General features: G+C 41.5%; 1 protein-coding gene across 2 annotated transcripts; it reads left to right on the top strand.

Annotated features, from left to right (window-relative positions):
• Positions 1–12,465: 12,465 nt before the first annotated feature.
• LNPK (lunapark, ER junction formation factor) lies at positions 12,466–52,743 on the top strand. 2 transcript variants are annotated; one of them, XM_075284143.1, is made up of 13 exons: positions 12,466–12,562; positions 22,644–22,717; positions 25,193–25,234; positions 26,935–27,122; positions 27,708–27,766; positions 28,920–28,960; positions 37,070–37,153; positions 38,298–38,346; positions 40,712–40,936; positions 46,727–46,832; positions 49,003–49,073; positions 50,828–50,998; positions 51,807–52,743. In XM_075284143.1, the coding sequence occupies exons 2-13, from the start codon at positions 22,691–22,693 to the stop codon at positions 51,980–51,982; spliced, it is 1,239 nt and encodes a 412-aa protein (XP_075140244.1). In that variant the 5' UTR covers positions 12,466–12,562; positions 22,644–22,690; the 3' UTR covers positions 51,983–52,743. The 2 variants fall into 2 exon arrangements, with proteins under 2 accessions (XP_075140244.1, XP_075140246.1); XM_075284145.1 differs by having other exon boundaries at positions 50,828–50,995.
• The last annotated feature ends 19,346 nt before the right edge of the window (positions 52,744–72,089 follow it).

Consider the following 72,089-nt stretch of genomic DNA (forward strand, 5'->3'; position numbering starts at 1 on the left):
TACTGTTGCTGAGCTTACGCCAATTGCCCTATCCCCCTTTCTCCTCGCTCCTGTCTGTTTTTTCCTACCCCCTCCCACTCTTTGTTAGCCCATCTTTTCCTTTCTGTACTTAATTCCCTTATTCCCTCCCCTAGGTGTCTTGTAAACCTACTGCGGTGGAATGCCTTCCTCATCGGCTTCCACCTTTGCTACCCTCCAATGTGTGACACTGAATGCTAATGGCCTCAATTCCCCGAATAAGAGGCATCATATTATGTTCCTGCTCAGACGTTGGAAGGCGAATGTAGTCTTCCTCCAGGAGACACATTTCAAGGGTCTCAAGATTCCCAAATTTCCGGTTAAAGCCTTCAACCAGTGTTTCCACAGTGCCCATCCCAACTCAGCGTCAAAAGGAGTGTCCATCCTGATAGATCCTTCCACGCCTTTCGCCCTCAAGGCAAAATATGCTGACTCTGATGGTCGTGCATTATTCATTAAAGGCAGCATAGCCTCAGTTCCATACACCTTTGCATCCCTATATGCCCCGAACAAAAACCAGACGTCATGGCTTGTCCGAACTTTGCATTCCCTAAGCCTCTTCACGGAAGGACAGCTGGTGGTAGGCGGAGACCTCAATGTGGCATTGAACCATGTATTAGACTCTTCCTCCCCTAAGTCGCTTCTATCGCAGAGGTCCATTAGCGCGATCCATAGGGCTTTACAAGAGCTGAACCTAGTGGACTCATGGCGCATGCTACATCCCACTGGGCGAGATTACACCTTTTACTCTACCACCGCGGGGACTTACCACAGGATCGATTATTTGCTCATCACCAAAGATTTGCTCCCTCTCTCCTCAGACGCTAAAATTGGTCCAATAGCAGTGTCTGATCATTCAGCGGTCTTCGTCTCTCTTCAGCTCAAGCAGATCTCTAAGGGACAGTGGACTTGGCGCCTGAATGAATCCTTGCTTGACTCGCAGAAGAATGTCGACTTCTTGGAGGAACACTTGAGAGAATACTTCCGCAGCAATGAGACGCCAGAGGTTTCTCCGCCAATAGTCTGGGAAGCACACAAAGCATACATTAGAGGTGTACTTATCTCCCTAGCGGCAAGAGTGAAGAGAGAGAAGCAAGCGGAGGTTGATTCTCTTCTCGCCAATATAGCGAGATTGGAGCGCATTCATAAAAGAACCAAGGCGGAAGCTGCGCTTTCAGACTTGCTCAGTCTTCGGGAGACTCTCTTGAACATACTCAACATGAGAGCGGCCAAACATCATCTCCATTTTCGGAAGCTGCTTTACGCCCATGGCAATAAGGGCAGCCGCCTCATGTCGTCACTCCTCCACAAGGCAAAACAGAAATCGTATATTACCAGCATTATGACTGACCAGGGTACGCCCACTGCTGATACGCCTGAAATAGCGAAGGAATTCGTACAGTTTTACTCCAAACTTTACAACTTGGCAGATGGTGAAGCCCCATATGTGGAAGTGGAGCGGCGGAACTTGATCAGAGATTTCCTATCCTCCCTAGTGTTGCCTGAGTTGTCTTCAGACGAAGTGTCTTCACTCTTGGACCCGGTTTCGCATGAAGAGCTATCTGGCGTTCTCAATAGCTTCCCAGTAGGAAAGAGTCCAGGACCTGATGGTCTCCCGCTATTGTATTACAAAAAGTTCAAATCCATCCTTGTACCTCGTTTAGCGAAAATGTGCAATGCCCTGCTCTCTGGCGACTCTCTCCCATCCCAGACGCTGGAAGCTCATATAACTCTCATCCCCAAGGAAGGTAGAGATTCCACCCTCTGTGGCAACTATAGGCCAATCTCCCTGCTAAACTTGGACCTGAAAATTTGGGCCAAGCTCCTGGCCCTCCGGATGAAGACGCTGGTACCAGCGCTGGTTGACCCGGAGCAATCTGGTTTTGTAGCCGGAAGAGAAGGCAGGGACAACACGAAACGCCTGCTACCGCTGATCTTCAAGGCGAAAAAAGACAACATCCCCCTCATATTACTGGGCGTAGATGCGGAAAAGGCCTTCGACAGGGTATCCTGGACATTCATGAAAGAGACGCTGCTACGTTTCCAATTTCCACCGCCTTTTGTAGATGCGATTCTGACTCTTTATGAGTCTCCCTACGCCAGACTCAAGGTCAATGGAACGCTTTCGGAAACGTTCCAGATTCGTAACGGGACTAGACAAGGTTGCCCCCTTTCACCGACCTTATTCATCTTAGTCCTCGAAACGCTCCTTCAAAGGGTTCGCCAAGATCCATCCGTCCTAGGCATCCGGACCAGAGAAGTCACCACCTCTGCAACGGCGTTTGCAGATGACGTCTTGTTCGTTATCTCGAACCCAGAAGAGGCCTTACCACGCATTGTGGAGATACTACAGGCTTATGGGGAAATCTCGGGATACAAAGCGAATTTAGAAAAATCCGAGATCTTAAATGTCTCGCTCCCGAAGCACCGCGCCTCCCTCCTTCAGGCTAGCACTCCGTTCCAATGGACCACTACTTCACTTAAATATTTAGGCATTCGACTTACGCCAGCCATTGAAGACCTGTATGCGGCGAACTTCCAGCCCCTCCTTAAGTCTCTCAAAGCTGACCTCGATTCTTATCAGCAACTACCACTTTCATGGTTTGGCAGAAAAGCGCTTATACAGACTTACCTACTGCCGAAAATCGTCTACAAGCTGTCTATGCTTCCTATCTATGTCCCGAGAGACTTTTTCACTGCTATACGCTCCATGTTCACGAAGTTCATATGGCGTTGCAAAGCACCTAGAATAGCATGGTCACTGATGGTGAAACCGAAAGCGCAAGGTGGGATTGGTCTCCCGGACGTCCAACTATATTACCGGGCAATCCAACTGGGTTGGTGGTCGCATCTGCTGTTCCCGATCTCCACTAGCACAGTTTGCCTACCCCCCTCCTTGTTGAGAGATCTTTGGCTACCTCACAAGAAAAAACCACACACGAACTCCCTCAATCCACTCTTCAGAGGTGCGATCGAAACTTGGCGTTCTATTGGACCAGAACTAGCCCCAGGTCCTTCGCCACTACTCCCTGTCGCCCTCCTTCCAGCCCTATACGGTGATCCGGTCAGGCAGTATGCCTCAGCGTGGACGGCCCTTGGGGATCTCCGACTGAGAGACCTATGGGATGAAGATGCAAAGGAATTGATCACTGACCCGTCTCGCTTCCCACAACTGTCACAATTGTCTTTCCTTCACAAGGAGCACATTAGATTCTTCCTTACGCAACTGAAAGACACTCCTGACTTGAGACTTCGTCTGTCCGCTTTTGAGAAAGTCTTAACCTCCCGCACTAGGATGTTGCGAAAAGTTTCGTCCTTGCTCCACAGATTTGTTGCACCCCCTGCAGATTACAAACCGGCCTACATTACCTCCTGGGAGATGGACCTAGAACTCAAGTTCTCCTCTGAAGAAATAGCTAACATCCTGAAGTTTTCACACGGCGCGTCCTCATGTGTGCGCATGCAAGAAAACCACTTCAAAATTCTCTCGAGGTGGTATAAGACACCTGAATGGATGGCTAGACGTGGTTTGAGTGATAACCCGCATTGCTGGAGATGCTCGCAGCAAGTAGGCACGTACTTACACTTGTGGTGGACATGCCCTTCTATTGCAGATTTCTGGGCTGAGGTGACGGAGCGTATTAGAACCATCACAGCAGCACCCTTTGACCTCACACCTGCAACGCTGTTCTTGGCTCATCCAAACCCCACTTATAAGCCTGAAAAAGACAAGCTGGTTATGCTACTGCTTGCTGCAGCTAAACTTCTGATTCCAAGGTACTGGTTGCAAACCGCCACGCCCCCCTTATCACTGTGGGAGAACACTGTTAACGAGATCTCGAGGTTGGAGGAACTACTCAGCTGGTCTCGAAGGAATCATGACAAATATGTCAAGATCTGGAAGCCATGGCTTGAATACTGGAATACAACACGCGCTACCAGTAGTTGTACGCAATGACAGAATGGACCTCTCTGACAGGTCCGCCCAGCTATTTTGGCCTTTCTTTGAACAGACACCTACCCCCCCCCCCCACCTCCCCTCACCACTTCTTTCTTTTGTGTCTGCCGATTTGCTTGTACACTGGTACAGTAAAACTAACTAGGTATGAACCTTATTTAGTTTCTGGTCCCTAGGTACATTTTGACATCCGACATTCTTGGCCCATTTAGTTGTAGCCATGTACCGTCTATATTAGAGATGGCTCTATGTGTGCTGATTTGAATTTCTGTTGTAATGTTCTCTTCCCCTTCCCTTTTTCTTTTCTGTACCCCCATAAAATTTTTTTTTGAAAAACCAATAAAAACCTCTGAATTAAAAAAAAAGCTGAACTGAACTGCAGTGCTGGACAGAGCCACATATCAATCAATCTAAGGCCCTTTAAGGGTAAACAAAATTAAAGTGAAGGGCCACTGACTGGCCCCTCTGTTGATCACAGAGGTTTTGGAGATTATCTGACCCCCATCAGTCATATACTGATGGTCACAGAAAACCCCTTCAATAGTCTTTGTTTCGGATATTGAATCACCTTTCCTTTGCTTATTATACTTTGGGGCCTAAGGAGAGTATAACAGCTCATGAGTGGCGGATCAAAAATATTTTAGGTTTGGCCAAACCAGAAATTTTTAGGAAAGCTTGTAGGGACACTATGGGAAGTTATACTGTACGAAGGGGCCACTGTGGGGTATTATATTGAGAGGATACTGTGAGATCTACTGTGTGGAGGGACTACTAAGCAACATTTTACTAGAGAGCTGCAAGGTGAGTATGTTATTTTGTTATTTGTTAATGTTACACCTGTTCTGGACCCCTCCAGAGTTTGTCCAATTCCTTTAAGCTGAGCACTGAAGCAGGGTCCAGCACCGCACCTCTACTGAGGCAACTGCCTCAGGTGGCGAAATACCGGGGGGCGGCATTTTTACTGACCTAAGCCAGTCCAGGACAAGCTGCGTGCGAACTGTCCTGGACTGGCTTAGTGTAACGGCAGCCCGGTAAGGGAAGCGAGCGGTGGCTTGGGGTGGCCCTGTGGACGCAGCGCTGCTTTAACTCTCACCTATTAGCAACAGCGCTGCTCCAGCGGCTGCCCCTCAGCAGGTCTCCCTGTCTGCTCTCTGCATGCTAATGCCGCCCTCCCCCTCCTCGCCGGGTGACGTGGCCACGTAATCAGGCCCGGAACCTGACGTGTGCCTGCACTCCTACGTGGTCTCCAGTCACAAGACTGCTGCGCAGGCTGAAGAGCAGAAGTAAGTATACTTCTGCTGAAAAAATACAGTGTTTTTTCAAGTATTTATCCCTTATCTGTAAGATAGGCACCTTTCTGTCGTAGCAGAAAGGTGAAGGTTCACCACTGTGTATGTCCCTGGTTTCTTTCAATCAATGAGCATGTGCCAGGGGGCTTAGTGACATACCTCAGTCAAGCAGCTTAAAGAGAGTCTATCATTAGAAAACTACCTTTTGAACTAATGGCACATTGGAATAGCCCTTAAAAAGGCTATTCTACTCCTACCTACCATTTTCTTCTTCTCCCCACCGTTTCTATACATTCTAAACATCTGTTTACTGCAATATGCAACTTATGCTCAGGGAGCACAGGGGGCGTTCCCACTGTGGCCCAAGCACACCCGTGTCATAACCTCTCGCAGCCCCTTAGTTAATTCTGTTTACACCCCTCTTCATCTTTTGCCTTGCGTAGGCATCCGATGCGCGCTATATGGGGATGAAATCTTTGGGTTCAGGCAAAGCCAACTGCGCATGTTTGGTCTGCCATTTACACCAGTGTACTATGCAGAAAATTACTGATACTCTTATCTATGACCTTTAACAAGACCAACAAACTCCATAATGTCTTCATATGGAAAGACAAAAAAAGATGCACTGTGTTGAAGATTCAAAGTAGAAAGAAAATGGTAGGACCTAGCCCAAACATTTTTGACTATTACCTGGCATCCAAAATGAAACAATTGAGGGCCTGTCGGCTTGAGGACCCATGGCTCCATTGGGCTCATATAGAAATGTCTATTATTCCCCAGGCTCAGTCTTAGAGCCCTGCTCATATCATTATTTTCTAACTTGGACAAATGTGTACTCCTATACTTCATAGCTTCAGCCCTACCTAATAGATCCACATATCATGACAACAGCATGAAATCCCTAGTAAACATCAACATATCTATCATTTCACACAAAAACTTCTACGAGTATCTCCGAATCCGCTACTTCATGCATTCAACAAACCAACTTCACATTCCAACCAATGCAGACATTTTTTTTTTTTACTGTGGTCTAAAATTCCTCCTCCCCTAAAGGCCTTAGTCCCATCCATAACCTTTTTGGCTCAAAAGATACCCTAATCAAATCCTTTGCAATTTTAACATATAAAAACCAGATAAACTTCATGTTACCTACACTCAACTGGCATCCCTAAAATATGCTAACCACCTTGAATCTTGGACCACTATATAAGCAATGCTACATCCTATGCTGCCCCACTACCTCTTATGTGACCCCCTTTACCTCATAGATTGTATGCTTTTGCGAGTAGGGCTCTCAATTCCATTGTTTAAATTGACTTATTACTCTGTAATGTCTCTTTTTGTCTGTATTAGAACCCTACAATTTGTAAAGTGCGCGGGAAAATGTTGGCGCCATATAAATAAAATGGAATATTATTATAATGAATCAATAATAATGACAATACTTTAATGGTGTCTTACTCCATACTGACTGCGCCACATGTTCCCGGGAACCCCAAACCTCTGTTGGAGAAACTGCAGAGACATTACCTACCCTACACATTCTCTGGTCTTTCCCATTAGGGCGGGTTCACACCATCGCCCAATCTCTGATTTATAGGTTTTCGTTTCCTTCCTGAGAAACTGGACAGGAGACGGAAACCGGCAGGCAGTTTTCAAACTCATTCATTTGAGTGTCGGGTTTCCGTCTCCTGTTGGCAGAAAATGGAAACCTCAAGACGGAGATCGGGCGCTGATGTGAACCCGCCCTTACTAACAAATTTTTTGTCCTTGGTATATCACTAATTAGACAAATTATTGGCTTTCTGGTCTCCCCTACACTCTCTTACTCTTTTTATAAAACTGAGGAATAGTAATAGAGAACTAGCAGCCCGTATCCTTCTGGCAACACTATTATTCATCACTAGAAATTAGAAAGCTCATACTTTTCCACTCCTAAAATACATAACCTACATAGAATCTACTTGCTGATATTACCGTCAAAGACCACAAATATCCCAGATTTATGTGGGACTCTTGGTTTAGCTTTCACAGATTTAATGTCTGAAACTAACTTTGATTGTGTTACAACCACTTATCCTTTACACCTGAAACTATACATTGAACTTTCTTTGTGATGTTTTACGTATTTTTTTTTAAATTTTCACAGGTAATAAACGTGGCGAAATGACTCCTCTTCCAAATATCGTTGAATAGCTAAAGATCTGAGTGTACAAGGACTATATTCACATCCACCTTATTTATCATAAACTGGTTAACTTTTCTTAATACTGTATATAATTGAGTATAAGCCGAATTTTTCAGCACAGTTTTTGTGCTGGTCTATGACCAGCCGCAATAGTAATGTATAGAATCTCCCATAAAATAGTGAAAAAAAAGACACTTTAAAAAATAAGTAAATTAAATAAATAAAAGTTCTAAATCATTCCTTTCCCTAGAATACATATAAAAGTAGAAAATTACTGTGAAACACATGAAACACGTACACATTAGGTATCCCTGTGTCTGAAAGTGCTCGGTCTACTGAATATAGGGGATCTGCAGTGCTCCTGTTCCGTCGGGAAGGGGTTAATAGGAGCACTGCAGATACCCTATATTCAGCCAGGCTGAATTCCATGTGGGGAAAAAAAAAACCTCAGTCCACAAGCTCAGGGAAGGGCAGACAGACAATCAAAACACCCCCTCCCCTTCCCCAGCACCTACTGCACCCAAAAACTCTGACCATTTTAATTTTTGAAATTTTCCAGTAGCTGCTGCATTCTCCCCCACCCCCTCGGCTTAGACTCAAGTCAATAAGTTTTCCCAGTTTTTTGTGGTAAAATTAGGGGCCTCAACTTATATTCAGGTCGGCTTATACTTGAGTATATACGGTAGTTTAAAAAACTCCTTATATTGATAGAAAAATAATAATCTCCCGTGAGCAGTGCCCTTATTCCTATTGTTTGAGTTGGTCAAATTTTATATCTAATTTTGTGTGTACCATTCATAAAGTGCTGTAAAATATGTGGGCACTACAAAAAAAAGAGATGTTTCATTAAAATTATTACAGAAAAATAAATAATTAATATTTTATGTTATACAGGACTAGATTAAATGAAAGATTGGATACAGGGTTCGGCAATACTTTCCTGATGCAGAATATTATGGAAAAGTTAATAATATAGTACTGTATGGATGTTTTATCACTAAGTACAAAATAAAAGACATGATTTTGCATTATTGGTGTTCCTTTGTTTGGTATGTGTCTAAATTGCATTATGTATACTTTTTTTTTTTACGGGACAACCACTAAGAACATTTCAGTGCAAATTTGGGTAGTGAGGATTAAAGAAATTTCATAGTAAATGCATATTAAGGCTTTCACTGCGTCAGTTTTGGAAATCACGGGGTATCCTCAGTTTTGACCACAAAGTGAGCATGAGATTCAGTAGAAGCCCATCCATTTGCTCTGACTGTAAAACGCTGCAATTTTCCCTGGCCTTAGGCTAAGGCTCTACGTTGCAGAAATGCAGTTTTTTTTTTGTTGTTGTTGCAGTTTTTATTGCGTTTTTTTTTTAGCTAAAGCCATGAATGGCTATTAAAGGAATGGAAAATATGTAGCAAGTTCTTATACTTCTACCTTCTGCTCAATCCACTTCTGGCTTTGGGTTCAAAAAAACGCAACAAAATCTGCAACAAAAAAGCTGCATTTCCGCAACGCAGTGCCTTAGCTTTAAAGAAGAGAAATATAAAAATGGTGACCTGGCACCTGGCTGGTGGAAATAGTAGACTCCAGTCAGGCCAATTGCAGTTCTTACCCGGACACTGTCCCACACAGTGGGTGGTGAGGCAAATTGAAAAGGATATACAGAAAAATGTTTTTCTATATTAGCTTTAAAGAAGCTGTCTTTCTGAGACAACCACTAAGTTACATGACCAATCAAAATACCAAGTGTTGGATTGAGCAGTGTAAAGCATGACACCAGTAGAAACAAGCTCTGTGGGGTGACAAATCACTTCTCTGTCTGCCAGTCTGATGGATAGATCTGGGTTTGGCAAATGCCAGAAGAATGTTATCTGGTTGACTTGCCTGTGGCAACTGTAAACTTTGGTAATGGAGGGATACTGCTCTGGGATTGGCCTAGGCTCTTTAAGGCTGATGAATCATCATCATCAGTAGCAGCCTGTGCTCTACACACCGAGCAGAGAGTGCTCACAGACACTTTTGGGGTGCGCGCTGGAGGCTAATTAGCATATGAATAAAAGCAGGCTCATTCAAAAACGACTGAGGCGATTAACATACAAAAGGTATAACTTGACTTTTCAGCCACATAAAACTTAGTGAAGGGTCACATAGGAAAAGGTCATTATTTGACCATGCACACAATAGGACCAGTTTAGGGTGGAAAAAAACACCAGAAAGGTTCACTTTAAGATCTAGTATTGCAAATATCCTCTTGAGGCCCTCAGAGATCCCTGTGCTCACTGAAAAACAGCCCAATTCAGATAAATGGAATTTATTTTCATTTACAAAAACTTCTGTAGCAAAATCCATTGCATGTGAAGGCACACTTTTACATGCTCAATGTGCCTCATCATAGCCATGATGAAGTGCATATAGCGTGAAACAACTGTTGCCAAAGGACTTAAAACATAGTATTGCACATATTGTCTACAAAAAATATGCAATAAAGAATTGAGCTTTATCCACTGGTGAATACTACGATCACCTTTCCTTACTACTGATGGTTCTGCAATCTGCTCTTCACCACCTGTGCTCCAATGGACTGAGACCTGCATTGTGGATTGCCAGTGTTTTTCTGTCCTGTGCCCTGTTGTCATGGTTTCATGCAGAATACATTAGAAAAATAATTAAAAGGAACGTATCAACATTTTTTAAGTATATTTTTATATTAAAATCAGGTAGTGAATAATACTTTTTTGTATTATGTTTTTATTTTCTTATTGGTCATTTTTTTATTCTATTTTTTATACATGATTATGGGGCGGCCATCTTTCCATCTTCTCCTCTGCTCTTTTAACAGCATTTAGTGATGTGCTTTACAGCACAGTCATGGCCATAGAGGCAATAGTCTGGAGCCGGCTCATTGAGGTCTACAGGGGCCAACTCCAGACTATAGGCAGCCTTGGTGTAAGGAGGAGGAGTACATAAGCTGTTACATCATTTACTGCCAGTAGTAAATAGAATGATAGGTACAAGTCACAAGACACTCACGGGCGGACACTTTGCAAACCCACTCAAATGAATGGGTTTGAAAACTGACTTGCCAGTTTCCGTCTCCTGTCCAGTTTCTCATGCAGAAGACGGAAACCTGAAATCAGAGACTTGGCAGAGTTGTGAACCCGTCTCTATCTGTTTTGTCTGTGATGCAAATGAGGTGACTGCTGCAAAAAAAAAAAAAAATCACCACAGAATTAGTAAGTGTCGATATATTAATAGGCTTGAAAAGGAAATGTTTATAAAAACATAACATAAGAATGTGGTTAAGAGGAAGGTAATTTTGGTGACACCTTCCCTTTAAGACGTGTTATATTATATAGATAGGTAAAAGTGACTCCTGAGAGAAGGCACAGTTATTCCAGACATTAGATCCATGAGGAGGAAGAGACTCCCAGTGTCATAGATCATTATAAAGCCAAGGTCCCATGTTGCTGGAAACAGATTTTTTTGTGCAGATTTTGTTGTTTTTTTATTTAGCCAAAGCCAAGAGTGAATTGAGCAGAAGGTGGAAGTATATGATCTTCCTATATATTTCCCATTCCATTTGTACTATTCGTGCCTTTGGCTTACAAAACTGAAGCAAAATCATCAACAAAAAAAGCTGCGTATCTGCAACATGGGGCCTCAGCAGGTCTATTTATTAGGGTGCATTCACATGGAGGAAAATGGTGCTGAATTTGGTGTGGAATTTCAGCACTGAAATTCCACACCAAATTCAGCGCCATTTTCCTCCGTGTGAATGCACCCTTAGGTTCAAACACGGAAATCTGTTGCACCAACTGCATTTTTCAGTCAGTCACACGGGGAGTGGATTGGCGAATTTTGGTCTTGAGAGTGACGTCTGCCGCAACCCCCTCCGGAGTAAGCTCAGATGAATGGGCCTAGTGCGGAGGGTGCTGACACGAGGTGGACGCCGGGGCTGAATCAGCTGCGGAGTCGGCCTAAAGAAAGGACAGCTTGCTTCGAGGTCTACATAGGCCTCCATTGTGAGGGGGCGGATTATGACGTGGATTCAGCGCCAAAATCTGCCCCCTCTTACCCCATGTGAACGAGCCCTTAGGGTATGATCACATGGCAGCATTTGGAGAGGATTCTGAGGTTGTCTTCTACCTAAAAATCCAAGTCTAGGGATGCCCTCATGGAATCCGAGCCGAGACTGAGCTGCAGTATTCTGAGGGGGTACATTTGCCTCATACAATGGGGTTAAACAGTGAGGCCACAGCTCATGATTTCGTGGTTATTCTGCCGTGGAAACTGTGACAGGATTGTCCAGGACACTTCTTACTTCAGAGACTTATCCAACACCCACCGTGTGACCATAGCCTAATACTGACAGACTATACAGATATACTTTGTCATATCACTGGGGTCCAGGGTTCAAATCTGACCACGGACATCATCTGCATGGACTTGCCATGTTTGTATGAGATTCCTCGGAATACTCTGGTTTCCTCCCACATGCCAAAAATATGCTGATAGGTAAATTGTCTCCCTGTACAAACAACTGACCCTAGTGGGTGTTGGGGATGGGCACCTGTATGGCAGCCACTATCTTCCCTACACTTTGAGAGAAATTCCCATTTTAAATGCTTCTCATTGTCACTGATAATTACAGGGTTAATGGGCTGTGGTTTGCAGTTTACCACACAAATGTCGGCTTTACACTGGTTGTGCCCATTTCTCTAATGTATTTACACCCTGTTATAGAGAATCTGAGGCGCCGCATCCAGTCACGCATCCAGTCACACATCCAGTCACACATCCAGTCACACATCCAGTCACGCACCGCCATCCTCCTCCTCCTCCCACAGTGTGGTCCAGCAATCCTGCTCACGTGATCCCCACATTCCACTATCAGCCCGTCAGCACATTCCCGCCAGTTTTGAAACCGCCACGTCACTGCACGCCGCTGTGACACGCCCCCGCCGTCTGATTGGCTGCAGTGTGCGCCGTGTGCGTGTGACGGCGGCGTCTGAGGAGTGGAGGGCGGGGCTGGATTGTTGGCGAGTGTCGCTGGATGAATCCTCGCAAGTGAAGGAGGAGGCGGCTTTGTTGTAGTCCTGTCACTCGCAGGTAATGCTGGCTGTGCTGTGGTGACTGCTAACCCGGGCTGGATGTGGAGAGGCGGCTGTGAGGCTGGCACAGGCCTGGCGCTGGAGCTCGCCGCTGCTTCCCTTCACCTGTCACAGTGATTATCGTGATGTGGCCGCATGACAGCCTGCACTTGTGTCATCCCTGCACCCGTGTGCCCTCAGGATTAGCCTCGTGGCAGTGCCAGGCAGAGGCAAGAACACTAGTCCTATAGGCTGCTGTATAGATACAGGGACTATGTACAGTGCAGCTCAATGGGAATAGTGTCAGGAAGTAGTTCTGAGACCCCTCAGTGGTTCTCTTACTTTCAGGGGGTCTTCCCATTGTATCATATATGTCCAGGGGATGCCATAGATGCCTGGCAGTGGGGGCCACATCCCTGGTGCCCGCTTGCCCCTTATACTTCTGTTATCTATGAACTTCATTGGGGGGAAAGTTGCATATAAGTATTGGGCACAGAATGGGTGAGGGGCACAGCTATCATGTCACCACAAGTATCACACCTGTACGCCATAAACTTAGTTCATTCACACAGTGCAGTTAAAACTGTATTGGGAAAAAAAAAAGCTGCATGCAGTTGACTGTTACAGGTGAGTTGTACTAAAGGGGCTATGCCAACTGGATAGATTGTCAATTGGTGGGGGTCTGACTGCTGGACATCATCCAGAATACAGGGGCCGGTTTACCCTCAGTGTGTATGTAGAGGTGGACGGAGGTGCGACATCATTTCAGGGAGAGCACCAAAGATCCCATTGAAATAAAAGATACGGGGCTGCGCCTACACCGCTACATGTACAGTGGGTATAACACCCAGGATTAGTCGGTGGTCTCTCACTGGGCAAATCTCCACCAATCAGCAGTTTATCCTCTATCAGATCATTTTTGTGGAATAACTCCTCTAACATAATTCACCTGTAAAACCAAAAACTGTGTGAAGTGTTTTTTCAGTTGCAGTTTTCAGGGCTTTACATCATATAGGCCTGATGGTTGTGGTTTATGTGGTCGTGGGCCCCATTGGGTGTTCTGTGAGGCCCAGTTCACATCTGCGTTCGGGGAGTCCGCTTTGGGACCCCCCCTTGAACGGAAACCTATACGCATAAAAAAGCGGTTACTTAAGGAAACCTGTGGAGCCCATAGACTATAATGGGGTCCATGTGGTTTCTGCACGAAACATGCAAAAAGAAAAGTGCTGCTTGTAGGACTCTTCTTTCTGCATGTTTTGTGTGGAACTACATGGACCACATTATAGTCTGGTCAGCGGGTTTCCCAGGTAAGCACTTTTTTTTTTTTTTTTTTTTTTTTGTGTGTGTGTATATAGGTTTCCATTTGGGGGGTTCCCAAGCGGAGACCCGAACGCAGATGTGAGCCAGGCCTGACCAGTGCTTGCATGTAGCTCTCCCCATTGAAGTCCATGACTCCTATTGATAGGGGATAAATATTTTTTGTGGCAAAATAAATGTATTTAATCTTTGAAACTCTCAGCAATAAGACCAAAAACCATTTGCACTTTTTTCTGATCCAATTGTAACTGCACCATATGAATGCACCCTTAGTGAATTGTGTATGTTACTATCCTGTAGTGCTCTTTGTTTTTTGTGTTGTTCAGGTTCTTTCTGCAGAAGTGACTAGCATTGACGTGTAATGGTATTAAAGAATGCTGCATCGCCCCAGGTCTTGTGCTAGCCTGCACTCAGAACACACCTCCCCAGTGTGCACAGGTACCAATGTATACAAGCTGTGGCATTCATAGCTACCCAAGATGGTGTCTGTGGCCTGTCCTGCATAAGGACTGCAAATGTCCATTGAAGGTTGGAAGCTCCATCTCTACCTGTTCTCATCCCCTGAACAGTACATCTTGTAAAGCTAATGATGCCCTGGTTTGTTTACATTGATACCCATGGGTACCAGGAGGCTGCTCCCTGCTCAAAGTAAGGCCTGCAATGATGAAGCGGTGTCTTATGCCAATGAAAGTGTGTGGCATTTCTGAAATGTATGCATAAAGTGGACAACCCCTTCAACTCCAAGAATAAGGCCCCGTTCCCACGGAGTAACGCGCCACTCATTCTGACACGTAAACACGTGTCAGAGTGAGGCGCTTCAAAACAGATCCCATTGACTTCAGTGGGTACCGTCTTACACGCGCTACACATTGAAATCAATGGGTTAAAAAGCCTCCCATTAATTTCATTGTGTAGCGCGTAAGCCGGCACACATTGAAGTCAATGGAATTTGTTTTTAAGTGCCTCACTCTGACACGTGTTTACGTGTCAGAATGAGCGGCGCGTTACTCCGTGGGAACGGGGCCTTAGGGGTCCCTTGTGTCAGCGGTTTGCATTGGCATTCCCTGAGTATTGTGTCTATTTTACAGACCACGTAACATCCATGTTTTTCGGTGGCCTGGTCATCAATTAATAGCCTCCTTTAAATCATTGTGCCGCTCTGTGTTTTACAAAGCGATGATGTGAATAAATAAGTCACTGGTGAATATAACCTTAGAGCTCCTTATGGTCGTACTTTTACTTTCTTTGATGCCCAAAGTGCAGATGGGCCTGGACAATGTAGTTTACTATCCTTGCTGTGTACTGTTCTTATATTGCGTCATATCTCTGAAGATTTTCCATTTTCAGATCCTGTAGAAGTTAAGGAATCATAATGGTAGAGATGGTGCTTGTCACCCAGTTTGGCATATGTGATGGTGATATCTTTATTTTATTTCTCTTGTATAGTGCCAACATATTCCGCAACACCTTATAGACATGGTTAGTCACTGTCCCATATAGTACGCAAAAAGGAACAGACACCAAATGGCCTCTCACCTGTTGTGGTTGTGAAATGTTCACAACCACATATGTTTAACAGGCAGAGGAGGCAGCACACCCCACAAACACCGATTACCAGGGGAAACGTGAACAAACAGCTACAGCAAAGAATAGTGGAAGCAGTGCTCTCAGGTCAAGGAGGATTTACATGTATTACATGCATTGGATGTGTAGATCCTCCTTGACCTGAGAGCGCCAATCCCACTATTCTTTGATGTAGCTGACTGTCCCATATAGGGCTCACAATCTACGTTCCCTATCAGTATTCTTTGGAGTGTGGGAGGAAATCAAAGTATCCAAGAAGTAACCCACTCGGTCATGGAGAGAACATACAAACTCTTGGCAGATGTTGTCCTTGGTAGGATTTGATCCTAGGACTTCAGCACTGCAGGACTTCGCTTTTATTAACCAATATATTGGTCACTAGTCTGTAAGAGTATTTTTGATGAAACTAGGAAGAGCTGGAAATCTTTCCATTATAGTTTTCTTTGTATTAGTTCCAGCAAAACTTCCACGTGAAAGCAGCCTAAGGATTCTGCCACAAAACCTGTTCCAAATTCTGGCCTGGATTGAGTTTTTAATGAGTTTTACCCCTGGATGTGGACTCCCCATCCCCCCACCCCCCAATTCATTTTTTTGGGAGTGCTGAAGATAAGACTGCTGTACTTTAGATATCACCAATTTTCCAGTTTGAGTGAATGGAGTGGAAATCTCTCTGCTGTTGCTCTCAAAGCAGGATTAAAACGCCCCTCTTCTTAGGACCAATGGAGTCTCAGAGAGGAGACCTCTGCCCATGTTCAGCAAGTTATAAGTATAAACAGTGAGGAGTCAGTGTTTCGAGGACGCCCAACTCTTCCTAATAGCAGTATTTTTTTTTTTTGGGGGGGGGGATTGGGCTGTTAGAGAGGACATCAGGCTTGGAAGGACCAGTTATTGATGATGTCTAAAGTGTATGGCCAGCTTAAAGGGATTGTCCAGAACTTCATTACTGTGATAACCTATTGTGACCTTATTGTTTGTATAAGTCTTCAGTATCAGATAGACCAGGGGTAGGGAACGTACTCTCCAGCTGCTGTGAAACTACAACTCCCATCATTCTCCATTCACTTCCATGGGAGTTCCAAGAGCAGCAGAGCAAGTGTGCATGCTGGGAGTTGTAGTTTTGGAGAGCCGTATGTTCCCTACCCCTGAGATAGACAGAGTCCCCCTATTAACTCTTTTTCACATGTTGGTATTTGGTCTCCAAAGACTTACTGATAGAGAATTTAGATCACGAGCCCTGTATGGGACAGTGACTGTAAATGTCTGTAAAGCGCTGCGGAATATGATGGCGCTATATGATTATTATAAATAAGCAGGATACTTTCCATCTCTTACCGGTATTTGTGGACTAAAATTAGGGCTTGAACCTAAGTAGGAAAAAAGTAATTGGAAAAATTTGTAACAATCTTAGGTGTTGGATCTACAACTAGTTTTGCCTTGCAAATTACTGACCTAAATACTTAAATGTGAATGTGGCCTAAGGTGGATTTCATACATTGCAACATTCAGTACCATTTCTCCGTCCTTTAAGATATTTGTTTTTTTTTTATTGTGGGCTTTTTTTTTTTTTTAAACTTCAGAAATCAAAATCTCACTGGCTGGCTACAGTCTGAAGTCTGAGAGTCTGTGGCCGTTTTCTTACTACAGTCAAAACTTCTGTGCATGATCATAGATTAGATAATGGCGCCAATCTCAAGCAGTATCTAGGTAGTTTATAGGGAAAGGGGGTTTCTTAATGCAATCTCCCCTGCTTCCTTGTAACCCCCCCAATATATCAATAGATAGGCCTGTAGATTCTGCCAGTAAAACAGGAAACCCCTTTTAACTGCGTCCTAATGTACTTGTGTCCTTCCATACTTCCCGGCACCATCTAGATGACATCACTGTTGTATGCTGAGTGTGCATATTGTTTGCCAGCAATAAATACTTTATGCTTGTTAGTCATAGCGTGTGTAGTAATACTGTAATACTGCATCTCGCTGCATTTCTAAACATCCTGCACAACCTGGCGTTCATTGTCTTGCAGCAAATCTCAATGGGACTGAACCACGGCTTTGAAAGGGTATTACAGCATCGACAAATAAAGCCTAAAGACTGGACCTTGAAGTTATGCAGTCTCCTGTTAGACTCTCTGGATACATTTTGTACATATATTTTACCAGCACCTCCAAGACTGAGGCCACATGTTTCAGATAAACAGTTGCTTTTTTTGTTTGTTTGTTTTTTAGTAGATTTTGCGGCATTTATTTTTTTTTAAACCCGAAGAAAATAGTGGCGTCAAAAGGAAAATATAAAGGAATCGCTTACACTTCTGCTAAATCCACTTCTTGCTTTGGCTCCAAAAAATGCACCAAATTTTACAATCTTTACGAAACATGGCCTTAGCCTAAGAGTTATACTGAATGTGTCTATAGACTCTGGTTACTCCTGAAAATACAGTTGGGGGGCATTGTCTTACAGAGGTAGACAGAATACTGTCAGACTTCTAAACTATTTTTAATTTTCTAGTGGCTTTTTATATTTTTATTCAGACATTGATAGAAAGTAAGTCAAAGAGTAGAGATGAGCAAGTACTATTCGAATCTGACCACCACCATATCTGCCTGATGAGTTTTGCAGCAATCTGCCACCATGTCAATAAGTGTATAATTGATGTAGGGTGGGAGGGGCGAGACACCTCTTTGATAGAGATGAGCGAGTACTATTCGAAACTCCCGTTTCGAATAGCAAGCACCCATAGGAATGAATGGAAGCGGCCGGAATGCAGACTTTGCTGGCTGCTTAACCCCCTGCGTGCCGGCTGCGTCCATTCATTCCTATGGCTGCGTGCTATTCGAAACGGGAGTTTCGAATAGTACTCGCTCATCTCTATCAAAGAGGTGTCTCGCCCCTCCTACCCTACTTCAATTATACACTTATTGACATGGTGGCAGATTGCTGCAAAACTCATCAGGCAGATATGGTGGTGGTCAGATTAGACACTGGATCTTGCCACAAGAGGCTGTAAACATACTCCACCGGTGCCCTTTCAAAAGTTTTGGAAGAAGATACTTTTGGGTAGTGTATGTCTTTGTGAGATATCTTGTCCTCTTGAAAGTGCAGTTTTAGGCGCAAACTGGTTAATTCGATCCTGGCGCAAACTGGTTAATTCGATCTTTAACCAAATTATATATAAAGGTTGGGGCTGCCCCCAGAAATGTACTAAGGTCTGGGGAGCGTGGTGCGCCTCCCCCGTCACCCAATATTCTGCCCCCTCCATGCGCTCGGCGTTAGGCGCTTACATACCCTGAGGTGTGACATCTGCCGGGTGGATCCGTTGCCCCTTACTTGTTGGTAAAATTGTATACTTGCTGACACTGTAATGCCTTTTGCAATTTTCTCTGCTCGTGGTGGATGGGCGGGGGTGGGATGGTGGCGTGGCAGTTCCTTGATTGTTGTTCTGTTTCTATGTTTTACCCTTTTTGCTGTTCTGTACATGTTTTTCTTGATTATCCTGTTTATTTGGTTGCATCTCCTTTAATAAAACGAGTTTAAAAAAAGTGCGGTTTTATATATCGCTAGAAAGCCAGAAGTGTGCTGAACTCAGTGCGCTATCTGCTTTCTAGTGATGTATAAAATCGCACCTTCATGAGGACATAAGTGTTGCCTTCATTACACATCCCTGTCTCTGCCGGACCCATTTACAGTTGCTTAGCAGAAGGAAACTTGGTGCTATAGTATTTATGTGTCCTGCCATTAATAGCCAATACCCATTGGCTTTGCTTGCGGTGATGTTAAGAATGAGAAATCTGGATATCTAAGGATTGGAACCGTATCATCTTTAGTGATTTTCTGTATAGGATTTTACAATGGTTGGTTTTTAGGCCTTGTGAGTGTTTTAATCCCGCCTTTGCTGTGGAGTAACACAATGCCCCAACTGCTGGTCTTATGATCTGGGGACCCATTGCATAGGAAAGTTGGTCAACCATATTAGAGATGCTAAGGCCCACTGCTTGGGGGGGGGGGGGGGGCTTTTTTATTTTTTATTTTGGTGCAAAATGTACTTGGATGACACTTGCAGTGCACTTTGTGATGAATTCATGCACTTGCCTCTATGGGGGCTGGAACGGACCTGCTGTATGTTTATCAGAATGAACCATTAGATGCCCCCCTCAGGAGAGCCTTGGCCTGCACACTATAGCTGTGTATCGGGTCAGTGATACATAACAGATGGGTCATGTGCTGTGTATCCATTACTTTTGTTTGGGGAAATAAAATAAGAAACATAAAGTGCTCTAAAACTTTAAAACTACATGTGTTTTTTTTTTTTTTTTGTTTTGTTTTTTAAATGCAGTTTTAGGTATACTTTGTGACTGCACCCTTAGAGTTTGCCGGTGTACTCTGCTTGGCACCCAGGTGTCAGTTGTGGTGTTCCAGCCTGCATTGCCTGGAGTGTTCTCAGATTGTACCACCCAGTTATTATCTGCGTCTGCTTCATTACATACACCTGGCCATTAATGTGAATATCTGTTCAGCTAGGTATCCACTAGGGCTGGGTGATTTTTGCCTAAATGTAATATCTTCCACCCCTTCCAAGGTTACACTAGATTTATACTAGTGCTGTCTCTCCATGGTTCGGGTCTGTTGTGGAGCCTGAATGGAGGGGTGGACTGCTAAAACAGTGGTCACATGCTGGACCCCATTGACTAAAATAGGGTCTGTCTGGTGTCTGTCATTTTTCAACTGAAGCTGGTGGACCCTCTGATGGAGACTTCAGCACAGAAACTTAAACTAAAAAAAAGCCATCTAATCTTACAGGCCATTGCAGATGAGATCCCGGCTTTACAACACAAGACAATAGAGGGACTACAGGGGGGGTGAGCAGATCCGTGTAATGATAGGAAACCAAGTCCCAGCACAATTCTCCTTGTCCATGACTTCTATAACCTGCTCCATTGTACCAAGCAGTCTGGTCATATCATACCATCCCATACCAGGTGAGATGGAGGATACTGGGTGACACAATTGTCAAAATGGTGTGATCATGACTGCATGGATTGGATTGTCATACTGTATGTCAGGAGAGTTGAGTGATCCCCCTTTTAGGTTGAAATTTGAAGCCATCTCCCACTTCATATTCCTCTCCATTTTCCAGTCCTGGGTGTTCATCTTTTACTTTTGGCCTCGGATAAACGGGTCTCATTGGCAGAATGTCTTGTCCCAGAATCGGCAGGGTGCTTATTTATTCTCAATGGGAGACAAATTTGAGATGAAATCTGCCTCACAATGGGCTCCATGTGAACTTGCCCCAAGAGAAAATTGAAGAAGTTTGTTGGCAATGCTAATATATCAGAATTTTGTTTCGCTACGTTGGTTAGATTTCAGTAAACTGTGAAGCTGATTGAAAAAAAAAAAAAAAAAAAAGCTTTTTTTTTTCTGCTTGATGTCATGAGCGTAGAGCGTGTTGAAAGCGTTTCTCATTATTACTATCCATGGACAGTTCTTTTACATCTAGACATGTTTTCTTAATGCTATGATGGGAACTGGACAATTCTTAATAAGCATTTTAACAAATCCAAATGTAAGAGGATTTTCCTTCACTGGTCACTGACATTATTAAAAGACATTTCTAACCACAAATCTTTGCTTTACTAAAATAGACTGTCTACGTCTGGACATTGCCTTGGTATGCCTCCCCAAAACAGCAAATAAGTGGGGTCCCTTCTCCTAGAAACAGACTGTAAAAGTGTAGTAACTTGTCAAGAATTCACCCTGGCGCTTGTACCCTGTGCGCATTGTCAGTTTGCTTGTTGTATTTTTCTCAGCTAACAGACTGGCCTGTTATATTCTAAAGGACTCAGATACATGACTGTGTATTATCCCAGGCATGTGTATGTGTAAGAGGGGTTCCAACACCTAAGACCCCAGCAGATTAGCTGTTCCCAGCAGTCGCTGTATATCCAGATCATAGCTGCAAGGCGATGGCTCTGTTCTTAGTGCCGTGGCTGTGCTGAGTTACTGTAAGGGTAAGTTCACACGGGGTAGCTGAGACTGGATGCTGGTGCACTCCACTCTGGATTAGGCCCCAATGAATAGGCCTAGTAGGGAGGAGGGAGTGTCTTAAGGCGTATGTCACAAGGCGAGTCCACCTGAGAGAATAAGCATGTCGCTTCTTTTTCCTGGGAACCGGAACACTGCTCCCGGAAAAAAGAACGGACCGCCTCAAAATCCTGACCAAAAAACCCTGTGTGAACTTACCCTTATTCAGCTTCTATATAAGTGAATAGGAGTTGAGCTGCAGTAACTCCACTCAGTTCTTCATATGGTTGGTGGCTGTGCTATCTACTTCTAGCTCTGTTCTCTGCATAGCAGCTGATGGGTGGAGGTCACAGTCTCGGGTATTGGACCCCTGCACATCTGATATTAGTGACCTACTGTAAGGGCAGGGTATCAATATCATTTGCCTGTAAAACCCTTTTAGGATAAGGGCACATGTAGCGAGCTGCACCAAAAAAAGCGCTGCAGGAAAATCCACGGTGACCGCACATTGCGTTGTTTCCCACAGCGCTTTTCACAGAAGTTCTGTAGAGTTTTCCTCTCCAGTCTTTCTTCTTCCATTATACCTACAGGGAAACCACTTGCATTTCCATAGGTATAACAGACATGCTGCAATTTCCAAAACTGCAACGGTTTTGGAAATTGCAGCATTTCCCCTGTGCATATTTTTCTGATATATGTGGAAGGGATTCGCCAGAAACTGTAAAGCGCTTACGTCACGTGGGGCCCTGACTTTAATGTTCGTATACTGGTCTATAGATGACAACCTTCCCGTGGCTCAGTTTGAACCAAACCTTGCCCTGTGATCTAAGGTCACATCTCTGCAGTGGGTCCTGGGTTTGTTATAGCGCAGCTGTCCAGAACTTACACCCTCTTAGCCATACCCCTTTCTCTAAACACGTAATAAAACTGTTGAGGTAGGCGTAAGAGGAGTCGAATACCTAATACATTTAATATTATTAGCTGGTAAATTGTTTCTCGAGGAGTTTTGCCATGTGTTACATATCTGACTACAACTACTCTGTCGCTTTTCCTCGCTGCCTTCATATAGGGTGGTATGGAGCAGCTGACATCTGCATTATATTAGGAAAGTCACTTCAATCGACATGATGATTCCTGGCAGATATACTATATGTGTTAATTTTGGACCTAATTCTCCTTTTTAGGCTGTGGCTTTCCCTTCACTAGATAAGAATTTACTTTGAGCAGCCTGATGGGGGCGCTTCTTTCCAGATGGAAGGTATGTATGGCAGAAAAATGAATAACATAATTGCTGTGAAAAAAAGGTTTTAGACTACAAAAGTGGCACTTCATACAAAGGAGCACTATTCAGATGGGGAAAAAATGGGAAAAAATTCTATTTTAATTAGCTTAATTTTGGGCAGGATAAACATGGGATTGACTAAACCTAAAGTGAAATACTGCCAGGAAGGGATTTTTTTTTCTTTTCTGGATTATAGTGACGAAAATACTGGCAAATTGATAATATGGTAATATGTAGTGCCACTGCAACCCTGAGTCATATATATTTTAATAATAATAATAATAATAATAATAATAATTAATAATATCTGAAAGTGTAAGTACCATGTCATTTTCTTTAATTTTCATTTTAATTTTTTTTTTTTTTTAATTTTTATTTTTTTGCTGTTGTGTCTGGGGATGTGTGGTGAACATTTTTGTAATATTCTTTATCTATTAATAGAAAACCGATTGTAAAGTTCCCATTAGCGATGCCAGGAGACTCTGTCCATACTCGGTGTACTACCTAGAGCCAATGCATTTACCAAAGAGGGGTGGTCACTTCAAATGGCCGGATCTCCAGTTTTATACCACCTAGAAAAATGGTTCTGGTAAAAGAAAGCTGAGATTCTACGTTTGCCAAGATTGAAGTACTAGCTGTAAAATATTTAATAGTTAAAAACACAGTTGGGATCTGATTTTATACGAAACATGAGCTGCTGCATAGTAAAGAGGTTTTCCAGGATAAAAATTATTATTTTTTAATTAGACCTGAGAGGTCAAAATAAAAAAAACCTGTCACCGGTGCTCTGGTGTCTTCCCAGTGTGGTGTGTCCTGCTGCTTGGCTGTCATCTTTTGCTGAAGTGCTTGCAGGCTGTGACGTCCCTTCCGCTGAGGCTAATAGGCCACTGACTGATCTCAGTGGCCAAGGAGAGAGACCTGGTGATGCCCCTTTGTGGAAGCTGCTGACTGTAGTCGGTGGTCACGTGGCAGGGACTTGGCCAGAAGAAAACGTAGCTGCAGGACCAGACCGACTAAGAGACAAAGGAGCATCAGAGACAGATGAGGTTTTTGTTTTTTTAACCCCTCACGGCCTAATTTAAAATAAATAAATTAATTAATTAGTCCGGTCAACCCCTTTTTAAGTTCAAAATTTGACACTTTTTAATTAGTGATATCACAGGTTATTCTATAGCTAGTACTTCATCTCTCGGCTTTCTTATGATGCCTTAACTTTCAGCCTCTCACCTTCTTATGATACCAGAACCCTTTTTCTAAGTGGTACAAAACCGGAGATAGAGCCATTTGAAGTGACCATCTCCGTTTTGGTAAATGCTCCAGCTCTCTGCATATTCACGATACAACGGTGTATAGATTTTCCTTAGTAAGGGTGAATTCACACTGAGTAAACGCTAGCTTATTCTGAACGTAAAACACGTTCAGAATAAGCGGCGTCTAAAGCAGCTCCATTCATTTCTACGGGAGCGGGGATACGAGCGCTCCCCATAGAAATGAATGGGCTGCTTATTTCACTCCGTGCAGTCCCATTGAAGTGAATGGGGAGTGTCGGCGTATACGGCAAGCTCTGCTCATGCCGGAGCGTACACGCCGGCACTCCCCATTCACTTCAATGGGACTGCACGGAGTGAAAGAAGCAGCCCATTCATTTCTATGGGGAGCGCTCGTATCCCCGCTCCCATAGAAATGAATGGAGCTGCTTTAGATGCCGCTTATTCTGAACGTGTTTTACGTTCAGAATAAGCTAGCGTTTACTCAGTGTGAATGCACCCTAACAGTTTAGTTAGAGAGTTGCTAATGAGAATGACACAGCCTGTTTTATAAGAAAAAGGAAGTAGAATGGGGTAATAAAGTATATTACAGAAATGGTCACTAAACACTCAGAAAAAAAGGGAATCACACTTACATGGTTACTAATGTTTCAAAGAGATTTACAGATATCACTAGTACACACAACAAACTTTGTAATAGATCTTATACAAACAATAATGTTGCTTTCTCCGCTTAGTGTTACATTCGTAAACTGACATTCACTCTGAACATTCTGCTAATTTAGTGTAGCTAAAGTAAGATGGACTGGACACAGAGTCTAATGGATTTAAATGGGAAGTTTCTATCTCGCCCCAAGTGCTTTGTCTCCAGCACTAGTTAGTACTTCTCTTTAGTGTCCTATATGGTCCTGCTGATGGTTGAGTGTTATGGAGCAGATTTTCTCTTACTGTCTAATCTGCAGTCTGTGAGGTTAACTGCAGTATTGCCCACCAGTTGTAAGACAGCTGACAAAGGACCCGGAAAGGAAAAAAAAACGGCTAAAAGTGTAAAATACGTCAAATAATGGCGTGAAATGACGGTGTATAAACTGGTGTACACACAAGGTTATGTGCAAAGTCTATTGACCGGTTAAGAACTCTGTCACTTGGAGCATTTATAATGAAAACTTCTTGTCTTTATCAGGCAAAGCCTTCCACTGTTGAAGTTTTGGAGAAAATGGAAAAGGTATATCGACATATATATATTTTCTTTAATGTTACTTTTTATTTTATTGGCTGCGTTCTTGTAGTACATCTGAAGTGTATCTAAGTATCTTACCAAATTTACTGCTGATCAATATTTGAGTTGTTCTGTCCTTATTCATCCCCCTGATTGGTTTGAGAATATCACCTCACTTGCTGTGCTTGGTCTGATTGGTTAATGCCCTTTATCAAACTCAGACTCGTTGGAACCAGTTGCAGTCCCCCCCAATCCCAAGAATGGGTGTCCAGTTCCCACTTCCTGATGGAATGGCAGGCAGAACAAGCGCTCACTCAATTAGTTCTCTATGGGAGCAAATAAGAAAGCAGAGTACAGTGTTCGGCTATCATCAAGGCTCCCATAGAGAGAATATAGAGTGATATAGCCCATGCTTGGCCTGCTGCTCCTTCAGAGCAGTTGACCCCTGTTTTTGGATTTGATGGGGGTCTCAGCACCTGGTGTCCCATCAATGATGATGTTCTCCCTTAGCCTATAGAGATTTGTGACAAACCATGAGCGGGTTTATGTTTATTAATGTTGGATTATATCTCCATTGCTTTTAGTAAATATTTTATTCTAGAATTGCTTGCATTTCTAATGGTGGGAATTGTTACGGCTCCAAACTAATTTTTCATGCTCATGATCTATGCACAAGTGCTCAGTTATGGTCTATAGGGTCTGACACCCAGCAGATTCCGGGTTCTAGGAGCTGCTAGTGAAGAGGGAGCAAGTTCAGTGCTCTCCTACTTAAGTAATAAGACCGGCCCTTGCATTCCCTGGAACTACTATTATACAGTGGGTGGGCTGCAAACATTCCCTGTCCACTGGCAGCTTCCAGCACCTGAAGGCTGCTGGGACAGCTAATCTTTGTGGGTTTCATGTGCCCCACAGATCTCATACTGGTTTATCTCTCATCTCTTATATATAAAAATATGAGTGAGTCTGTCTGTTCTTTATGCACAATCAAATGACCGGACTGATCCTCACCAAATTTTGCACTCAGGTACATCAGGTTTCCGGGAAGGTTTTAGACCAGGTCTCGGCATTCTAGGACGTACCGTTCCTGAGATAAAGTATTCACAAAAAAATGACCTACATTAGCCAATACAAGCCTGCAAGTCTTTCACTCCTATTCCAACTTCCATACACACAGTCATATGTCCCTTATCAGTCAATAGAAGCTCGCAGGCACTTAGTCTCCACATGCACACAGCTTTACTCCAGGTTTCCATAACAACCCAGCCATTTTTCTTCACTGCTGTAGATCAGCTTTAAAGGGACACGGTGCTGTGGATGACACTGTTACACACGATCATATACACACAGCTTTATTCCAGGTATCCATAACAACCATTGACAGGTGTTTTTTTTTTATGGATATCTATACTGCGATACACATGATCACATGACTCTTATGGTCCATTGGAAACTCGCAGGTTTTTCAGTCTTCACATACACTCAGCCTTACACCAGGTTTCCATAGCAATCAACCTATTCTTGTGGGGGCACTACACAAACAAAAAATGAAATCTACCTGTGTGAAGCTGGGTACTTCTGCTAGTAGGTCGTAAATGTGGAAAAATAAATTTGGGGCCAGACAATGTATAACAAAACAAAATTATTGTAACCAAGATTTGAAACTTAAATCTGCTAATTTGTTTAATTTGTCTATGTAAATCTTTTAGGAAATTCAATCTTTAGAGGAGTTTCAGGAAAAGAACCAGAAACTGCGGAAGATCTGGGTCGGAAGATTACTTCTCTATTCTGCGTTGTTGTATCTTCTCACGTGTCTAATTGTTTACCTGTGGTACCTTCCTGAGGGGTTAACAGCAAAACTACTAATATTTGTTCCTTTTTTGCTTTTCCCAGTAATGTAAGTAATCATTCTTTACTGAATATTGTCTCATTTATAAAGCAATGCTTCTGATATGTATTAGATGGCACGGACAGGTTGTTTGTGTATCTTAAATATCTAAGGCAAATCAAAGTTTTACTAATGTGGGTTTGATGGTTACAATGGTTTCCTGCTTTTGTGTTTGTTTAGATTAGACTTGGACAAAAGCCAAGTACCTAGAAAAGTGCTACTGTTTCCTGAATTTGGCTTGCCTGCTTTTGATGACTACAGGGCAATGAATGTCCTACAGGGCGGCCTTCCTCTTGGGACTCCTCTACTAGATAGAGGAGTCCCAAATCTGACTCCATAGCCCTGAGTAAGGGGACAAGATTTACACCTGTTCTGTTTTTTTCAACCTACTCCTTGCTTTGACTTGCAAACACTGACCAACACACTGATGTGTGAATAAGACATAACTGGGTTTACTTCTATTTAGCCATGAGACTATAAGAATGTTCTCAGCTGCATTTAGCTCAAACATTTCACTTTATTGTTGTTCTTTTTTGTAATCGTACCCAGTTGTCTTTGAAATGTTTTTACGTTTTATTAATTTTTTTTCAACAGAATTTGGTTTGCTAGAACATTGCTGATTATATGGTTCTCCAAGCGTACAGAAAGAAATAGTAAGTTCCGGCCCCCCCTATCCCTGCTTTTATTTTATTTTTTTCCCCTTTTGTCTGCTCCATATTCAATTCGAAAAATAAGAATCTGTTAACCATATATCTGAAATGCCAGGACAGTTAGTGTGTGTGTGTGTGTATATATGCATATGCGTTTTTTTTTTATTTTTGCTTTTTCTATCATGTACTTGAGACTGCCAACATTTTCCCCAAATACAAAAAATATATTTGCAGGGTGCATGTTGATTTCAATTATAGAATGGGAAAGTAGTTGCTCCAGCCTATTATCTCCCACAGAAACAAATGAATTGGGCATGTTGGAATCCAACATGACCAATCCATATCTGTGGTTGGTAGTTCCCCATACACATAAGATCTTTGCACAATAATCTAACTTGCTCATCTGTTGTTTGGTCAGCTTAAGGATTGATACCACCATCAACTGTGTTAAAGTGGGGGTTTCCCATTTTGACTATTCACAATTTTGTGAATAACTTGCAGATTGGTTACGGGCCGGAGAAGAGAGAATTGTTGTTCACCGTTCTGAACCAAATGGTGGTTAGGCAGTGTGCACTCGCCAGAGAGAGCACCAAAATACAGAGCTCAGGGGTGTATGTGTGCGTGCGTGCGTTGCCCAATTTACCTCGCCACCACCTCTCCATTTACAGCGGATAGTGGATAACTTGCCCAAATGGGAAACCGCTTTTTAGGATCCATTGACTGTTCATTGGAGCATAGTTAACTTATTGTGAATTTAATGGAACAAGATATCAGCCGCTTGGTACCATGGTATATTATTCTGTGGATAGAATGTGGTAAGATGTCCCCCTCTTATGCGTAAAATCACTGACATACTATGTCATGAGATTATCAGGATCTGAGATACTCAAACTACCTTGTCTGCTTCTATCTGTCACTCCAAGGTTAAAGTGAACTAGGTCACATTTCTTGGCTTCGCTTTCTTGTTTTTGTTTCCCCTTCTCCAATTTCAGGGGAGTCGTATGTGAAATTTTGGCCCTGGGATTTTGACAATTCCAATGCACATTCCAAAACATTCTGCTACATTTATAAACTACAGAACAAACATCGTGACACAAAGTTATTTTTCTCTTTAATCAAATCCATTGAACATGACAATTTGCCTTACACGTTACAGATGAGGCCCTTGAAGACTTAAAAGTGCAGAAGAAAAAAATAGTGAGTAGACCTTTACATACTGTACACTTTGTATTCTTCACTCAATGAAAAAAAAGTCTATAATGGTGTGCAGAAGAATAAGTAATAGAAATGAGCGAACACTATTCGAAACAGCCGTTTCGAATAGCACGCTCCCATAGAAATAATGGACGTAGCCGGCACGCAGGGGGTTAAGCGGCTGGCCGCCGGCAAAGTCTGCTTGCCGGCCGCTTCCTTTAATTTCTATGGGAGCGTGCTATTCGAGACGGCTGTTTCGAATAGTGTTTGCTCATCTCTAATAAGTAACCTTATGCAGTAAAATCAATCACTTCTGGTGTATTATCATAGATACTTAAAGGGGCTCTATCATTGGGAAAAGTCATTTTTAGCTCAGCACATCCTTGCATAGCCTTTAGAAAGGCTATTCCACACCTACCTTTTGTTTGTAAATTGCCTCAGTAGTTTTTGAATGTCCATTTTTATTCATAAGCTAATTAGCCACCTCCTTGCACTCTAGAAGTGTCTGTGTGCACCCTCTCTGCTATTCTCTGTGTGTGAGAGCAGGGAGATGAGTCATCAGCACATCAGCCTTTCTGCTCTCACATAAACAGAATAGCAGACAGGGTGCACACAGACAGGTGGCTAACTAGCTTATGAATAAAAATGGACTTATTCAAAAACTACTGAGTTGAGTTACATACAAAAAGTACATGTGAAAAAGCCTTTCTAAAGGCTATGCAAGGATGTGCTTAGCTAAAAATGACTTTTCCCAATAATAGAGCCCCTTTAAAGGGGTTTTCCGGGCAAAAACCTTTAGCAATGTTTTGAGTGATTTCTGTGTTTCTCCTGACATCTTCTGCATTTCTTTAAAATGGTGTAGCTTTCTGCTGTCTTAGCTAATGCATCATGGTACTTGTAGTCTGACTCACTCTTCCTCTCTCATTACCTCCCCCTCACATCCCCTCCCTGTCTCTATAACTATCCCTTCCCAACTAACTCGACCCACCCCATCTTCCTTCCAGACTTCCCTTTTTTCAGACTCTGCTGGTTCATGCAATAGTCTTGGTGCTGCTCTGTGGTCTGCTGCCCGCAATCCACCTCTACTGCGCAGGCATGGAAGACTGCTGCTCGCGCCTGCGCAGTATTAGTGTGTGGGGGTATTAGTGGCGTTCCGTTTCCGGAAACGGGTAACCGGAGTGTCACTGGATAACAAGAAAATATCCCTGGGGCAGTCACATGAACACCCCAGGGATATAGTTAAATATACACTTTTGATAAATTATGTAATTTAGAAGAAAGGTGGAGGGAGGGTGTTTATATTAGTATAGGAATTACATGTTATCCAGGACAATCCCTTTAATGTCTTTGTTACATTAAGTAGTTTACAAGTTGATTGTCTCTGTCTAGCTTTCTGGTCCAGTGAAATTATTATATTGTATATTGTCTAACTCATCTGATCTCCATTAGAATGAATTTCACTCTTCTTAAACTGTATTTTTAGTATTGTGTTTGTCTTGAAAATAAATCTGTCATTCTTTGCTTATTTTAAAGACAGAACACAACTCATTTAAAGGGGTTTTCTGGGATGAAAATATTGATGGCTGCCTTCTTCCTCATGGCTTGTTTAAAATTATTTCACAGTAAAAGTGTAAATAAATCTTACAGAATTTCTAGGAGAGGCGGTGAGGGTCCTCCTTGCTCCGCCCACACAGGATGATTGACAGCAAGCTCTGCATTATTGTGCATACACAGATTGTCAATCACTATGTGTGAGTAGTGTAATGGGGACGCCCCCTGTATCTCTTAGGCACTCACATACCAGTTAAGTAGGTAATAGGAGCCAGATGCTAATACAGTACAGGAAGTGACCTCTTTTAGGACAGGACTAGGGTTGAGCCGATCTTGAGATTTCAGGATTGTTTTTAAAATCTGATTTCCAATCATTTTCCATCCGATCCTAATGCAAGTCAATGGGATTTTTTAATGATCGAAAATTGGATTTTAAAAACGATCCTGTTCGCTACACAGCGTTGAAGGCTTCAATTTTTGGACTCCACGCTGTGTAGTGATTAAAAAAATCCACTGGCTACTTAGTCCCCCCCCCCCCAACACACACACACAGACACACTTACCTGCACAGAACCGCTTCCGCCTCCCCTCCCGGTGTGTACGCTGCTCCCTGGATCTTCGGGCTAGTGTTACTGATGCTGGGAGAAGGCGGGGCTTTTTGTGGCTTAGGAGAGTGTGGGCAGGTACAGAGCGGGGATACGCGAGGCTTTGTTGGCGTGTGAAAGAGAGGAGAGGACAGAGAACAACAGCCTGGAGCTCCGGGGAGCGGCAGCGGTTCTATGCAGGTAAGTGGGTTTGAACGATCAGGATAGGAATTCCCATCCCGATCTTTTTAGGCAGGATCGGAACGCGATTGTGAAATTAACTCGATCGCCGATCGGGATCCGATCTTTTCCGATCCCGTTCGCTCAACCCTAGACAGGACGTCATTTTTGCAGGTTAGACATTAAAGTGAATGTTTCAAGGAATGTCAAGGCAAAGTGCAAAGATTTCAGACCTCAACTGTTACTGACTGAATCTAGGATTGCTTGTGTCATGTCTAAACCACATGAAGCACGTCATTCTGCAATATCTGGCAGTAGAGGGCTTTCCTGATGGTTGCCAATTGCGTCCAAAGCTCACAGTAGTGTGATGAGATTATAAATCTCACATAATCAACCCGCCATAAGCCACATTCTCCCAATGTATTGTTACCACGTTGTACTTACATGATGAATGCAAATGCGTACGTGTATAGACAAATATGTGTATATACAAATCGTTGACGTTTGTATGTGATGGATGTAAGAGCCAACACTTTGTTAAAGGGGTTATGACCAGCCGCAATAGTAATATATAGAATCTCCCATAAAATAGTGAAAAAAAAAGTTTAAAAGAAATAAAATAAATAAAAGTTGTAAATCGCTCCTTTCCCTAGAATACATATAAAAGTAGAAAATCACAGTGAAACACATTATACACATTAAGTATCCCTGTGTCTGACAGTGCCCGGTCTACTGAATATAGGGGATCTGCAGTGCTCCTGTTCCATCGGGAAGGGGTTAATAGGAGCACTGCAGATACCCTATATTCAGCCAGACTGAATTCCAAGTGGGGGAAAAAAAACCCAGTCCTCAAGCTCAGGGAAGGGGCAGACAGACAACCAAAACACCCCTTCCCCTTTCCCAGCACCCAGCAACTACTGCACCCCAAAACTCCGCCCATTTTAATTTTTGAAATTTTCCAGTAGCTGCTGCATTTCCCCCCTAGGCTTATACTTGAGCCAATAAGTTTTCCCAGTTTTTTTGTGGTAAAATTAGGGGCCTCGGCTTATATTCGGGTCGGCTTATACTCAAGTATATACGGTATCTTCTATAGAATTAAAAAAAACAAATGCAATGTGTTTCTGCTGTGGTTTTTTTTCAGCTCTGTTTTGCTGCGGCCTGCTAAGTTGGGCCTTAGCCTAAACAATTTTTTATGTTTTCTCACCTATAGACCTCCAATAATTCTAACCTGGGGTCTCTTTAGTCCCCAGTTTCCAGTAGCATTCCAGTTCTGTCCAAATGAAACTGCAGAAAAAAGCCTCTCAAATAATGTAATAACCGAAGTGAAACTGGCACAAAATCTCATTGGTTATCTGGACTAATGGTCGCTTTGTTACTTTTTGATTCATTGCCCATCCCTAGTGTATATATCATACACATTTATATTTATTTATTATATATATATATATATATATATATATGTATGTATGTATGTATGTATGTATGTATGTATGTATGTATGTATGTGTGTTTTTTGGTTTTGTGGCCGGCACGGGTTCTCTTTAGCCTTAGCCCTGTAGTAGTTTACCTATGACGACTTCACGTCACTTTGAGATTAGGATGGAGGAGCTTCAAACACAACTTGTGGGAGTCTAGCAAAAGAAATAAAGATTTTTCAACTCTCGCAGAAGATGAAGCTTTAACCTTTAAAGACAAGCAGGCAAGTTTCCGAAATGTTTTCCTCTTATTGAGTTTTCACAGCATTTGGAGGCAGCTAATTGCTTGTGCTAATAAATAATCTACAATCGATGCTGACAGCAGTTAATTGGCAGCGAGACTTTCTTCAGCAAAGCGCTTGGCTAACGACCTTCTTTAAATTAATAGCATTAAATGGTACGAGGAAATAAATCTGAGGAATTGCCTGTCATTTGCTGTCATGTCTAATAACTTCCGATAATGATGGCTGATAGATTTTTGCAGATTTCATTATTGAAGTTGCTGCATGTAATTATTCTCCTCATTATATGTAAACAATTAGCAACATTTGGTGTTTCCTTGCAATAAAGCCGTTAAATACCAACGATACATTTCTATCCTTTCTTTTAAAGAGCTCAAGTAGCAGAAGATCTGGGAAAGGAGCAGTTCTCTGTATTACGTGAGATGCTTGTAGAGCAGGCATTATCTCTGGAAATGGCCTAGATTCAACACTGCTAATAATGGAGATTTCGTCGTTTCAGACCTAGTTGGACCGTGGATACGTTTAGCTATCACAGCGGGTTAATATGGCTTATTAATGAGAAGTCACCAGCTGTGTTCTTGTGTCTGTTATGGGGATAGTTTGCTATGACTGGCTCTTAAAGGAGTTTTTGGTTCAATATATTGGGGGATTATCATGAGATTGGGGGTCTGAGTTGGCAAGCCCACCGCTCAGCTGTTTGGTTTGGCGACAGACTCCACAGCCCTGCTTCACAGACTCCCCATCCGATTCCTGTGTCGGGACTGTATGAGGAAGAAGAATACAAATGGCGGACTTCCATGGTCAGTCTAGTAAAGATTCTCTAATTCATTAAAAAAAAAAAAAAGATAGAATTCCTATGGAAAGTAAAAATGCCACAAACTATACATTTTTATCAAATCAAAGTATATACAGAGATTTTCTTATTAAAAGGTTGGCTGGGAATTTCAGTACTGGGCCAGGAGGCTGGTGAAGATGAAACTATAAAAAGGCAAACAACCCCCCCCCAAATAACCTGTCCCTGGGGGTGGGGGGTTTCACCTCCCCTGGCCTCCTTGCTCAGTACTAAAATTCCTGGATAGCACATTTAAAGAGGACCTTTCATGAGTTGGGGCACATGTGGTTTTATATACCTTTCCCGATCTGTGCCTCAGGTGAAGAGCTATTGGTGCCGGTACTGTAGCTCTTCACTGTCAGAAGGGTGTTCTTGACGGTCTGTGCTGTACTGTGAGAGCGGGGAGGAACGGCAAACCCCCCCTCCCCTGTCCTGATAGTGCTGGTCCATAGATGAGTACGGGGGTGGCGTTCCTCCCCGCTCTCACAGTACAGCTCTATAGGCGCTGCTGTGAAGGAGGACGTTCCTGAGTGACCATCAGGAACACCCTTCTGACTGTGAAGAGCTACAGTACCGGCACCAATAGCTCTTCACCGGGGGCACAGATCGGGAAAGCCGACAGTGCGCTGAATTCAGCTGTTGGCTTTCTAGCGGTATATAAAACTGCATGTGCCCCAACCCATGAAAGGTCCTCTTTAAATGAAAATGTAATAAACATATTTTTACTGAGCGTAACAATCAAATACATATAAAATGCACAAAACATGAAAATATCTTCATGTAGGTGGACAGATAAAGGGTCCAAACTTAGATTTCACCTCCGTCACAAATGAAAATGACCAAAGTATGCGGTCCTCCACTTTATAATAATGTAAATTTGACAGATGAAATACAAAATCGCACTGGCCCTTGAGGAATTAGTAATATCTTTTCCAAAGTAGAAAAACCATACATGACCATATACTCACTCCCCGTAGCGTGGACTAGCCAAGTAAGGGACCCTGCCATCTCAAATGATACAATTTATTAATAATCAGTAATCGTCAGTAATCTTTTAATTTTTTTTAAATTTTTTTTTTGCTGGCTCCAAATCCAACAAAAACTAGGTGCCAGCTCTGACTCTACAGCCCTGGTTTGGAGGCGCTTCATCACTTGACCAGTCACTCTTACCTCTTTGGTGTTGAGACAGACTACCTGTACACTCGGAGATTGATGATCTGACCTATCTATAGGCCATTTAATATTTGGAACCCATTTAAAACATTACTGTGCAATACCACAAGCAGTTGTCAGTGCTTTGTTTTGGGTCCGGTCTTTTTAGCATTGTATTGTGTGTGTTTTACTGATCCATCTTAATTTTATGTACATAAGTTGCCTACTGGCACCAGGAGCCTGGCTTCAAATCTTACTGAGGGTAAGTTCACATGGGTTTTTTTGGCCGTATTCGCCTCAAAATCTTGACCAAAAAGACAGCTCCCATTGACTTCAATGGGAGCTGCTCAGGTCTGGTTTATTCTGGCTCCCAGAAATAGAAGTGAGAAGCTCATTCTTCAGGCCGTTTCGCCTCGCGATTATTGGTTATAGTTGCATGCACCTTCTTGTATTTCCATCCCCCTTAACTAAATTGGTGCCTGATATGTAAATACATTTTGCTGCCATTTTGCTCTGAGATCACCAGCCTGGATAACGGGGGGGACTTCATGTCCTGAGCTCTGGTGAAGTTGTATATGCCAAATATTACCGTTTCTATTAATTTTTTCACCCCTTTTAGAAGCATTATATACATACCTGTTCTTATAACTACTTGTTAGTGACGTCAGGATACTGGTCCTGAATTCTCCAAAAAAATTATTTTGGAGATCAGGTAGTAGTTCTTGTGCAAGTCTTAGCTATTCTGACTGATAATCTGAAAGGAGAGATTAGAAACTACTAAATCGGATTAGGGTATTAGGCTGTAATCTGAACATCAAGTCATATATACTGAAGGCATTAGGTTTCTGGTCTATGAATTAATAGCTCTGAGGATTGGTCGATAACCAAATTGCAAACCTTCTATGATATATATATATACATATATATATATATATATATATATATATATATATATATATATATATATATATATTTTTATAAATTTTTTTTTCTATCCCCACCAGCAGTTTACATCTTCTTATCTTACTCTATACAACAGTCATTTGCAGAAAGGGGTTAATATCCTGTACTTTTCCACCGTATTATTGTGGGTTTACATGGTTGGGAGAAGAAACACAAAAGCCGCATTGAGCTGTTACGTGTTTTGCATAGCTCTGGCACAAGTAGTCAAAGACAAAAATAAACCACAAGAATTTTTCCAGGACTACAATATTTATAGGCTGTCCTTGGGATGGGCCATCAATATCAGATTGGTGGGGAGTGGACTCGATGCCCCTTCATCCAGCTGCTTTCCAGAAAGCGCAACATCCCCTTCATTGTTTACTAGGCACTGTTTTTGGGAGTGGTTGTAGTTGGTGTACAATTCACTGCAATGCAAATGAGCTGCCATGAACTCCCATACAGGGAAATGCCATGTCTTCCTAGCCTGTCCCTTTCACTTCTATGGGAGATGAGAAAACAGCCAAGCATGGTTCTATTCTATCTCTGGTAGAAATGAATGGTGAGAGAGCGGCGACTACTTGACTGATGGGGCCCCAGTGACGCACAGCTCATGTCATGGCGGGTTATAGTTAACTATTTGGATGTGCTTACACATTACTTTTCTCCACAAAGACACATGTTTTAGGCTAAATCCCCATGTTGTGAAAAAGCTTTTAAAGAAAACAAAATCGCATATTTTGAGCCAAAACCGGGAGTGGGTTGAGCAGAAGGGATAATTATAAGGGTAAGTTCACTCAGGGTTTTGTGGTCAGGATTTTGAGGCAGCGATGGGGCTGAACCCCGCTTGTCATGGCTGCCTCCCAGCATAGCACAAGAAAAAAAATCTAGTGGTCTAGTGATGCAGCTGCTTTTATCTATAGGTACAATGAATGTTACTCTGCATGTACTATATGGTCTATCGTGGCAAGGATGGAGCAGGGTATAGCTGTATGCAGCACATCCCCCTCCAGTTATATCTGTGCGCCTCATGCTGTATACTTCTCTTCCACAGCTTTGTGTGGACCACAAGTGAATTGACTTGCATGTAAATTTATTTATTTATTTTGCAAATAAGACTTTCATCCCTGTTTGGTTTAATGTGTTTTCTCTCACAGCTTGAGGAAGTAATGGAAAAAGAAACTTACAAAGCAGCTAAACTGATCCTTGAAAGGTTTGATCCAGATTCAAAGAAAATCAAGGTAAAGTGCGTTTTATCATATTGGTAATGAAAGATGCTAGAGAGACTGGAACAATCGTGCTAGAGCTGTGCCAGTCTGCTCACAAATAGTGTTTTTTTTTTCCAGTTGATATTTCCCCACATTCTGCCTTGTCAGTCTTATTGGAGATAACAATTGGGCTTCCCACCTCTGACCATTAGTGGATTGCAAGTTTGGTGGCGAAGGAATAAAATATGGCCATTTTATTTTATTTATTTTATTTTAATACTCCTGACTTTATGTAGTCACCTCTTTGTTGAAGGTTTTCCCACCTAAGACATTTCTAACGTATCCACAGGATATGCCATAAGGCTAGATGGATGCATATATTACAAGTTAAGAGAAATTTATGAAAGGCTTTACATGTATACATATTTTTTTCCCTTTATTTTATTTTATTTTTTTTTACATGTTTTCCTATAGTAGTCTTTTACAGGTGAAAACTCCTGATAAAACACCTGGAAAAACTGTGTGGCAAAATCATGGTGTTTTTAGGGCTTCCCTCCCCCCCTCCCCCTTTTACAAGGTAAAAATTTAGTGCCCCGTACACTTGGCGGGAATCTGCTGGAAAATAAGGTCCATACATTGGCTAGAGCCCTGGCATCCTAGTGATGTGTGCTGCTAGGAGTTCCTGCCTCTTTGCTGCTCGTACTATATGCAGCATGGCACAGCCAGGGACTCCTAGTATTATAGGTCACTCAAGCAGGCAGTTTTCACCTGAGAGCTCCCACCAAAATTAATGGGAGGCAGAAAAATACACCTTTTCCGCCAGCATAGGATTTGTCAGACTCTGCAAGCAAACCAGCTCAAGGAATTTGGGCCTGCCCAAGAAAGGCAAAATACAGCGCTCTTCTCCAAATTCCGCATTCAAATTTGTGACCATTTTTGTCAAGCAGACGAAATCAGCTTCACCTATTTGAAACTGTAGTTTCTGGCTTGTCAAATTTAGTAAGTCCTACATGTGAACACTTCCTAACAGGGACAATGTGAGCAGAATTTTAGATTTTTTTTTTGTCTCGTTTTGTTGTTTTTTGAGGTTACCGTACAGTATGAAAGTTTGAGAATGGCTTCTATTGTTTAATGGTTATTACTATCATTTATTTTTTTTCTGTCCTCCCTCTTAAAGGAACTTGAGCCTCCTGCTGGTGTACCTAGCACTCCAAGGCCCGGCCAAGGTATATTTATATAATATCTATATATACTCAGCTTTATAAATCAATACGTTTTAAAAATTGCAGTGGTAACCAATGAGATTAAAGTATTTTGTTTTATTTTGTTTTTTTTCCTTCTTAAACTCTGGAATAAATGGAAGCTTGTGTGGGTTTTTTTGTATTTTTTTTTTTTGTATCTGTGCATTGGTTTTGAAAGTACCAATAAGCCTCTTTAAAGCTATTGCATCGGCCTCGGCTTTCCCACATAATTCCAGCAGGCTGATCATGTGAGCACACGGGTCTTCCCTTAAGCTATTTTACACAAAAAGGTGGTAAAGCAGATTTGTCATTATAATAAATTTTGCATAAGCGGATAGTACTTGTAAATAGAAAGGGGAAAGTGACGTCCTCCTCGCCTCGCAGCTGCCTGCAGTCTTTGCTAATGTTCTGAATGCACGTTCATCCACAACTCGTGTATATTCAAAGTAATTTTGCTTTAAGCCTCATGCACCCGGATCCATTCCTTTCTAGGGGCTCCTACACATGGCTGTAGTTTTTGCAGCTGTGTCTCAGTGCCCCATACAAGCACCGCCAATTATAAAGCATGTACGATTTTTGCCCGCGTTGGCGGCACAGAAAAGTGTAGATCATACAAGTCTTTTTGTTGATTGATTGACATTCAAACATAGATTTTGCGGACAGTAGAAACCACTGCGGTCATGAGTATGTACCCCTAGGCCTTGTTCCCATTATTTGCATCAAATGTAATAAAAGATCACACAACATTGCTAAGTTTGTTGCCCATTTAAGGCTTCAATCGTTTGTTGGTCACTTGCTGGCGTGGGATATTCGGAAAACTTCTGCACAGTTCCAAAATTTCTGTATTTCGCCTCATTTCTGGAGCATGTGACTAGGAGCAGTTTACGAAAGCCTCGTTCACATCTGCATCGGTAATCCATTCGGGGAAGTCGGCATGGTCACTGCCCTCCCCCCGTATGGAATACCAAACACATTTGCAAGCGGTGTGCAGTGAAAGCACATGGACCCTGTAGACTATAATGGGGTCCGTGTGCTTGCCGCGAGATCTCCGCAGGGAACTTGCAGACAGGAAAGTACTTCACAATCTACTTGTGGTTGTCCATGATAGTTGTCATTGTAGACCCACAAACTAATATGGCCTAAAGGTACCTAATGAGGTGTCAGAGGAGCTCTACATAGACACATCTCTGAACTGGAAACTTAACATATAATCTAGCATACAGCGCACTAATGTCATCCATTGGGAAGTATAAAGGCCATTAAAACCTGTTCTTGTGCATGTGCTCCTAAGTGACAGATGTGTGTCCTCGTGTAGGATCAGAACAGTTGTTCAGGTGCAATTACAGTGAACTTTGGGAGAATATCTGGGAACAGTCCTGAGCCGAGCACTTGATACATGTATATACTTGACATTTAATTATGTTCTTCATCAAAGGCCATGTACTTGGCATGTATACGCCTTTAGCTGTACTAGAGAATACTTTCAGCAAATTAAATGTATGTTTTATAACCTTCTTTAGAAATATGGACTCTGAGAATGTGTCTGCGCAATACACATACATTGTAGACAGCAAATCTGCAGCATTTATGATAGGAGCAAATCTCCATGTGATGTAGAAGAAAAAAACATTAAGTTGGAATTGATCTGATGTGCGGATTTAAATCTGCCAAAGTTCATTTATGTTGCGGAGTTTCACTGCATGGGATAGAATCTGCAGTATATATAAATATTATTGTAATATATATGTATGTTTTAGAAAAAATGTAAAGGCACGAAGTGGTAGGTGACAAGTACAAGTGGCAGCCACTACAGGTACCAACTCGTTGGTTTTAGGGGAAATTGCTATTTGTGCTGATTGGGCTTTGGTTTTTCGATGGGAAAAATTTGGGAAATACCCCATGAGCCAGTCAGTATCTACAGGGCTGATCACTTCCTCCAGGGATTGGCACCATTTCCTGTGTATTGAAGTTGAACCAGGAAGTGTAGTCTAGGAGGGACGTGGGCTGATTTGGAGGATCACCGAGGTATGGGTTCCTTTACTTTTCGGTGTTATCCCACTCAGAGCCTGCTGGCACCTACAACCCCTTTAAATGACCATACAAATCACAAGTTATGGCTTTTGTCCTACAGTCCCCGCCATCTGTACAACAAAAAGGAAAAAAAAAAACAACCCTTCCCTTGCTCCTTCTAGTTTGGCACCGCTCATTTTCTTGTCCTTTCTTTTTTACTAATTTCTTTTTACATCCTTCTTGCGACCAGTTTTACAGTGTTACTTGATCTCTATTACTTGCTTTCAGCAGGGTGTAAAGCATCATTAAATTTCTTATGTACTGTACACACTTCCCTCAGATCTGCGCCAGAGGACGGCAGCTCAAAGAAACCTAAGTGTGTCTACCCCAGTAAACACAAGCCAGGGAACTCCCCAAGTTCCTGGGATGTTGGCGGCGACTCCAGGTCTTCAAAGAGACACTTCAGCTCCTGGTGGACCCCCTGAGCGGACCGTGCAGCCGGGATTACAGTCAGGCCTCGTACCAAGACGCCCTGGATCGCCTGCCACCGCAATATCTGGAATGGGTAAACAGAGCACTTACTGTTATTTACAGTTTATATAGTTTTCTCTGGTTACCAATAAACCAGGTAATATTCAGACACCATGGAAATGGCATTTCATTTGGAAATAGGAGGCCAGTTATCCGATTAAGCAGGAGTTCCATATTCAATTAGCCATAACTCTTTACAGCCGGCACCTTGTGATACTGAAGCCTATTGCTCGCCGCGTTTAACTGTTATGGCTTCTTTGTTTAAATGGCAATAAAACTTTGCAGTGTTCTGTAGTCAACGATATATAACATACCTTTTTACAGCCCCGGGTTTAGGAAAGCTTCAGATTTATATGGATCCGTTATAAAGGCAAACACGTCTAGAATATATATTCTTACTTTACAAATTCCTGCAGCTTTGTAGGTTTTTGTTGCTTTTTTTTTTTTTTGTCTGTAGAGCTTATTAGAACAGATCAATCTAGGATCAGGCGGCACAGACTGATGGGCATCAAACGGTTTGCTGATGGGGGAGAGGAACAAATGTTTGCTCGATAGTTTAGAGCCTTTATTTTATGTTGCCATAATACTTGCTTTCAGTTTAAGGTCGGTGAACTTCCCTTGCTTTTTTCTTTTTTTTTTTTAATGTTTTGACAGGGCTACTTAAAGGGATTGTGCCATTAAGGACTCGTAGTTATCGCCTATCCAGCCCCCAGGTCTCCCTGCAATGGGGACCACAAGTCTTCCTAAATCCTCCTAGTGTATGGAACGCCAGTTAGCTCGCATGGGCCAGCTCGTCCGTTCACTGCTATGGGGCTGCAGGCACTGCCCGAGTTTGTATAGTAGTAAATGGAGCTCTGGTCACTCTCATGGATAGTCCTTAATGGTGCAACTCCTTTTTAAAGAGGTTTTGCCATGAATTTAACCATGTTTAAGTTTGTAGGAAATATGTACAAGTTTAAGATTTTTGCAAACCTATAGAACCCGGGCAGGCAACCTTTTTATAAAAAAAAATCAAAAAATCAAAGATGAAGTGTTCAGTGTGCCGTGCAATAATCGGAAGGCTCCCTAAATGGAAGTTGTATAATGGGACTTTAGGGTGTAATATAAAATAGAGGCGACTCTCTTCCCCAAGGCCCATGCGCAGTCTGGATAATTTGGACCATATATTTCCCACATTTCGTTGACTGAATCTGATGAGTGATCCATGATCCTTGCCTCCCTGTGGCTTTACTGTCCCTTACTGTAAAGAGTATAGGACAGTAGAGCAGCAGCGAAGTAGGGGCTCTTAGTATCATAGATCATTATGATGTCCTGACCACATTCTGTCCAGGAAATTCAGGCAATATACGGTTCAGATTTTTCAAACTATTTGACAATGTGCATGGGACCTAGCTGTCAGTAGGATTGTGTTCTTCTCTCATTTATAGAGAAGTACTGAGAAGAACTGAAACACTTGTGCTGACATAGAAAGTAGCTGTTTAGCTCCAGCAAGCCCCTGTATCTAAATCCTACTCACTAATTCCAGGTTGTGTAATATAACATTTTCCCAGATCAAACAACTTCTGAAACAAAAAAAAAACAAGATAAAGGACTTGTCTGCTTTGTACTTATTTTAACTGAATATTTTGCAAACAGCCATGCATACAATTTACTAATATAAACTTGTCATCAGGTCAGTGCCTATCTCTTAATCCGAAGTGCCGCTCCCTGGTCAGTAAAGCCGTCTGCAATATGCTCTTGTTCTTAACATGGCTACAGATGGAGGAGCCCCTAACAACATCTATCCGTCAGACTCTGTACACTGCACATAATTTACGAAGTGAAGTTTTTTAATAGAAGAGACTGATGGAAAGTTCTGGTATGTGCCCCTTCCACAGAGGACTTGTTGAGAACGGGAACACAGTGCAGAAAGCTGTAGCAACAAGAGCAGTACTCCTGAAAATGGGAGAACGGTGCTGAGCATTTCATTTTAGTTCATTGTATACTTGACTGTTTGTGACCCGTTAAATTAAGTATAAAGCAACCTATCCCTTTAACTCAGTGTTTTACACATCTACATACTGTAGTATACTCTCTTCCTGCTCAAGTAATAGATTATAGATCTATAATATAAAGATACTGTCCAGGCAGAAATAATCTGCCTTCAGGATCATTAAAGGGGTATTCCCAACTTGCCTGTTCATCACCTTGCAGGCTGTGTGCTCCATTCACTTCCTGGTTTTCGCAGTACATTGGTGGGCGGGGTTTCACTTGCTGTCTCACAAAGCCAGCTCTGCTATCTCTTTTCATAGCAATACATGTTTGCGGTCGGTAATGAGGGATGGTTGTAAATAAATTAGCACAGTATCAATGGAAATGCACAATATGATGCTGATGTAGCAGAGCTGGATTTGTTAGGTATGAGAATCCTAAACATACATGCTACAGGACCACGATTCAGCTTTCAATATACTCTTTTAAGTCTGTGTTTAATGGACTCCCTGTCTCAGCCCTTATCAGCAAAATTCAATTAGCCGACTGATAACTGGAGAGATAAACAGCTCAGAAATACGGCGGTCTCCGTCTTCTACCGGCAGAAGACTGAAACCTGTCAGACAGAGCTCAGCCGTGAGCACCGGTGAGCGTTTTGTGCTCTCCGCGGCGAAACCGGTTTTTTTAAACCGGACACAAAGTCCTTCATGTTCGACTCTGTGTCCGGTTTAAAAAAAAAAAAAGATTTTGCCGCGGAGAGCATAAAACGCTCACCGGCGCTCACGGCCGGACACTTTTCAAACACATTAAAATGAATGGGTTTGAAACATGACTGCAGGTTTCTGTCTCCTGCCCAGTTTCGTGTAGGAAACGGAAACATGCAAAACGGAGACCCGGGGTGCAGATGTGAATGAGCCCTAAAGCTATGTATTTAGGAAACGTCTTAAATCCACATAAGCTAGCAGTATAGATAGGATCCTTGAGATGAGACAACCCCTTTAAGGCTTCCAGCTACCTGAACCCTACTGAACTCAAAGGATTCTCATTCTCTGTTTTTCTTGGAAATAATGGGTAGCTGCAGGACCTTCAGTTGTGGATTTTTTTTTTTGGTGGATTTCTTAAACACAGGGAAGGTTTCAAGTAACGTTTTTCAGAAAAAGCAGCACGCTTTATGGGGTTTTTACCAGATTTCTGTTTTGGGGACCTGTCAAGATGTTGCATTGAAGTTTACAAGGCTGTATGCAATACACCAAACGCAATGCATTTTATTTTGTTGGGTTTTGGAAGTGTTTTTAGGGTTAGTGTTATTTTCTTCTCAGAAAGCAGCATGCTCTGGGTTATGGCTTTGTTCTGGTGTTTTTCCTTCTAGGTTTTCCCACTCTACTTTTCTGTTATGCTGTATGAGTTTGGAGCCTACGAGGGCTGCAGTCAGTTCTGCAAATTTCTCAATGACACCCTACTTTCCCTGTAAAAAGATGAATGAATGGAGCTGCTGAATTGCCGGCCATTGTCTGCTCGGACCCTTGCAGTGAAGAGAGCAGCTGGGATGCTTGACTGCGTCTAACCCGAGTAGCAGATGACGGTTTTGGCTAAGCCATGCCTACATGCGTCCAGCCTGTATTGTTAGCATTTTACATAGTATGGCATTGAGCAGCACATGTTTATATTGAGCTTCAGAGCAGACCCATAAAATTTTCGTAGCTTGTGATCAAAAAGTGTTAAATTGTTTAGAGGCAGAATGTCCACAGACACCGCTTTCTCTAGAATCTTTTTCTTTCTGCCGCTTTTTCCCTGAAATGTACTTTGGTCATTAATGCACAGAATGGAGCGCGTTGTGGTTATTTGTTATTAGGTGTTCCTCTTCATATTTCACAGTACTTTGTGGAGGGAAAATCAATTGTAGGATTCCTTGCTACTGTGATCCCATATGTTGGAAAATGAATAACCAGCAGGTAGTTGAGAGGATGCCAAGGCTCCAGAAATGACCAGTGGTCCTACAATTATCGCGCTGATGTTTATATTAATTACTGTTGTCGGGAACAGCGTGAGGAACAAGATGCATGGCTGGAGAGGCGCCCGAATCCAAAGACTAGAGTTATGTGCCTCTAGATACTCCGGTTCTTTTTTAATGCACCTTTTATTAACCTGGTGTGAAACCATTCCCAAAAATGTGCAGCTGTTCAGACTGTTTAGGTGCTTTTTCTGCCAAATATCTGTTTTAACATTGTTGAGAGATCCTGCACAAGATCCTCTGAACTTGAAGGGACATCCCAAGACTATCACTTAAAGATGGGTCACCAATGGGGTTGAGCCGATCTTGAAATTTCAGGATTGTTTTTAAAATCCGATTTCCGGTCATTTTCCATCTGAACCCGATCCTAATGCAAGTCAATGGGATTTTTTTAAATTATTGAACATCAGATTTTAAAAATGTTCCTATTCACTACACCACATGGAGTCCAAAAATTGTTTGTTTTTGGACTCCACGCTGTGTAGGGATTAAAAAAAAAAAAAAAAAAATCCCCCGGCTACTTAGCCCCCCTGGTGTCCGATCTGCTGACTCTCCCTGTTCTTCTTGGTCCGGTCCTCTCTCATTGACATGCCTTCAGAGCGTCGTGCGTGCCCCCACCTCCCTAGGCTAGTGTTAGAGATGATGGGAGTAGGCGGGGCTTGTTGTGGCTTAGCAGAGTATGGGTGGGTACAGGGCGCATAAGGCGCTCTGAAGGCATGTCAATGAGAGCGAAGAGGAGCAAGTAGAACGGGGAGCGGCAGCGGATCTGTGCAGGTAAGTTGAGCGATCGGGATCAGAATTCCGTTCCCGATCTTTTTTTTTTTTTTTTTTAAAGACTGAATGGGATATGATCTTTTCTGATCCCAATTGCTCAACCCTAGTCACCAATATCAATATTGAAGCAGGTCTGACTCCAAGCAACCTGGCTGTTTGTAGGGATTACCAAGGTCGGGCGAGAGTCTTTTTCATTGTATCCAAGGCACAGTACTATACATTGTGTAGTTGCTGTACCTCATGTTGCAGCTTATACCAATTCTTGTAAAGAGACTGCAGCATTCATCTAAATGCAGCAGATCCTTAAACCAGCTGATCTTGGAGGTGCCTGTGCAGCAGTCTGTTGGGAGAAAGGGCATGAGATGGGCAGAAGTAGTCGCTGTGGTTACAGTAGCGAAGATCCCAAACCAACCCCTTCTTCCTTCTTTCTAGGCTGGTGCAGTGTTGAGGGTTGAGACACCCGCATGGTGTCTGGTGGTGGTTTTCCACTGAGACACATCCTAGGTAGTAGGAGTAAGCCACTTTGAATCTGGTGGTTGTTCCCATGATGGTAAGTACAGGAAAAAGCACAGGGTGGCAAACATGGTAGAAATTCTGAGAACAAATGGTTTGCAGGAGATTGTAGATGGTACTTGTTAGGTGGCAGTCCGTGTCTTTTTTTTGTTGGGGCAGTCTTCCTTTTGTGCGGAATCCACTAAGACCAGAAAGTGTCCACAATTCCCTGGCTGCGGTGGTGCAGATCCAAGATGTGCCTTGTCTGACCGAAAGCTACAGGCAGGATCGTTGCTAATGAACTCCATGTAATGTTACCCTCACAGGCATTTCTTGCACATCCTCCAAATGAGCAGGGATAATTCCCATCTCCTGACTGCAGAATAACAATTGACATTCATCTGACAATAATAAAATACATGATCATGTTTCCACCTTCTAGTAGATGGGAAGGCCCAATCACTTCTAATTTATCCAGTATATCTATTAACTTGTTAGATGGGATGTTGGTATGTGTATTTTTTTAATTTTTTTTAATTTTTTGTTTTTTTGTTCTCCCATCTTTTCTTTCTACAGCTGTCCATCCACCAGGACCTCCATTGGCCAGACCAATTCTTCCACGGGAGAGGGGTGCTGTCGATAGGGTTATTGAATACCTAGTTGGAGACGGTCCTCAGAACAGGTAACTTGACAGATGTGTAGAAATGGAGACTTGCCTCTGCATTACATACAGATACAGAAATTAAAAGGGTTAACCTATTTCTGAGATTGATCCTTAGGCTACATGACCAATATTAGATTAGTGGGTGCCTGACATCTCGTAGACTTCTGATACCAAGGCAGCGGTATAGGATAGGCCATGAATCTTTAGAAATTGGATAACCCATTTATGGAAATTACTATATTGTTCCTATGTATGTATTCTGGAGTGCAACAGTCTTGAAAATATTAGAGGGTGATCCGTATTGCCTCTCGCAGAAATGCAGCTCGATTTCCCTGATTAACATTGAATTTCAATATATTGGAAGAAAAAAAATAAATAAAAAAAAAATAAAAATATATATATATATATATATATATATATATATATATATATATATATATATATATATATATATGTAATATTCCTAGATAGATAGATATATATATATATATATATATTCATATCATATAATCATATAATATATTCCTATAGATATTCCATAATCCGTGCACTTATCAGGTCCCTACAATGACAGATGAAGGGAGTTTGACTATATAACTTAGACATTAATTTAAAAAAAAAAAAATTTAATATACCGTATATACTTGAGTATAAGCCGACCCGAATATAAGCCAAGGCCCCTAATTTTACCACAAAAGACTGGGAAAACTTATTGACTTGAGTATAAGCCGAGGGGGGGAAATGCAGCAGCTACTGGAAAATGTCAAAAATTAAAATGGTCGGAGTTTTGGGGTGCAGTAGTTGACATATATGAGATCTTAAATATATGTTGTGTTTTTGTTTATCTGTATCTATCTACCTCATTTAACTGGTAATAGTATTACACTTTGTCCACATTCACAAGTATTTTGATCAGTATTTTTCATCAATATTTGTAAGCCAAAGAGGAAAAGTATACTGTACTGTATATACTATTTGATCACAATCGAGATGAAATCTGAAGTCTCTGCACAAGATCATATTCTTTCCAAAGACAAAGTTGATGAAATATGGAATATACTGCCTCTATATGGGATTACATATTAGATTTCATGGATCATTAATAGTTATAATAGCTTTTCTATAGCCATTAAATAAGTTGAAGATGTGTTAGTCGAGCGGTCATTAATTTGATCATCATTAAAATGGGGAATGAATGAAATATAATCGTGATATTAAAACTGAGTAAAGCTTAATTGCTTTTAAAATATGCTTTGGGGAGATTGTAAGACGGATGTCCTAGATGCTCGGAGTGAACATGAAAATGAGAACACTGCGCTCATTACATGACACCATTTCCTATGGATGCAGTAGTATTAGATGTAGTATACCTGCTTCTCATTGTTAATACTGCAGTGCAGGACAGCTCTTGGGTTAAAATAGGCTCAAACCATACCTTGTAGGTCTAAGAAAGTGGCGGACAGTCCAACTGAAGATTTTTATTTTTGTGGGACCAAAATATGGGTGAGTTCACCCAATGATTGGATGAGCATACTGGAAAACCCCTTTAACTCAATAGCAAACCTGTATACAGGAAGCTCCCTCTAGTGGCAGCTGCAGGCAGCCTGAATGCTATCTTTAAATTACATCTGATGCCCTTTGTAAAAAATATGGCGCTGACTGAGAAAGTGTATTATGAAATGAATGAAAAATGGGGCCTAAAAAAAGGACGTGATGAAGACCATTCCCCTTAAGACAATTTCCTTTAAACTGATAATATAGAGACAGTTTCAAATATCCCCCCAAGTTTTATTTTGGTTGCACCTTGGGTTTCTGGGCTGGTTCCTACCCTAGGTCACATGATCAGAACCAGCACCCAGGTCGAAGTCCTCTTCTATGTTCACGTGTAGTTTACTTGTACTGTGGAGGGCTAACTATATTATAATAAGCTGTGTCGTCAGTCCCCAGAGTACAGGTAAATAGAAGTGACCACAGGAGAGGAAGGAGGAGTTACATCAGCTCAGGTGTCGGGTCTTTGTTTTGATCACATGACCCAAACCAGCTTGTAAACTGAAGGTTAAGTCCAAACAGATCCTGGGCAAAGCAACTCTCTCTTATACAGTCCCTGGATAATCCCTTTTAGATTTAAATTTTCTGAATCTCTCTTCTACTCTTTAAGTTTTTACATTTCCCGCCCGTCTTTGTACAGGTACGCCCTGATTTGCCAGCAATGTTTTTCTCACAATGGAATGGCACTGAAGGAAGAATTTGAGTATGTTGGTAAGTGTCTACTGTTGAGTCTAAGTTACCGTTATCTGTTTCACATGCTATATAAATGCCGCCCTCCCAAAAGTTGGAAGTGTCCCACACTCCTGGCATTGAATGTTTACTGCGTCAGACACGACTAAACAAGCGCTGGTTTGGGGAAGGCATTAATGAAAGCTGGCACCTGATTAGACGGGTGCTGGATTTCATTTATACAGGCCAGCTTTCTAGCAATATCCTCTCAATGCAACGAACCAGTGTTAGAAGATCGAAAGAAAATAAGGGTGTAGGCTCAGTTGGTAAAAAACGGCTTTATATCATCCACCTTTTGCAAGGAAAGAAGTCCTTACTGTATAGTTGTATATGTGTTCCCCTAAACAGGAGGCTTTCTTCTGATCACGTCACTTTTACTATGCGGATAGTAGTTGGTGTGATAAGTTGAGAGACGCTGAAGTGCTAAAGTGTGATCTTTGGGGCGATTTCCAGAAGTGCAAAGTAAAGTTATGCACCAGGGACAGGTTGTGCTCTTCTATCATGTGTTCCATCTCATTGCATTTTGGGATCCTAGATCCTGTGCACAAAGTGGAAAGTTTTCAGTTGCAGTGAACATGCAGTTGGAAAAAAATGCTGTATTTTAGGTGCCGTTCACATGACAAAGTGAAGAGGATTTTGAGGCGGTCTTGAGTATATTCGTTGATTAACCTCAGAAACAATAGGTTCTGTGGAATCTGCGTCAAGATCGAGCAGGACGTTTCTTTTTTCAACATTGAAAAGAGCATCTCTTGCTGCCTTTCATTGAAAACAATGGGGAGGCAATTTCCAAGTGGAAATTGGAGCTGATTTTGAAGATGGAGTTCCTCTTGGTCAACATACTTACAGACCCAGGAAAGTGAAGGAGATTTTATGTAATCTCATCCCCAGAACTCAGAAAAAAAGCAGCAGTTCTTTAGCATAAAAATTGTCAGGTCCTAATATGCAGTGAGCAAAAGTGAAAGCTGATTCTCTATCAGATGCGTCCATGCCCAGACTGTAGAAGACGGTTCACTTGCAATGGTTTTAGGGCTAGTTCACACGTAAAAACCGCCTGGCTTACTTTGGTCCTGAAAAACAACGCTTCCTTTTTGGCCTTGAGGCGTTTTTTTTGAGCGTTTTCTGGAGCAGTTTTTGCTAAAATCTGCTTCAGAAAATGCCAGGCGGTTTTCCCCTTCCCTAAAAGTGAATGGACTATTTTAATTTAAAAAAAAAAGTGGTGTTTTCAGTCGCGTTATTGAAAAAAAGTGCCAAAAACACGGCGCGTTTTTCGCCTCCCATTCACTTCTATTGCTTGCTTCAGGTGTAATCCACCCGAAGAAAGGTCATGTCGCTTCTTTTTTCTGTTAGCAGCAAAAAACTGCTAGCAGAAAAACGAAAGCTGGCGGTCTCCATAGTCCACCATTGTATGGGTGCGGATTTTGAGGCAAAATCCACTGTCAAAATCTGCCTCATTGCCCCCGTGTGAATTAGCCCTTCAGGTTTTCTTAGCAGCAAGATTACACTTTGACACATATTACGGTTTAGAAGAGAATTTGGTGGGGATAGAGACTACCTCAAGGAAGTCGTTATTCTTTGTTCCCTGAACTCCCAAATCTCTTTACACAGTATCTGCTACCTGTATATGAAAACAGTATTTTACAGAGAAATGTATATGCAAGAACATAAATTGGAAGTATATTGCTAAATGCTTTTTAAGTTAGGTTAACTTCTTTGTTTCTATATCATTTTCCTTTTAGCATTCCGGTGCGCCTACTGTTTTATCTTAAATCCTGCAAGAAAAACTCGTCCTCAAGCTCCACGACTCCAAGAGTTAAACCTTGAGAGAATGCCAAGATTAGACTCTCAGGGTTCAACAAGTATGTTGCAGGCTGCCGCCGAAGAACTAGAAAACCAGACCTCTTCAGGTAGTGATGTCATGGATTTCCTAAACCGAAATATTGAAGTTAAGAACTGTCAATGCCAGAAAAGTAGAATAACAAAAAATTTGCTTAAAAATTAGGTCAGACATATTTATGAATTGTATTTATTACATTGTCACCAATGTGATAGATAGATAATATATAATGTATGATATATAATTATTTTTTTTCTTTAAATTGCTATATCCAGAAATTTTCAATACGGTCTAAGTGTCACTTTTCATTTTTGTCTGAGTTTTCATTGCAGCAGACCCTTGCTTTACATCACAAACAAGACAGTCAGGGTTACAGTAGGAGTTCACATCTCTATGGGGAACCCCTTATAACACTTGTTGTTACATCAGCTCATACGATAGATGTCACGTCTTCTCTACTCCCACTCCCTCCTAGGAAACTCTTCCATAGACCTCAGTTAGCCAGCCCCAAACTATTGCTTCCTAGGGCCATGACTATGCTGCCAAGCGTATTACTAAATGCTTTTTAACAGGGAAGAGGCAATAGGGTAGCCCCCATATTTGTCTGGAAAAGAGAATAAAAACAAATCGGCCATCTGAAATTAGAAACCAATAAAGGTGATATTTCAGTATCTGCTTTTTAATAAAAATTAGTTAAAAAAAAAAAAAGTGGTGGCACGTTCCTTTACTTTAGTTCTATACTTGGCTATGGTGAAGTGGCCATTACTCCATTCAAGTGACACAGGACCCCCTTCTCATGAATTGTGGACACCCCAGCGATCGGACATATGTGACAACCCCTTTAACATTATGAATTTCCCCTTCTCCCTCCTTTTCTGCAGAGCCATCAGAGTTAGGAGAAACCCCAGATGCTGAAGAAGTCATTGGCGAGGAGGAGAAGTGCACAGAAGAGTTATCTGAGGAAACTGAGAAAGAAGGGGAACAAGCTTTGCCTGAAGAAATAGTGCCGCCAACTAACGCCAGTGAGAATGAAGAGTCCTTCATGGAGACGGAGTGAATGTGCGGTGTGCCTCCACTAGTTTGTGGCAGCTTAGGCCTCACAAGTTATGTCTTGTGATCTTACACTTCTGACCACTCTAGCTAGATCTGCCTGTCACCCACAATGATGTGCCATATCTATGGGTCATCCACAGCTGTATAGCACTTGGGGAATGTATACTTGACATTTAACCTTCTTTCACGCTAGAATTGGCCTGGTTGTGTCTAGTACCAAGCATTGATGAGACATACGTAGCAGAATGTTTTACTATTGATTTTGAGTAATTTAAGGTAATGAGTTTGCAGGTTTATTTATTTTACATGTAGCTGTAAGACAGCAGAGGGTTTGGGGTAGACACATTTTGTACCAAGGATATTTATATACGAGACTGCAGATGTATGTGATGCGTCTGGATGGTGAATGGGCCACAGTCGGTACATTTTTACGTGAGTCTGCAAACATCAACTCCAACTCCATAGATCTTCTTCTTCTTTTTTTCTCCCCCCTTCTTTTCCTGAGTGAGGAACGGACACAATAGTATTTTCTGGGGCGCCTACTCTGTACAGTAGGTAAATATCACCTCTTGCTGTAGCTTACATACAGACCCCGCTACATGTGTTTGCTATATGGTTCATGTTTACATTAAATAACATAGGACGAGCTTGTATTGTACTTGAATGCTCAGCTATATTTATAAATGTACAAGTGGTACACCCGTCAAACGTGCCTTTGTGTGTTTCATGTTTTTGTTTAATGTAAATAAAGTCTGGTTTAATGTAGCCTGGCACATGCTTTATTCATGAAATGGGGGTTACTAATGGGTACTGGAACGTAGATTGTCACAAGACTTTGATATACATCCAGCTATTTCCAGGGACTGGGAGGAACTCCGGCTCCAACCAGTTGCCTTACGCAGAGATTTGGAATTGGGCTGGTAGTTTGGCCTACAGACTTCACAACCTGACAAAAGGCATTGAAGAAAGAGGAGGAACATGGCTAATCATTCTGAGGTGCAGATTAATTTATAGATTTCTCTCTTTATCTGTAATATCGACAAAATCGTGTTCTTGTCATCCTTTTCCAATATCCGCCGTACTGTTTTGCCAGCACTTATCACAGGCATTAATCCTGCTGATACATGACGGAGGCACCATCATTCTGGTAGTGCATGGGCGCCACCATTTTGGGATGGATTGCCGGCCCTTGGCGGTGAGCTGTTGCTTTGACAGCCAGGAAGGCTCCAGGCTTGTCATTGCATTGTAGCACAGCCTGTAATAGAACTATAAGAATTTCTCAATACATTGCAATGTATAAGTTCCCCCCCCCCAAAAAAACCCCTTACTTTAGCCACAAATTTTCATATTTACAAGTGGTTAAAGAAGAAAATGTGCCCCACACTTTGATATGCTGTTTCTCTCATATCGAAATATCCCATGTTAGAAGACAGAATCGTTTTGTTGTCATGCCGAATTTGCAGACCCTCTGAGATCTGGAAAGTCCTAGAAGTCTTCTCATTAGAGAAACTGCACCCCTCAAAAAACTTATCAAGGTGATAGTGATCATTTTGACTCCAGAGATGCTTTCCAGATATGTTATTTCAGTGCCCAATATGTTATTTAATTGTCATTAATTATAATGTAACATGTTGTAGTTAAAGATGAGCAAGTACTATTCAAGTGGCCAGCCGCATAATCCCCTGCGTGCCGGCTGCGTCCATTCATTCCTATGGGTGCGTGCTATTTGAAATGGGATTTTCGAATAGTACTCGCTCATCTCTAGTTGTAGTAATTAAGGCCTGGGCCCACGTTGCAGAAACCCCATGGGAGAAACGGCTATTTACAGTACCTGCAAAGTGGATGGGATTCTGGCTAATCCCATCCTCACATTGCAGAAAAAAAATCTGGAGCGGAAAAGCTGTGTCTTCACTTGTATTTTTGAAAGTCGCAGCATGTCAATTGTACATACAGAAATGCTGGCGTCTTCGTATAGGTAAAATAGGAGCAGAAAGTCCACAGAGGGAAACTGATGACTTTCTGTGCAGAAAAAGCGTAAATGCGTTTCAGCCACGGTCATTTCTGCCTTTTGGCCGTGGCTTGCTAATTGAGGCTTTAACCTTAAAACTATAATTATATAATTTAATGGTATATTTTAATCTATAGAACACTATCTAATGCTGGTTCATCAGATACACTTTAATTTCACCGTTCGGATCTACCAAGTGGACAAATTGCTATTTACTTCTAAGATGATCTGCTCTATTCTTCCAGCTGCTGCCTAGAATGTTACTGACACATTGGTCTTGGCGAGTGTAACATTCTTCAGCTATCACGTTTCATAATCAGTCCTAAGAAAAGATTCTTGTGGTATGAACTTTGTACAAGTAAATGTTATCAGCAAGGACATCCATGTACGAGAACCGCTGACCTGCTGATCTTTTCCTTTCCTACAAAACTGAAATTAGAATGAAATTAGGAATATCTAATCTTTATTTGTGTGCGACTTGTTCCATTAGTAAGACAGGTACTTGTCGTGATGACTGGTAGAAGTGTCTTCAAGTCGGTTTATCCTGTTACATTTATAGGCTTCCCTTTATACATAGTATAAGGATGTCTGATTTAATGATCTATGGTTAAACTATACCTCCAGACAGGCCCTGAGCAGCTGCTGCCTAGTTGTAGCCTAGTGTCAGCTGGTGCTAGCTATTTTCTTCTAGCAACTTTCTTTATCTTGGACACTTTTGCACTACAGCATGTAAGGCCGCAGGAGAGTCAGACCTCTTGTAATATCCTGCAGCTCCCTCACTTTGATCTGCTGGCCTGCAGAGGTCATACATGAGTATTGTATATGTTACCTCCATGTTATGGAATAGATTTTTTTTTTTTTAATTTTATATTTTAGATTGTGAGCCCCATATAGGGATCACAATGTACTTTTTTTTTGAACCCAGGACTCCAGCGCTGCAGTGCTAACCACTGAGCCACCGTGTTGCCCCTGAATAGATCTTTTTAATCTGGCTCTTAAACAATATGGGAAGCATTCGGATGGTATAGAACTGCACTATAAGGCTGAGGCCACACGTTGTGGAAACGCAGTTTTTTATGCTGCAGATTTTGTTGTGGTTTTTTGAGCCAAAGCCAAGAATGGATTGTGAAGAAGGGAGAAGTATACGAAGCTTCCTATATATTTCCCTTTCCTTCTGTAGCCATTCTTGGCTTTGGGTCAAAAAAAAAAAAAAAAATGCAGCAAAATCTGTCCCCAAAAAAGCTGCGTTTCTGCATTGTGGGGCCTCAGCTTAAAAGTAAATTCTCATGGAGGAAAATGAAGAGGAGTTTATGGTGGACATCCTCCTCGCATTCTCTTCATTTTACAGCTCCACGCTTCCCAGATGAATGGGCCAAATCAGCAGGAAGTCGCAGATTCTGTGTCTGGATCAGCCGAATGTTTATTTGTTTGTGTCCTGCTCCGATCTCAATGGAAGGCAGAATTATGAAGTTTGCAGCTGATTTTGGAATGGCTTCAAAATCATGGTGAGATTTTGTTCCATGTGGAAATTGACCGGTGGGTGCATTTGGGGCGGGGCCACACCTGCCGGAGCACCATCCTCTTTTATGGTTGCTGCAAATCGCTGTCCGTGGAAAATGTCAGTCTCTGCGTTTTGAGGGCTGTGTAGGGAACAAGTAACCACAAAGGAAAATGGGGTCATTTGCATATTGGATAGAAATTGAATTTCTAAGTAGCAAGACTGCACTTTGACAGTTAGAACTCACAAGGCCTCATACAGCAATATTAACAAAACAGGAAAGCAAAGTTAAAACTTTGTGTTGCAAGTGGGAACTGCAGCGGAAAAAATCTGCTACATGTAAACTTGACCGTAGGGTTTTCGTTTGTGGCATAAAATAAGATGGAAGAAAAGGATGATGACTTCTGCAGGACTTTTCACATATTTCAAGCAGATTTTGGGATGGAATCCCTGAATGGATTCCAAGCACTGGTGTGAACCTTATGAAGCTACAAAACCTCAGTACTAGAAGGACTTGGATAGTTCCCTCTTCATCAATCTGTCAATATGCTTACGTGAGAAATTAATTCTTAATAAAATCAACTAAGAAAGTGTTCATTGTGATGTCTTACAGGCCGGATGGGGTTATCTGCGAACAAAAAGAGCCTCCTTTATCAGAGAAACAGCTCCACTCTTGCTCAGAGGCACTGTCTGGTAATGCAGCTCGGTCAGACTGGAAGTAAGCTTCAGTACCAGATAACCCACATGGCGCTGTTTCCGAAGAAGACATAACACGGAACCTTCTATCTAATCTCTGACAACCTCTTCACAAATAATGAAGAAATATTAACAAGTTATGTATTCGTTGTTCACTAAATAATAGAAACATTATACTTATCATATTATTAATAATAATAATTGTCACCTTACTTAAATTTTAGCTAAATTGATGTATTGTGTAACACATGATCAGTAAATCACGAGGTTTAATACTTTCAAAGGTCATTTCGGGCTTCCTGATTAGAATCCTCCTTCTTGCAGTCTTTGTAGCTCTTCCTTATTGTAATGAATGATATCCATAGATCCTTGTAGTGACATCTAACCCGCTCGTTCTAAACATCTGACCCATTACTAACTGAAACATCTGCTTCATTTTCAGAAATCTCTCCTTTAAGAAAAAAAAAAAATCAATTTTTACATGTACCATGAGTTGTTTAAAGATCGCCAAGAATCAAACATTGCTCCTTTTAAATTTGATAATGTACGAGTACAGAAGTGTGACCTGTGATACATAGTAATATATCAACATGACATCGCCAATAAACTCTGCAATTACCTTTGTTACACCGTAGAATGTGAAGTATCTCTCCAGCAATTGTTTTCATGGCTTCTTAATTAGGTCAGATATGGAGGGTGCGAGGCCTTCTGGATTGGGGGATTGCTGATCTTTTTTATATATTTTTGGAATAAATTGTAGTTCGATGATCTTAATTTGGTATTTAGAAAATTCTACCAAACTATGATGGTTTTTTGTTTTTTTTTGCAATATTGACAATTTGAAAATTTGCAGGATTAGTTTTATCCTTGTTTATGTTCCTAACAAAATTTTTATGAATATTTTCTTTACAATGCAAATCATGGAACCAAATTCTTAAGGTTAACAAAATGGGAAGAGGCTTTAGAATTTCTGCAGGTTTCCTCTGCAGACTTTCTGCTTCCATTATACCTATAGGGGAACTTCCGGCCATTATGCAGGTATAATTGACATGTTGCGACTTCCAAAACCACAACAGTCTGATCTTTTTTCTCTCCATGCTGGAACTGGCAGCTCTAGAAGTGGAATGCTGAAACCAGTGGCTTCCGTGGTATGGAGCTGGTGCCATATCCAACATAGGGCTCACAATTTACATTTTTCCCTATCAGTATGTCTTTGGCGTATGTAAGGAAATCCATGCAGACACAGGGAGAACATACAAACTCCTTGCAGATGTTTTTTTTTTTTGTTCTTGGCAGAATTCAACCCAAGGACTCTGGCACTCCAAGGCTGCAGTGCTAACCAATGAGCAACTGTGTTACCCCAGACACCACCAATTTCTTTGCTGTGACCGTTGAGGCCAGTGATTGGTTTCAGTGGTCTCCTGCAGTGCAGGGCTTCCTAGCATGTGCTGCATTAGATAGCAGTGTCAAACACGAGAATATGATTTTTTTTTTTTTTTTTTTCTGTTTCACCTTCACTGTTCTCCTCCCTCAGTTGTCCAATTCCTTGCAAACTCTTTAATTCTCAGGATCATGGAGGTTCCTAGAGGTCATCCTGCACCCTCAAGATTCATATTATGATAGCAGTCCCTTGAAATATGCACAAAATTTATAATAGGGGAATAATTCATGAACTGTATAGTATAGATAGCATAGTTAGTTCTGGTATGAGTGGTTGGAGCTGTAGGGTGATGAACTCAATTGCAAAAATGTTAAGGACGATACCTACATTGGTACAGACCACCCTACTACATTGCAAATAGGGTAAGTCTAGGTTACTATTTACAATGTTCTAAAATGGGAACCCTAGTTCATCAGGGTATGGGGAAACTCAGTGACCAGCTTACTACTTGATATATAACTAAAGTAAGCTTGCTCTGTGGATTTTTTTACCCTCCAAGCATATATGATGTTGAATAGCTTAGTAACCCCGCTGTATTATGATTTTAGAGTTAAAGAAGATAAAAGTCCTCCAATTTGTAACAAGTTTGTCATGTTTCACATGCTCGTCCTTATTCAAGCCTGCTAGGGCGACTGAAATGTATCACAGGCTAACTAGTACTGGTTCACTCGCTCCTGTTCACAAAAAAAGTGCTGTAGAAAAATCGTAGTGACAATGCATCACAGTTTTTTTCTGCAGCGCTTTTCACCGAGGTTTCTTCTGCGGGCTTTCTGCTTCCATTATACCTATAGGAAAATCACCGGCATTTTGGAAATTGAAGCACCTCTGCTGTCCGTATTTCTTTGCAAGTATCCCATCCACGTTGCAGTAACTGTAAAACACCGCATTTTTTTCCCTACGGCGTTTCTCCCACGGATAAACCATGGCGTTTATGCCACGTGGGGCCTCGGCCTTAAAGGGATGTTATCAACTAAACCATTTCTAGCATATTTACAGGATATGCCATCCATAGCTGGGCTGAATTGGTCTTATACCTACCTGTTTCTTAGCTACCACATTCGCCATATACAGTACCTAGATGGATGTTCGCCACACAGTTGGCCCTCTCCATTGAAATCTATGGGAATTATAGAATTTGCTAATGCTTCTTGCTTCACTGTTCCCATAATTCCCATAGACTTTTTTGTTGAAGCGTATATAGACTTTGGTGGCCAGGGAAAATGTGATGGCGCTTGTGTAGGGAGCGACCCAATACCTGAGATCCAGCATCCTGTTAGTTGTATTTGCAGAAATGCAGGTATAAAAACATAGCTAAAGATATTCTATTTTTTTTCTTTAGTATGCATTCATTACTTTATTCAGACTCAATCATAATATAATTTCTTATTACTCTAGCACCCCAGTCTAATAGTCAATGTACTAGTTACCATCTTATATGTTTCTGTAGCTTTATGTACCTCTCCTATACATTATATTCCACGCTTGCTAACAGGAAGAGCGGAACCTTGGGTGTCAATAATCTTTTTGAAAATACTCCAATGCTTTATAGAAGAGAATACAAATGCTTCAAGTTGAAGGTAACTGTCAAGATGTATGAATGGTTAATAATATGCTGGCTTTGATATGGCTTTTGACATCAAAGGCCTGTTACAATACACTGAGATTGAAGCAGCTCAACTGTAACATAAATAGGGAACAATCCTTAGGGAAAGAAAATAGTTTTGGTCTTTTGCCTGTCTTTGTCCATTTGGGCTAAGGAGACTGAGACGGTAGTAACTGACTCATTCAATTTTGAAAAAACAAATAGAGCATTGCTGGCGAGCACTGCCGGAGCCGTAATCACCCTAAAAGTAGAAATCCTTCCATTTTATGTCTCTTTACCCAGTGGAAGATTCCTCTCTAATTTACATATCTTTTTAGTTTACTGTTTATTGGTATATATAGCATAAAAATATTATATGATGCCATTGTATCAATCATAAAGAGGAATATACTAGGACTATAGGACTATACTATTGATGGCTAGAAATGTGCAAACCTAGTTATTAGTTAAGTTTCGGGCGTGGCTCGGGTTCCCGATTCATTTCAGGTATGAACCATACCTTAAAGTGGCTTAAAATATAGTTCATAACATGGTCAGGGCTCCCAGGATCCTATCTATAAAACATAGTGTAGAACACACTGTCAGGGCTCCTAGGAACCTATCTATAAAACATAGTGTAGAACACTGTCAGGGATCCTAGGAGCCTATCTATAAAACATAGTGTATGACACTGTCAGGGCTCCTAGGAACCTATCTATAAAACATAGTGTATAACACTGTCAGGGCTCTTAGGAACCTATCTATAAAACATAGTGTAGAACACTGTCAGGGCTCCTAGGAACCCATCTATAAAACATAGTGTAGCATACTGTCAGGACTTCTATCCAGTTTCTAGCTCTATAAGGCAAACACAGCTTAAGTTATGTGAAAGTGAAAGCGACATTATTGTACTCTGGGGTCTCTTTAGACTCCTGAGTATAATAGGTGGAGGCCCAGGGGAGTAGACAAAAAAAAAAAAAAATCACCTTCTGTTATTTCATTTGGGCATCCATGCAGCGCCCAGCTTTCTCTATCTGCCTCATTGATGAAATCTGGTGCTCTCCTGTGACATCATGTGCTTGGCTTCACCGCTGAGGTCTGTGATTGGGCTTAAGCCATGATATGGGCATTCCAAGTGTCCTCATGCAAGATGCGTCCATGTGACCACTGGTGGCCCAATCACAGACCTTGACGGTGACCCCTGTGATTGGAATGGGTTTAATGTCTCCCAAAAAAAACCACATCCAGTAAGTACAAAGGTTACCTGGCATTTGTCCTCTGGATAATACAATGTGTACAAATGGGCAAAAGTTACATTCCTGGAAATAGGCAATACAACATAGCTCACACTACTTCTTGTATGGTAAAGATAAAGAATTTTATTCAGAGATATTGACAAAAAAAGATGAAAATAAGTCATTATCATATCCACTTTAAAATCTAATATGCATTAAAAGCTTTGGCTAGCTTTGTGGAGTGTTGGATCATGCCAAAAATGTTGTGTTTACCTTTACACATTGTCAAACTCTAAATCTGCATTGCCAGTTTAAAGGGGTTGTCCCATCACAAGGATCCTATCTATACTGCTTGTTAATGTGGATGTAAGACTTTTCCTAAATACACTGCTTCAGCAAAACTGCTTTGTTTGTCCACTATATTGCTTTATTCAATTCATTGTTGACACATCCCTTGACTTATCTGCTCAAAAGTCAAGTGATGTATCTGCTGCTCTCAGGGGGGAGGGAGGAGGGGCTAAGTGCAGGGAGCGAGCCTGTGTATCTAGCTATTCCTGTGTCTGCACCACGTGACCTAGCTTCCTGCTCTCAGATAGAGGAGAGGAGCTGCTTTCATTTCTTCTGTTCTCCCAGTTATCAGGCTAGCTAATACAATTGTGTTCATTATGGCAGAGACAGGCGGAATGGATTTGCTCCTGCCTGTACTTCATAGTCCAATATGGGTGGGTGGAGCTAAACGGCAGGTTGCATGTGAAACCCCGCCCACCAAATGATGCAAGAAACCAGGAAGAAAGAAGATTTTACAGCAGTGAAGACTGGTGAGTATGCGATGTGGGAATACCCCTTTGTCTGTGTGGTTATCACTAGATGACCATAAAGTTTTATTCAGTGGAATTTTAAAAAAAAATTATAAAAAAAAAAGTTCTTTTTAAATGACAGCAAGATGTTAAAAGCTTGATTCATTCTTGTTAAATGACATATCGAAATGAGATCTTATACCGTGAAAAACTGATGCAAAGAATTTGTTCTGCTTTTCTCTAGAAAGTTAAAAATTTGGATCTGTTAAAACCAAGATGCCCCTTTAAGAGCAGAGTAACGTGAAAATGGCTGAAATCCTAATAGCCATCACACAAGAAGACAACTCAGACTTGAAATTCCAAATTCAACGGCAAAACTATTGTATAAAAAAAAAAGAAAAATTCTAAATTAAATTTTTTTCCTTCCCTTTATGATTGTTAAAAACGCTCGTTAAAAAGACTACTATGAGAACAATGTCCCTCACTATCCTAACCAGTTTGTGTTATAATAATAGTAACCATTTAACAATAGTATAAACTTCTGTGCTTTCTTATTTTCCTTCTCCCCGCGCTGCCGTCGTTGACGTCTCCACCGTCGCTTACTTTGTTTTCTGTCTCAGAAACCTATATCTACCAGCCACCTTCCTAACCTTATAGAGTGTTATGTGTGGTCATTGTAATCTCTGTAATATTGTGCTCATTTGTCTTTTTTTCTTACATTTGTCATCGCATGACCTAAATGTTCACTGATCTTATATTTATGCTCTTAAAAATATGGGAAATAAAAAACATAAGTGTTCTTGATATTGTATTTTGTCATCTCCATCTTAGAAGATTGAAATCCTGAGATACAATTTTCTGAAGAAATGAAATAGAATGCCCTCCGGAACCCTTGGGGAGAAGAGACTCTATGTTTGCTCCAAATATGAAACCATAAAGCAGGATAAGTAGAACAGACAAGCATGGTAAACATGTCACATTTCTATTTGCGAAGGTTGGAATGATATTTTTTTAATTTTTTTTTTTTTTAGACCTATCTTTACAGGTAAAATCCTGTTCACAGTATTGATGTGGATTATTTTCTGCATAGATAAAGCTAGATTCATTTCCAAAGTTTCGACAGTTCCGTTCGAGTGTCCGAGATTTTCTAATATATAACGTATTCATTTCCTTTCCGCATAGAAAATAATCACATCCTAGAAACTGGATATTGCATATCCGCAAAGTGAACTTGTGTTGTAAGATTGGTGATACTGAAAGAGTTAAATAACTAACAACGCCCCCAAGAGCGATTAAAGGTCTTAATTATCTTCAAGATTAAATATTAAAATGGCATAACTGTGTAGTGCGAGCGTCTTATAGGTTGGGCAGCAGTAATATCAGGCTGAAAGTGTTGGCATAATAAAACAAGCTGGCACTTACTAGCGCGGAATACTTGTGTTACATACTTGTCTGCGGAGGAAGTCAGCAACAAGGCACTTAAAGCACAAGATTATACACATGGAAATCTGTAGAAAATAAAAAGTTTTTTTTTTTTTTTTTTTTGTTTTTCTTTTGCATGTAGTTGTTATTTGTTATTTAAAAGAATTCCCTGGCAGCAGCCATATTGAAAGAACCTGGCTGTAGCACTGTATTGTTAGCTTCCGCCTGTGATGCCGATATGCTGATCTTATTTCTCCTCTGCTCTTTTGGTATGCTGGCCGTATTGCACTTCCTTGTATCCAGAACACCGTACAGTTCCTGCATAGCCATCTTTGTCTTCACTTATGTTTTAGGCTATGTTCACATTTGCGTCTGCTATCCAGCCTTTGCAAATCCTTATCCGTATTTATAAAAAATGGTTACACAGCGTATACCATAGCCTGTCTTTTTTTGATGAATTAGTTAAAAAATTGCCTGTTTGTGCCCATTTTTGACTGTTTTTTTCCCCTTCTTCATCCTGAGCATGTGCAGAGAAGAATGAAGAGGGAAGAACATACAGCAAAACAGACGTAAACAGATTAATATCCGTTGGTTAGCAGTTTGCTTCTGCCTTCCATAGATCTCAGTATTAAAAACACAGATATATTACTGTCCGTCATGTATCCTTTTTTTTTTTTTTTTTTGGATGGAGCAAAATTGCTGCAAATCCAACTTTAGCTCATCCAAAAGAGCAGATACATAGCGGAAATGCTCATAATGCTCACTGGTGGATTGTTTTACAAGCCCTTTGAAATCAATGTTTTTTTAACGACCTCATGGAACTCACGGACTTCGAACGTGATCAGGTGATTGGGTGCCACACATCCCGCAGGTCAATGCCAAATGACGCCTCGCTTGGTGTAAGGAGCGTAAGCATTGGATGATTGAACAGTGGAAAAACGTTGTGTGGAGTGACGAATCACGGTACACAATGTGGTGATCTGATGGCAGGGTGTGGGTATGGCGAATGCCCGGTGAAATTCATCTGCCAGCGTGTGTAGTACCAACAGTAAAATTCGGAGGCGGTGGTGTTATGGTGTGGTCGTGTTTTTCATGGAGGGGGCTTGCACCCCTTGTTGTTTTGCGTGGCACTATAACAGCACAGGCCTACATTGATGTTTTAAACAACTTCTTGCTTCCCACTGTTGAAGAGCAATTCAGGGATGGCGATTACACCTTTCATCACGATCGAGCACCTGTTCATACTGCACGGCCTGTGGCGGAGTGGTTACACGACAATAACATCTCTGTAATGGACTGGCCTGCACACAGTCCTGACTTGAGTCCTATAGAACACCTTTGGGAAGTTTTGGAACGCCGACTTCATGCCAGGCCTCACCGACCTACATCGATACCTCTCCTCAGTGCAGCACTCTGTGAAGAATGGGCTGCCATTCCCCGAGAAACCTTCCAGCACCTGATTGAATGTATGCCTGCGAGAGTGGAAGCTGTCATCAAGGCTAAGGGTGGGCCAACACCATATTGAATTCCAGCATTACCGATGGAGGGCGCCACCAACTTGTAAGTCATTTTCAGCCAGGTGTCCGGATACTTTTGATCACATAGTATATATAGTGGACATGGAAAAATTTTAATGTTCAAAAATTCTTTAAAAAATCTTATATATTATTATATACCTTAATATATATTAACATAAAAACATGATATTAAAAATAAGCTGGTTTGGTGACACATTCCTTTTAAGGCTTTAGAATAATTGGGTGACTTTGTTTAGTTGGAATCTTTTTTTTTCTATTTATTTCATTTTTTCTTTGTTTTGTAGAATTTTTGGACTTTTATTATGTGAAAAATAGTAAAATTAGTAAATATTGTAAAAATCAAAACAATTATTCTAATTCTAGTTATAACTATAATTAGGGGAAAAGCATTGGACTTAGTTTCTGGCAGTTATTATGGTTTTCCATATCATAGTAGTATTTTAATATTTCTTTATTTGCATGTTTCAGGTTTGCTTTGGATATAGTTTTAAAAGAATAATAGATGAATTATTGTATTCTGTGGCTGGTAAATGGGGAGCACACGTTACTATTTTATACTAAGATTACACCTATAACTGGGGATGCCATAACAAAGATATATTTACATTTGATAAAGTTGTTTTTGTGACTGTTCTGTTCATCTGAATGGTTTGCAGAAGTCCTTGGAATTACTGTAAACCAAGTGGTTGCTGCAAAAAAAGCAAACAAACAATTAGATAAATGCAGCTGATTTTCAGCTTCAGAAAATGTTACAACAGATTTCCATCATGCGAATTTAATCTAATGTTATGTTCCCACAGGATTGAAACAGTGCAGAAAATCTGCAGCATTTTACAGCAGCCGCAAAGTGAATAAGATTTACTGAAATTTATTTACAAGTTGCAATAAAAAAATGCACAGTCTAAGTGGACATTGATCTGCAGTTCACATTAGAACTCATGTCAATTGCTGCAACAAAAAATGCACCGTTTGGACTCAGATCATACGTTGCAGGAAAGCTGCATTTTTCTGTTGCACACTTTGCTGCGGTTTTTTGAGGAGTGGATTGAACATAAGTTAGGAGTACACGAGCTTACTCAATATTTCCTATTCATTTTGTAGCCATTTTTGGGTTTGGCTCAAAAAATCAGCAAAATCATCATCATCAACAACAACAACAACAACAAAACAACAGCTTTTTTTGTTGAAGATTTTGCTGTGGTTATTTGAGCCAAAGCCAAGAATGGCTACAAAAGGAAAAGGAAATGTGTAGGGAATCGGGATCTCTTATGCTTCTCACTTCTGCTCAATCCACTCCTGGTTTTGGCTCAAAAAACTGAGCAAATTCTGGAAGAATGAAAGCTGCGTTTCCGCAACAGCGGGCCTTAGTCTTAGGCCGGGGCCGCACGGGACGGAAACACTGCGATTTGGTGTTTTACAGTAAGTGCAAAGTGGATGGGATTCTAGCGAATTCCATGCCCACTTTGCGGTAATAACTGCTGTGCAGACACGCTGTGATTTCCAAAACTGGCGTGGTTCTGAAAATCACAACATATAAATTATATCTATGGAAACGCAGATGAAAACTCCACAAACTTTCTGTCTAAAGCGCTGTGATGTGTTGCTGCTTTGGTTTTTCCCGCAGCGCTTTTTTGCTGAAGGACGTCCTGTGGGGCCTTAGCCTTAAGACTGAGGCCCCACGTTGCGGAAATGCAGCTTTTTTTGTTGCACGTTTTTTTTTAGTCAAAACCAAGAATGGCTACAAAAGAAATGGGAAATATATAGGAATCTCTTACGCTTCTTCCTTCTGCTCAATCCACTCTGGGCTTTGGCTCCAAAAAATGCAGCAAATTCTACAACAAAAAAAGCTGCATTTCCGCAATGTGGGGCCTCAGCCTTAAGGAGTATTCTGGGACTTTTAAATTGATGAGCTATTTTTAGGATAGGTCATTGATCGAAGATCCTTGGAGGTCCAAAATCTGTATTCGATATCTGTATTACAATATCTGTAGTGGATCAGCTGTTTGAAGCAGCACAGACACTCCTTGAACATGACTTCTTTTTCTCACTTATCTCTTGTTCACATCTGCGTTTGGTAATCTATTCAGGGACTCTGCATGGGGATCCCCCGAATGGACTACAGAATGCACTGGCAAGCGGTGTGCAGTGAAAGCACATGGACCCCATAGATTATAATGGGGTCCGTGTGCTCTCTGTGCGGTGTCCGTACGAATCATGCGGACATGAAAGTAGATCATAAAGTACTTTTCTGTCCGCATATTACGTGTGGACACCACACGGACCCCATTATAGTTTTTGAGATCCATGTGCTTTCACTGCACACCGCGTGGCAATACATTTGGTATTCCGTTCGGAGGTTCCCCATGCAGACTCCCTTAACGGATTACCAAACGCAGATGTGAATGAGGAATTAAATGGGATTGAGTTGCAACAAGACATGTGACCAATGAATGTGTTATCACATGGTCTAATTGCAACTCAGTCCCATTCAAGTGAATGGGCAGAGTTGTGATACCAAACACAACCACCACTCTCGGTAAATACTGAGGAGGCAGCAGCACTGACCCGAACACTGAAGCCTCTTCGAACAGCTGATCGGCCCAGATTGGAAAACCCCTGCTGATCTTTAATCCTAAGAATCGGTCATCAATTATAAATTCCGAAAAGCCCCTTTAAGCCGTCTTATCATTCATACAGTAACTATTATAATAACATAGGTAATATTTATATATTAAATATATAATATTTACTAAGAAGTAACATTCGGGATATCCCAAAGGAAATCATCAGTAGCTCTTATTTGCCTTTAAGTAAACGGCCTATTAGTCGCGGGGAAAAGTCTTTTGACTTTCAGAAAAGGTGAGTGGTTATAGGTTCATTAATATGTAAAGTGTAGTAGATCTCAATGAAAGTGACAAACAAGTGTCACTGTGGGTATTGCTGAACACAGGAAATGGTTGGTTTGAGCTAATATATACTTTTGGCACTACTTCATCTTAAAATCATACATAGCATCTAGCACCAGCAGGTTGATTTTATAGCTTCATCTATTACTTTACTGTCACTGTTAATTGTGTTCCTTTACCTCTGCAGTATTCTGCAAATTGGGCCTATCCAAAGTGACAGGAGAAAGAACATTAAGCATCTGACAAGATGATATCTAAGTTCAATTTCCTACTCTTTACCTGATTTATATCTGCAGAAGATAATTTTCCTTTCTGTCATAAACAGCCCTATAAATCAGAAGTGCTTATGGAACAACTACACGGAGAGCCCCCAGCTTTGTATCTTCTGTGTTCCCTATTAGGAAACCATTACTGCAGAATTTTCCTCCTTCAAACAAAAATGATGAAATTTAATACCGCCGAGATTAGAAAGATTAAGAGCTGGAGGACTGCTGGGGCTTTTCAATTGAAGCAGCTATCTGAGCAATCTTTGCAAAACTCAATAAAAACAGGGTCTCTCCTTTGACATCATTATCCATCTGTTTGGATGAAATTGCTGTATCATGGTATAAATCTGTGATACAAGTGACATATCCTTTGAAATAAAAGGGAACATTAACTGCTCTATCTTCTAGAGGCCCTGGGACAGGCTGGCTATAAGCTCACTCAAGTGTGATGGCAGTTATTTTGTGTTTTACTAGACTGCAGACAATTATCCTTTGCTCTCCTCCCCTCTTATGACAAACTGCCGGAGCTTCTGCCGAAATGATCTCAAATAGATTTTCCAAAATGCTTAGTGCTAGATTGCTTCCATACATTATTTCTTTCCAATGCTCTGAAAATAAAAACCTAATCCACAAATCAATTGCTCTTTCTATTGGATGTACATTTTATTTTAGCCCATCAAGATTTTATATAGATTGTGTCCTTTTTCTGCGTTTTACATACAAGTGACGCTTGCCCGCCGTTACCTTGTGGTCTGACTGGAGCACCGATTTATATGTCAGGGACAGGAGCTGATTCAACCTGTAACTACTGAGCATCTGATCCTATTTTATCCAAATGTGGAATGAGTGGCTATTGCTTACCAGTGACTGCACATCATGGGAGTATGGTGAATGGTGTTCAGCCAAGGTCTTGACGTAGAACGTTGCTGTATTTATTTCACTGGCTTATATTGTGCTTTGTATACATGGCAATCACTCACATCGGCTCCAAGTACTGCACCCCTTCTACTTGTTGTATGGAAGATAAAACATGTCTGTGTTTTCTCAGGAGCAATTCCACTCTTGTCCATATTCTGTTGCAAGTGACTAAAGCTAAGATGCAATACCAATACAGCCCATGAACAAAAGTGGTGCTCTTCTTGAAAGAAAGTCGGCATGTTTTCTTGTGTTATGCAATCTCTTTAATGACTATGGCAGAGCCCTGTGAATGCAACTTCATGCACTGTCTACCAATAAGTATTTGGACACCCATGCAAATGAAGATATCTGTGGTCGTGATGTACGTCACGCCTTCTGCCATTAAATAGGAAACAGCATTGGCATTAGTGCTTTGGCATTAGTCGAATGCAAGATGCCACGATGTGTAGAGTTGTCCGATTTCGAGAAAGGGGTAATTATGGGGTACCACGGAAATGGTCGATCCTTAAGGGACATAGCAATTGAACTGAATTACCCCCAAAAAACAGCGGCCTATGTGATCACAAAGTTGAAGGTGAAGGTGATTGCCGGAATGTGCCCCGAGTTGGCAGACCCCCAAAACTGGGAGATAGAGAGCGACGAGTGCCGGCCATAGACACTGCACCCAACCGATGGTTCACATACACCAGGAGTTTCAACAGGCTTCCGGGAGTATTGTGTCGATCAATACCATCTGTAAGGAAGCATCTGCTGGGCTGTACCAACTATTGTATATGAAGAAATGTTGTTTTTATATTCTACCACAGGGGTCCAAATACTTATTAGTAGACAGTGTAGAACAGTTACGTAATTTACTACTATGATCATATGTTGACGTGATTGACATGATCATTACCCAGAGGTCTAGTGGCTGTAGAAACAGTGGGGTGTGAGCTTGGAAACAACCTTCTTCAACACATGTGAGTATAAGTGTAAGTACAAGGTAGGGCAATGTCTGGTGAACAATTATGTGGTATACTTTACTACGTGACTTTCTTTTAGAAGATAAAAGGCTCTAAAGTTTTCCCTAGCAATGCTCTATGTAAGCATTACTGGGGTGAGTCTGTCCTGTGCACTGATACTCACAGTGTATTGCCATTGTGTACAACTGTTGCAGTTGTCCAAGGTAGGGGTTTTGCTTCTAATAGCTATATTTCTGGTTTTACAGCACCTAGAACAATGGTTCATATGCCATATGAAGGCTTAGAAGTGTTACCAAGATTGCAGTTCTAGCTGCAAAAAAGCAAAAGGTATTTCTGATTAAAATCACATTGGGGAATCTGATTTTTATAGGCAGCATGAACGTCAATTTTGTTTGCATATGAAAGCTTTCATATGACACCAGAACCACTGATTTAGGTGCAATAAAACTGGAGATACAGCTGAACATATTAGCAATACAAATGTGTATGGATTTTACTTGGCAATAGTTTAGTTAGAGGGTTGCTGCTAGGTAGATCTTTAGAATCTGTCTTCTACTAAAGGTCAGATAGGTTCATAAAGTGTATTACAAAAAAATGTTCACTAAACATCCCCTCCCCCACACTGGCAAAAAAAGTGAAACAGCACTTATACTTTAGTCTAATAAAAGCAAAGACATTAATAAATCTGAGCCAATTTGTAGAAGTAGTAAGATACAGTATATGGTCAGAGGATAACATGTGTTCGCAGATGGTTCGTGGAGCCCGAGTGGCCACCGCTACAAAACATTGTACACATCTAGTGGAATCTGTCAGTACCTAAGCGCTTGGTAGACAAGTACATGTACAAGTTATACAGCTTATTCATCTGTCTTGATACAATATATTGATATCTCTTGATATATAATATTAATAAGAGTAAACTGGACTGCTTTATTACATTACAATAGGATGAGCACTGACTTAGTGTATTGTATTGTATTTTTATACTGTACTCACTATAAGGACATATCTGTTGCCAGATACAGTATGAGAGCCAAGAGTGTAGGGTGGGGTACACATTGAATGTGCTTTATTTCTTATAATTGGACATTTTGGGTCTTGTTTGTAAAATCCTTGCATATAAAATCCAATTTTATAGAGAGATTTTGGAGTTCGGTCAAAAGTAAAAGCCATAAAATAACTGGACTGGATTTACAGCAGAGTTATCGAACGTAGTAGCAATGGAGCAGACTGAGGCCCCTTACACCCGACCATGGGCAAGATATGTGCACTATCCAGGTTTTTCGCGGATAGCACACTGACCCATTCATTTATGTAGGTACATGCACACGACCATGTTTTTCACTGATCAGTGTGCGAGCCGTGATCCCGCGCTGCATCAGATAGAACAGGTCCTATTCTGGTCAGTCTTTGCAGAACGGACTTGCCCAAATCCAGATGTGAAAAACTTGTTGCATCATTGCTAAGAAGCCTCATGGCTGTACTAGCTCAAAAGGGTGCAACTACTCCATACTGAGCAAAGGGTCTGAATACTTATGACCATGTGATATTTCAGTTTTTCTTTTTTGATAAATTTGCAAAAATATCTACATTACTTGGGGGGGGGGGGGGTTCTGTCAACATGGGGCTGAGTGTACATTAATGAGAAATAAAATTAACTTTTTTGCTTTTAGCAAATGGCTGCAATGAAACAAAGAGTGAAAAATTTAAAGGGGTCTGAATACTTTCTGTACCCGCTGTACTTTCGGCCTATGTACCAAGTGATCTCTAAACCGTCTGTCAGAAACCCTGACTGGAAGTCATTTGTTTGTATGAGACATGTAGGCGAGGGCTACACGGCAACTATGGCCTTCAATTCCATCACGTGACCAAAGATTGCCGGGTTGACCTGCAATTCCTTCACTAATGTTAGTATACGGAGTCACATTGTGGCCCCCTAGGATGACTTTTAGTAGTAAAAGGATTAAACACTGCTCAACCTTTTTGTGAATGGCAGTCAGGGGTCAAAACACTCTAGGAGTCACAATGTGTGAAGGTATTGATGGACAACCTAGCAATATTTGGTCCCACAATGGGAGTCGTGGCCAAAGTCATCGTGTACCCTATTGTTAGTCTCCACATAAGCAATACTTTAGGATTCAGACATTTAGATTTGGGGGGCACATGGTCTAATGCTGGATGTGAACAAAAGCTCCCGATACATGGGGGAAGGGTGCTAATTTAAAGCTTTAAACGTAAAGGTTATGTAGTTCTATATCTAAATATACAAGGTAGACCTGGGATTTCCCAGGTTTATAGACTGTAAAGAAGTCCTGTAGATAATTTCTACAATTATTTACTTTTGTGGCTAACATACAGAGTTTATGTTAGAAATCTGGCTATGTAAGACTCTGCTCAAACTTCTTGTTCATGAAATTCTGAGTTATTTGATGGTAAGAACAGCCCAGCATGGAGGCAAAATTATGGACTATTCAGCAGAATCTGACAGACCCCATCATAGGTCAGTGGAGTCTGTTGGGCGTCCTTGGTGTCTGTTCTCATATGTGGCAAGGTGCGGGACAACGTCTCCCTAGGTAGTTTAGGAGCCCCCTAATCCTGTGCTTTGTTTTTTTGTTATTCTCATCTCTCAGAGGATCAGAAAAAGGGAAAATAAAGAGTCCCTTAATAATAGACAGACAGACAGACAGACAGACAGACAGACAGACAGACAGACAGATAGATAGATAGATAGATAGATAGATAGATAGATAAGGAACACTCATTGTTTTATCTGTTCTGTATCAACTGGAAACAGCACTATAGGTTGCTTACTAAAATGACTTGGTTAGGAGCTCGGCACTTC

This window comes from Leptodactylus fuscus, chromosome 8 (genome assembly GCF_031893055.1).
Source record: "Leptodactylus fuscus isolate aLepFus1 chromosome 8, aLepFus1.hap2, whole genome shotgun sequence".
Taxonomy (NCBI): Eukaryota; Metazoa; Chordata; class Amphibia; order Anura; family Leptodactylidae; genus Leptodactylus; species Leptodactylus fuscus.

Bases quoted from the DNA above. Each gene is read 5' to 3' on its own strand.
- LNPK (XM_075284143.1), top strand. From the start codon at position 22,691: ATGGGGGCGCTTCTTTCCAGATGGAAG. The intron at 22,718-25,192 runs GTATGTATGGCA...TGTCTTTATCAG, and splicing joins CGCTTCTTTCCAGATGGAAG to GCAAAGCCTTCCACTGTTGA. The intron at 27,123-27,707 runs GTAAGTAATCAT...TTTTTTCAACAG, and splicing joins TTTTTGCTTTTCCCAGTAAT to AATTTGGTTTGCTAGAACAT.